General features: G+C 39.1%; 1 protein-coding gene across 2 annotated transcripts; it reads left to right on the top strand.

Annotated features, from left to right (window-relative positions):
* Positions 1-20,032: 20,032 nt before the first annotated feature.
* On the top strand, positions 20,033-33,030 carry LOC107759584 (transcriptional corepressor LEUNIG). 2 transcript variants are annotated; one of them, XM_016577560.2, is made up of 19 exons: positions 20,033-20,312; positions 20,414-20,494; positions 21,389-21,486; positions 21,587-21,696; positions 23,516-23,881; positions 23,958-24,052; positions 24,425-24,503; positions 24,598-24,670; positions 24,878-24,927; positions 26,838-27,140; positions 27,284-27,508; positions 28,521-28,766; positions 28,872-28,989; positions 29,600-29,709; positions 29,853-30,002; positions 30,770-30,925; positions 31,038-31,154; positions 31,730-31,936; positions 32,657-33,030. In XM_016577560.2, the coding sequence occupies exons 2-19, from the start codon at positions 20,463-20,465 to the stop codon at positions 32,798-32,800; spliced, it is 2,679 nt and encodes an 892-aa protein (XP_016433046.1). In that variant the 5' UTR covers positions 20,033-20,312; positions 20,414-20,462; the 3' UTR covers positions 32,801-33,030. The 2 variants fall into 2 exon arrangements, with proteins under 2 accessions (XP_016433046.1, XP_016433043.1); XM_016577557.2 differs by having other exon boundaries at positions 28,848-28,989.
* The last annotated feature ends 39,059 nt before the right edge of the window (positions 33,031-72,089 follow it).

The following is a 72,089-nucleotide window of genomic DNA, read 5'->3' as shown; positions in this document are numbered from 1 at the left end:
TTGAAACTCGAAGAAGAAGACATATTGCAGAAATTGTAGATAAATTATAGATTATTTGTATTCTGATTGTAGATGCTTTGTTTACTGTTTTCACAAATAAAAAACGGCTAAAACTCCTACAAATCTTCTGAAAAAACGCAATTATGTCAAAAATCACAATCATGCTACAATTGGATGAGAATTGAGATATAAAAATTCAATGTACCAAGTTTGTAGATATTTTTGTAGATAAATTGTAGATTATTTGTATTCTGATTGTAGATGTTTTATTTTCTGTTTTCACAAATCAAAAACGACTAAAACTTCTACAAAACTTCTGCAAAAAATGCAATTACGTCGAAAATGCTAATTATGCTACAATCGAATGGGAATTGGGATATTAAAATTCAGTGTACCTAGTTTGTAGATAAATTGTAGATTATTTGTATTCTGATTGTAGATGCACTGTTTTCTGTTTTCACAAATCCAAAACGACTAAAACTCCTACAAAATCTTCTGCAAAAAATGCAATTATGTCAAAAATACTAATTAAGCTACAACTGAATGGGAATTAGGATATTAAAATTCAATGTACCCAGTTTGTAGATATTTTGTAGATAAATTGTAGATTATTTGTATTCTGATTGTAGATGCTTTGTTTTCTGTTTTCACAAATCAAAAATGACTAAAACTTCTACAAATCTTCTGCAAAAAACAGTCTACAATTTATCTACAATTGCTGCAATTCTTCTTCTTCTTCTTCGAGTTTCAATCTGAAATTCAGCCAAAACCAAGTCTAAATCTTCACCAAAACCCCTCAAAATTGAGATATAAACTCCAAAACATATTCCCAATTATTTACAACAACACCCAATCAAAACAAATAATGATTTTTGAAAACCCAAATTTGAATTCAAAGCTTTTTAATGGCTGTCAATGGTAGAATTGCTGCTCTCTTGTCTCTTTGAAGGTTTGTTCTTCTTCATTGAGAAAATTTAAAACTGAAGGTAAATGTGTGTATGAATTTTGAAGATTTGACTTCAATTTTGATGAACTTTGTTGTTCTTCATTGATGAACTTCAACTGGAGTAAAATGGAGAACCAACTTTGTTGAATGGTTTCTTCAATTTTCTGTGAATTTAGAGGGAGAATTTGGTTTCAGAAGGTGGAAAATAGTAAAAAGAACGTGGGTATGGGTAAAACGTGGGTGGGACTGAGGGGTTAGGAGAGAGAAACGTGCAGATTCCTTTAATTAAGGAGTAAAAAATGTACAATTAATTATACCCTTAATTAATTATGGTATAGAATTGGTAATTTGGTATACTAAGTGTAATTAAGTCAAACCTTAAACATTGAGGGTAATAAGGTTTCCTATGTTACATAGGAATGTAAAAATTTCTTTTAAAAAATGGGTATAGGTTAAATGGGGGCAACCAAATAAGGCGCCCCGTGCAATTTTTACGCTGAATAGGGTCGAGGTCCGCTGCTGTAGTCCATGGAAAACCCAACTTTGGTGTACCCAGCCCAATTGTATACTTGAATTCTAGAAATGACACCAGGTAGCCACACTAAATGACTGCTATTTAGGAATTAGCCAGTGCGTCTTGAATTTTAGTTTTTCGGTTTAATTTTTCAGGACAAAAAATTGTCCCAAGGTTAAAAAAATTAATTAAAATTTTAGGATAAAAATAAGTACTACTAGCTAATCTCTAGTAGCCCCATCGCTTATTCCTTGTGCAATACGTTGATCTTTTTTGCATTGTCTAGTTTAAAAGAAGTAAAAAACATCTTTTTCTTTTGAAAATCAGGATAAAATAATTTTTTATTTTCTTAGCAAACATATTCTTATTTTTATTGCGTTTCTCTTTCTTTTCTTTTTTGTGTGTGTGGGGGGGGGGTGAGGGAGGGGGAGAGGAAGGAGAAATGAAAATTAAGACAATGATTTTCTTCTTTATTTTGTAAAGTGTTTGCAACAAATTTATGCAGAGAAAAATAAAACTGCAATCACGAACAACTATAAAGAAAAAAAGGACTTTATTGATAAACATTACAGGTTAGAACTCTGTTTAAGTCACGACCCAAACCTATCATGTCGTGATGGTGCCTAGCGTGGAACTAAGCAAGCCGACTCTTTTACCAAAACAACCCGATATTTCAAAATAAAGATTTATTCAAGCCATTTAATTAATAAAATTTCACAAGATAAATCTAAATAACAAAATGCGGAAAGAAAGCCCGACACCGGGGTGTCACTAGTCATGAACATCTACTAAGAACTGTCCGATAATATTAAGACCAATACAGTCTGGAAACCAACTAATAACATCTATAGGAAGATAGGAGGGAGAAGAGCAAAGCTGCGATCGCCATGCAACTACCTTGCTAACTCCAACAGATCCGCGATGAATGAAATCAACACTCACAAGCACGTCCAGCAACCCCCTGGATCTGCACACAAGGTGCAGGGAGTAATGTGAGTATGCCAACTCAGTAAGTAATAAAAGTAAATAAAGACTGAGCAGTAGTGACGAGCAATAAAAAACATATACAATTCATATCATGAAATCTCAGTAGAATACAAAAGGTTTTTAAAATTAGGGTTTTGAATCAACTCAGCTCATTTAGATCCAGTTTCAGTAAAATCATTTAAAACATCTTTCAACAGTTTTCAAACAAAGTGATGAAACAGTGAGTAAAAATGATGAAATTGGAAATAGTCCCTCGGGAAAAACTCACACGTATACAACCCATCGGGCAAAACATGAATCAAGAATAGCCCCTCGAGCAAAACATCATATCACTCACTCAGGATACCCGCACTCACTAGGGGTGTGCAGACTCCGGAGGGGATCCTACAACCCAAGCGCTATAACAAGCCACCTCGTGGCATAAATCAATCAAGCCTTCGGCCTTACATAAATCATGAATTAGTAACAACACACTGTGGTACCCAGCTCGATCCTATAATAACCTCACTAAAAACAGGCCCTCGGCCTCACTCAGTCATAAACCTCTCAAGTCACTCGGGCTATCAGTAAAAGCAGGGTGCTCAACCAAAAATAATATTTTATATGCATTAAAACGGGGTAATAAAGACTAAGTTATGAAATCAGTAAACATAGCATGACTGAGCATAGATTTTCAATCAAAACAGTAAGAGGATAATAAGAAAAGATCCCTAAGGGTCCAAACAGCTCTAACACAAGGCCCAAATATGTCATTCAACCCAATTTATAGAAATTCTTTCTAAAACACATAAGTATTATATAGTTTCAGTCAAATACGCAACTTTATAGTTGCTACGGGACGAACCAAGTTACAATCCCCAACGGTACACGCCGACACACTCGTCACCTAGCATGTGCATCACCTCAAAGTAGTAAAAAGATACAAAATCCGGGGATTCATACCCTCGGGACTAGATTTACAATCATTACTTACCTCAAACCGGACAAATCCCTACTTAGCAATGCTCTTTCCCCTCGATTCGGCCTCCAATCGCTCCGAATCTATTCACAACCAGAACATTACCATCAATATACGCTAATGGAATGACTTCCACAAGAAAAACTATCAAATTAGGCACAAAATCCCGAAATTCTCTCAAACCCGACCCCCAGACCCACGTCTCAAAATCTGATAAAAATTACAAAACTAGAAACCTTTTTCACTCACGAGTTCGCACATACAAGATTTATCAAAATTCGACTCCATTTGACCCCTCAAATCCTCAATCAAACTCTACTAAATTCCAAGCTCTAACCCTTTATTTTCACCCCTAATCTTCACAAATTACATGATTAAACAATGAAAAATCATCACATATACGAATATTAGGGCTCAAGACACTTACCTTACTGATAAACCCTTGAATTCCTCCTCAAAATCACTCTCAAAAGCTCCAAAGCCGACTAAAAATGGTAAAGAATGACTCAAAATTCGCGAAGTCCATAATTTATACTTTCTGCTCAGAGATACCGCATCTGCAGTCCAACAATCGCTTCTGGGACGCTGCACCTGCAGAAAATCCATCGCAGGTGCGTTTCCCACTTATTCCCTCAGAAACCGCTTCTACAGTCTAAACATCGCACCTACAGTCTCGCAGGTGCGCTCCACTATTCGCACTTGTGGCTCCTGCCTCCACTTTCCAAATTATGCATCTACGGTCCATCTCCCATATTTGTAACCATCGCACATGCGGTTTCCACTACGCAGGTGCAGAAATATCAGAAATAGCAACTTCATCTGCCTTATTCCACTTCCTAACTCTACGTTAACCATCTGAATTCATCCCGAGGCCCTCGGGACCTTAACCAAAAATACCACAGGTCATATAAAAACATACGAACTTAGTCGAACCTTTGAAATACTCAAAACAATATTAAAACATCAAATTACCCTCGAATTCAAGCCTAAGAACTTCTAAACTTTCAAATTCCGCATAAGACATCGAAACCTACCAAACCTCGTCCGAATGACCTCAAATTTTGCACACACATCACAAATGATACAATGAACCTACTCCAACTTCCGAAACTCCATTCCGACCCCGATATCAAAATTTCCGCTGTCGATCAAAATCGCCAAAATTCCAACTTTCGCCAATTCAAGCCTAATTCTACCATGGACCTCCAAATCACATTCTGGACACGCTCTTAAGTCCAAAATCACTCAGCGGAGCTAATAGAACCATCAAAAATTCAATATGAGGTCAAATACTAAAAGTCAAAACTTGGTTAAACTTTTCAAATTTGAAGCTTCAAGCTGAGAATCATTCTTCCAAATCTAATCTGATTAACCTGAAAACCAAAATCGACGATTTATGTAAGTCAAAATACATCATATGGGCTAGTCATGCCCGAGAACTAGTGAGCAAAGTACAAAATACTCAAAACGACCGGTCGGCTCGTTACTATTTATCCCTTGATTATTCCCTTCGATTTATTCTACGTGATTTGAGGGCCTTAACGACGTATTTCTCGAACATAGGACTTTTACTAAGACATATTCGACATGTCTTTGATCTCTTAATGAATGTTTCCAGAGATTCATGGAATGTCAGAGATCTCATATTTGATCTCTTTATGCATATTCTGAGAGTTTATGGAATTGCTGAGATCGTCTTTAAAGGACATATGTAACCTTATTTATAGGCATTAATTGGGGTTTGGGTGGAGTAGCCACCAGGTAACCCTAATAGACTTCTAATTTTTTTTAGAGTTGTCTTGAATTTAGGATTTATCTTGATCTGTTAAAATTTTAGTGTCTATAAATGCCCCCTACTTCAAGGTTGTCGAGGTGTAGGCTTGCTGAAACTTGAAGGCGAGACTTGAAGTACCCGACCATCACAACAAATAATCTTGAAACTTGAAGTCTTTGAATTGTATGAGGAAGAGATGAACGACAGAACTAGTCCCACTGAACGTGCCAATTTGTTTGCGACAAATTTATGCAGAGAAAAATAAAACTGCAATCACAAACAATTATAAAGAAAAAAAGGATTTTATTGATGAACATTGCAGGTTACAATTTTGTTTATCCCTTGATTATTCCCTCTGATTTGTTCTAGGTGATTCGAGGGCCTTAGCGGCGTATTTCTCGAACGTATGACTTTTAGCAAGACATATTTGACATGTCATTGATCTCTTAATGATTATTCCAAGAGATTCATGAAATTTTGAAGATCTCATATTTGACCTCTTTGTGCATATTCCGAGAGTTTATTGAATTGCTGAGATCGTCTTTGAAGGACATATATAACCTTATTTATAGGTATGAATTAGGGATTGATGGAGTAGCCACCAGGTAACTCTAATAAACTTCTAATATTTCAAAAATTATCTTGAATTTAAGATTTATCTTGATCTGTTAAAATTTCAGTGTCTACATAACGTAGGAAAGAATTTCCTTTGCAATGATTTAGCAAATGAAGCTTCAGTGTGTTACATGTATTGGATAGTCAAAATACTAGTAACTTATTATATTTTTAAGTTGACTTGGTTCCTTTTTTTTTGGACTTCTATGTAACTAATTTATTTGAATATACGCCTAAAATGTCAGAACTCTCTCGTTGGAAATCTTCGCCATATTTCCATGAAGTTACGTTGTATTGGATGGGGAGACTTATACAAATATTCCAAATAAGTCTCAATTTTTCAACTTCTAGTTATTAATCATATACTTACCAAAATTAGTCAAGCACATATAAAAATTGAAAAACCAAATAAAAAAGGTTATTTCTTTCAAAGAATCACATGCAAAAATCTCCTTCCATATTTTAAGCGTGATTAACAACATTAGATGTACGACGGAAAGGAAATTTCATGGATGAGGTAGCAAATAAGGTGATAAAATACAGGAAAAAATACAATTCCAAAAATCTAAGCAAAAAAGGAATTTTTTCAATGAGTATAGTTGAAATATATTGAAAACAAACAGATAAGTCAATATACAAAATTTGAGGAATATTGGAGGTGATTTGGATTGGTATTGTATCAAAATTTGTAATTAAATTGAGTTCAAAAAATTCTACTGCGACATATGTATCAAAAATGTATCACGCATGTATCTCACACACAAATATACATGGATATACACGTGATACACAATTGATACAAATATGATACATATATGATACACAATATGATACACATATCATTTTTTCATATTCAGTTTCTATTTCGAATTTTCAATTTAAACCACCTCAAAACTTTACCAAATCATTCCAAAACTGAGATTCAAGCTCCTTAAGATGTTCCCAATCTATTCTAATAACACTCACTCAAAAGAAAACAAAAATTGATTTTTTTTTACTACAAATAGCTAATTGGCTAATATTAGTAATATTTAGCTAATATTAATAATATTTTATGAATTGACCAATTTTTATAATAAACTACTTATAAATGGACATAGCTGATAATTTCCCTATTTGGGTATAATCAAAATAATTACTACTCCTACAAAGTAAGCAATGACTAGTTATAAATAGTATTTTGTCTTAGTGAATTTATTTTTGTTGACTGCTTATATTTTTTTCCTCGTATTCTTACTCAATATGAATTATTAGCTACCACAAATTATGTACTACTTTCGAGGATAAATTAGCTATCACATACACATACATATTATATAAATAAGAGAGATCTCAAATCAGTTATTTGAGGGTACCATTTTGGATTATACTAAGCATGCGTATAATTTGTTTAAGAGTGTCTTCGACTATTCACTTATCTTTTTGTTTTGTTGCGAATAATACCACTTTAGTATTTCATAATCAAACTTTAATTAATGTAGTTATCCGATAATCAAACATGAACTACAAAAATATTTTTTTTTTTGAAAATGCCAACAATTATCAATAAAAGTGTCATACATCTGTAAAATTGATAACAATGTCTCACGATCCTAACCCGGACTCGATCGTGATGGCACATCTTATGAAGACAAGGCCAACCAACACTTTCCATTTTCCAATTATTAACAGTTAAGCATTTAAGAAATGATCTAAACATGATAAAATAAATCCGAAATAACAATAATAACATAAATACGCGGAAGAACACCCATACACAGCCCTAACCGAGGTGTCACTAGTCATAAGCATCTATAAGTCATAATACAAGTCTGCTAAGTCTATAAACTAGTACAACTGTCTGAAAAGAGATAGAAGTGATAAAGGAGTAGAGACAGGGGCTGCAGACGCCAACAACTACCTCGTAAACTCCGAATGTCCGCCTGAAGCTGGAGGGATCAACACTCGGGAGCGGAACCAGCTACGCCTGAATCTGCACACAAGGTGCAGGGAGTAAAGTGAGTACTCCAACTCAGTGAATAACAAAAGTAAATAAAGACTGAAAGCAAGAAATCCCACAAAGCACAAAGCATTTTATAATGAAGCAGTAAAACCATTTAAAATAGCAAAACTAGTGAAAAGATAGGAAAAAATCCTTTAACTCAAATTTACTTCGTGAAAAGCCTTTTCCAACATTTAAACAGGTAATTGACAATCAATTATGAAAAAAATAAACACATAAAGATTCGCCCCTCGGGCACAGTATCAACAAATCCGCCCCTCGGGCAACTTCTCAGAATAATACCAGCCCCTCGGGCTCAATCTCATATCACCATGGGTACCTGCACTCACTGGGGGTGTGCAGACTCCTGGAGGGGGCCCTTACGGCCCAAGCGCAATAACAAGCCGTCTCGTGGCATCAAAACTAGGACCTCGGCCTCATATCAATCAAGCCACTTCGTGGCGTACATATCTCAGGCCCACGGCCTCATAATCAGTATCAAATGTTTCCTCACAACATAGGACCTCGGCCTTACTCAGTCAAAAACCCTCACAAGTCACTCGGACATTAGTAAAACATGTTTCTCAACCCAAAATATCATTTAAAAGATCATATAAGTGTTAAAACAGAGTAAACCTAGCTGAGTACGAAAAACGGTGAAATATAACATGACTGAGTTCAAGTATAAAGTTAAAACAGTGAGGAAATACCAGTAAAAATCCACGAAGGGTTCAAATAGTTGGCACAAGGCCCAAATATGGCATTCAGCCCAAATAATGATGATAACAAATAGATTTCCGTCAAATACGAGGTAAAATAATCAATCGGGACGGACCAAGTCTCAATCCTCAATAATGCACGACCCCACGCTCGTCATCAAGCGTGCCCCTCACCTCAATATAGCACTACGATGTGTAAATTCGGGGTTTCAAACCCTCAGAACATCATTTACAATCATTACTCACCTCGAAACGGTCAAATTCCTAGCTCCCAATGCCTTTGCCCCTCGAATCGACCTCCACGCGCGTCGAATCTATCCAAAATCATAACGAGGGCGTCAAAATATGCTAAGGGAATGAAGCCCAAGCAAAAGTGATCAATAAAAGACACAATTCCCGAAATTACCAAAACCCGACCCCCGTGCCCACATCTCGGAATTCAATAATTTTTTACATTAATAGATTCTTTATCTCCCCACGAGTTCATACATATCAAAAGTTCTCAAATCCGACCCCAAATGGTCCTTCAAATCCACGATTAAAGCCCTAAGTTTTCAAGCCCTAGTTTCTCCAATTTTAACCTTTGATTTCCATAATTTCTAGCTCTAATCCGTGAAATAATAGCATAGGAATGAGTTTTAAGTCCAAATCTCTTACCTCAATGAAGTCCCCTTGAAATCCCTTTTCAAATCGCCCAAAAAGCTCCTAAGCCGAAGTAGAAATGGTGGAAATAGCTCAAAATTGCGAATGGAATAACTTATATGTTCCGCCTAGACATTTTCGCATCTGCGGTACCGCATTTGCAGTTCTACGTCCGCTTATGCGGAATCACTAAAGTTCCCATCCACCCGCATCTGCGGTTCCACGCCTGCATCTGTGACATCGCAGATGCGGTTCTCCTAGCCGCTTCTGCGGTCCCAGTCAAACATATCTGCCGCTTCTGCAGCCTCTCTCTCGCATATGTGGCGCCGCACCTGCGGTCCCCATTCCGCAGGTGCGGAAATACCAGAAGCAGCAATTCAGCAGCTGCAACAACAATCCAAACTTCCCGTTAACCATCCGAAATCACCCCGAGGACCCGGGGACCTCAACCAAAAGCACAAACATATCCCAATACCTTATTCAAACTTGTTCCAATCACCAAAACACCTCAAACAACATTAAATCACCCAAAACACATCGGTTTCAAGCCAAACTTTCCAAAATCTTCCAAATTATGCTTTCGACAAAAAAAAAACCCAAACCACGTCCGAATGACCTGAAATTTTGCACACACATCCTAAATCACACCGCAGAACTACTGCAACTCTCAGATTTCCATTCCGGTCCCTATATCAAAATCTCACCTACCAACCGGAAATCGCCAAAATATCAACTTCGTCAATTCAAGCCTAAATCTACTACGAACCTCCAAAACCCATTCCGATCACACTCCTAAGTCCCAAATCACCTCTCGAAGCTAACCGAACCAGCAAAACTCACATCCGAGCCCTCTAACATATAAGTCAACATCCGGTTGACTTTTCCAACTTAAACTCACTCCAAAGAGACTAAGTGTCTCAAACCTTGCCAAATCCTTTCCGAACTCGATCCGACCAACCCGATACCACAAAGCACGGATAAACAAAGCATAAAGAAGTAGAAATAGGGGAAATAGAGCGGTAACTCATGAGACTACTAGCCGGGTCGTCATATCCTCCCCAACTTAAACAAACCTTTGTCCTCGTATGAGTCAAGAAGCATACCTGAAGACTCAAATAGGTGAGGATATTTGCTCTGCATATTCCGCTCGGTCTCCCAGATAGCCTCCTCCATGGGTCGACCTCTCTACTGCACTTTCACTGAAGCTATATCCTTTGACCTCAACTTCCGAACCTAACGACCCAAAATAGCTACTGGCTCCACATCATAAGTCAAATCATCATCCAACTGAATCGTGTTGAATTCCAAAACATGAGACGGATCTCCAATATACTTCCGGAGCATAGAAACATGAAATATCGGATGCACACTCAACAAGGTGGGTGGCAAAGCAAGCTCATAAGCCACCTCCCCAATCCTCCGAAACACCTTGAAAGGTTCAATGAACCGCGGAGTCAATTTCCCTTTCTTCCCAAATCTCGTAACGCCCTTCATGGGAGAAACCTTCAACAGAACCTTCTCACCAACCATGTAGGACACATCCCGAACCTTCCTGTCAGCATAACTCTTTTGCCTCGGTTGCGCTGTACGAATCCTCTCCTGAATCACCTTCACCCTCTCCAAAGCATCCTGCACCAAATCTGTCCCCAATAGCCTAGCCTCACCGGGCTCGAATCAACTAACTGGAGACATACACCGCCTCCCATACAAAGTCTCATATGGATCCATATGAATACTCGACTAGTAGCTGTTGTTATAAGCAAACTCTACAATGGGCAGAAACTGATCCCATGACCCTCCGAAATCAATGACACAAGCACGCAACATGTCCTCCAATATCTGAATAGTGCGCTCGGACTGCCCATCTATTTGAGGATGAAAAGCTGTGCTCAACTCAACCTGAGTACCCAACTCTCGCTGCACAAACCTCCAAAACTACAAGGTAAACTGAGTCCCCCTATCTGAAATGATGAAAACTGGGACACCATACAAATGAACAATCTCCCGAATATAGATCTCTACCAACTGCTCTGAAGAATAGGTAGTACACACAGGAATGAAGTGCGCGGACTTGGTCAGCCGATCCACAATCACCCGAATAGCATCGAACTTCCTTAAGGTCCGTGGAAGCCCAACTACAAAGTCCATAGTGATCCTCTTCCACTTCCACTCGGGAATATCTATCTACTGTAGAAAGCCACCCAGTCTCTGATGCTCATATTTCACCTGTTGACAATTGAGACATCGAGTTACAAATCTCACAATGTCTTTCTTCATTCTTCTCCACCAATAGCGCTGCCTCAAATCCTGATACATCTTCGCCGCACCCGGATGAATGGAATACCGCGAGCTATGGGCTTCCTCCAAAATCAACTCCCGAAGTCCATCCACATTGGGCACACAAATCTAGCCCTGCATCCTCAATACCCTATCATCACCAATGGTCACATCTCTGGCATCATCATGTTGAACTCTGTCCTTAAGGACAAGCAAATGCGGATCATCATACTGGCGCTCTCTGATGCGGTCATATAAGGAAGACCGAGAAACCACACAAGCCAATACCCGACTGGGCTCCGAAAAATCTAATCTCACAAACTGATTGGCCAAGGTCTGAATATCAACTACAAGAGGTCTCTTCCCACCTGGAATATATGTCAAACTCCTCATACTCACTGCCTTTCGGCTCAAAGCATCGGCCACCACATTGGCCTTTCCCGTATTGTACACTATAATGATATCATAATCCTTAAGCAACTCCAACTATCTCCGCTGCCTCAAATTAAGATCCTTTTGCTTGAACAAATGCTGAAGACTACGATGATTAGTGAATACCTCACAAGATATGCCATACAGGTAATGCCTCCAAATCTTCAATGCGTGAACTATGACAGCCAACTCCAGATCATGAACGGGGTAGTTCTTCTCATGGGGCTTCAACTAACGAGAAACATAAGCAATAACTCTACCCTCCTGCATCAAAACACAACCAATACCAACTCTCGAAGCATCACAATACACAATATATGAACCTGAAGCTGGTGGAAAAACCAACATTGAAGTTGTGGTCAAAACTGTCTTGAGCTTCTGAAAGCTCTCCTCACACTCGTCCAACCATACAAATGAAGCACCCTTCTGAGTCAAATTGGTCAAGGGCGATGCGATAGATGAGAATCCCTGAACAAACCGGCAATAATAGCCTGCCAAACCAAGAAAGCTGCGAATCTCTATGGTTGAGGACGGTCCGGGCCAACTCTGAACCACCTCTATCTTCTTCGGATCAACCTGAATACCCTCGATGGACATCACGTTCCCTAAGAAAGCCACTGAATTGAGCCAAAACTCACACTTGGAGAGTTTTGCATAAAGCTTCTCCTCCGTCAATCTCTGCAACACAACTCTCAAATGATCTACGTGCTCCTCCTAACTATGTGAATACACCAGAATATCACCAATGAAGACTATGATAAACGAGTCGAGATAAGGCCGGAACACGTTATTCATCAAATGCATGAACGTTGTTGGGGCATTGGTCAACCCAAAGGACATCACCAAGAACTCATAATGACCATATCGAGTCCTAAAAACCGTCTTAAGAATATCTAAATCCCTGGTTTTCAACTGGTGATAACCTGAATGGAGATCAATCTTGGAGAACACTATCGCTCCCTAAAGTTGGTTGAATAAATCATCAATACGAGGCAAAGGATACTTGTTCTTAATTGTTACCTTGTTCAATTGCCTATAATCAATGCACATTCTCATTGTGCCATCCTTCTTGTTCACAAACAGAACCGGCGCACCCCAAGGTGACATACTAGGCCGAATGAACCCCTTATCAAGAAGTTCCTAAAGTTTATCCTTCAACTCCATTGGTGCCATACGATACGACAGAATAGAAATGGGCTTAATGCCCGGCACCAGGTCAATACCAAAATCAATATCTCTATCCGGTGGCATGCCCGACAGGTCTGCAGGAAGCACATCGGGAAAATCCCTCACAACTGAAACTGAATCAATACTGGGAGTCTCAGCACCTACATCCCTCACAAACGCTAGATACAAAAGACAACCCTTCCTAACCATACGCCGGGCCTTCAAGAAAGAGATCACTCTACTAGGAACATAATCCGTCACACCTCGCCACTCGATCCGTGGCACACCCAGCATAGCTAATGTGACTGTCTTAACATGACAATCTAAAATATAGAATAGCACGACACGGAGATAACCAATCAATGCCCAAAATGACATTGAAATCCACCATAATCAACAATAACAGATACACTCGGGTCTCCAGACCCCCAATAATCACCACACACGATCGGTACACACGGTCCACAACAACAGTATCGCCTACCGGGGTAGATACATGAATAGGTAAAGCAAGAAACTCACGAGGCGTACCCAAATAACGAGCAAAGTATGATGACACATAAAAAAAGGTGGAACCGAGATCAAATGATACAGAGGCATCTCTGTGGCAGACTGAAACAATACTTATAATGACAGCATCTGAAGCAATAGCATCGGGCCTGCCTGGAAGTGTATAGAAATGGGCCTGACCGCCCCCTGATCGACCTCCCCCTCTGAGGCAACCCTTAGCTGACTGACCTCCACCCCTAGCTGGCTGGGTGGGTGGTGATGAAGCAACTGGCGTTGAAGTCGATGACTGACCCCTCTGCTGGGATGAACTAGCAAAACCACGAGGACATTGCCTCCACATGTGGCCCATCTCACTACACTCATAACAACTCCCAGGTGATGGAGAAAGGGACTGAAGGGAACCCCTTGCACCGGAGTGACTAGCAGATGCACTCAGCATGGAAGAGCCCTGAACTGACAAAGCACGGGTCGAACTCTAAGTCGGAAGGGCACTAAGTGATAACTGGCCCTATTGAGAACTGAGATAACCATGACCCGAAGACGCCCCACGATAACCTGGGTGAGCTGGCTGAGCAGGCCTGAATGGGCGGCTCTGCCGTGCTGAAACTGACCTCTCAAAGGAGCACCACTGTAACTACCAGATCCTCGAGGCCTCTTGTCCTCCCTCTCCTCTCGCTCCTAGCGACGAACAAACTCAATCTCACAGGCGATATCCACGACATCCTCAAAAGAAGCATGAGATACCCTCTTTCTGGTCATGAGATTACGGAGCTGATAAGTAAGACCATCCACAAACCTCCTGCTCCTCTATCGATCGGTCGGAACCAACCAGATGGAATGTCGAGCCAGCTCAGAGAACCTCAACTCATACTGCGATACGGTCATATCCCCCTAACGCAATCACTCAAACTGCCTACGCAGCTCTTCTCTGCTAGACTACGGCACATACTTCTCCAGAAAGAGGATGGAGAACTGCTGCCAGGAAAGAGGTGCTGCACCAACAGGCCTACGCCTCTCAAAATCCTCCCACCAAGTGAAAGCAGCTCCTGAAAACTGATAAGTAGTGAAAGCGACCCGCTGGTCTCCCGAATATCTGCTGTACGAAGCATCCTCTAACACTTATCCAAGAAATCCTGGGCATCCTCGCCTTCTGCACCACTGAATGACGGAGGCTGAAGTCTACCAAACCTCTCCAACCTACGTTGCTCGTCCTCCGGCATGGCAGGAACTACATAGTCCTGAGCAATTGCAACAGACTAGGCTGGAGTGCCCCCGGCGTCTGAAGTCCCTATAGGACCTGCTCAGGTGTGCGAGCGGCGGGAGTCTAATTGCCTCCCCTGGCCTGAGAAGTAGTTGCGGCTGCATTGGCTGAAACTGCCTGAGCTAGGCCAGTGCAAACTGATAAGATCTGAGCCAAGGCCTCCTAAAGACCCGAAATCATAATGGGCACAGCTGGTGCCTGAGTTGGTGCTGCTGGAGCGCCCATAGCTAGAACCTGGTCCTGAACTAGGGCAGCTAATGGATCTGCAGGTGCGGCCCTAGCTGCTCTGCCTCTACTACGACCGCGTGCTCAGCCTCTGGTGGCCACAGCCGGTGGTACTGGTGGTCCTCCATCCCGACCAATAGTGCATGTCCTCATCATCTGTGAAAGAATAGATTAAGAGAAGTTTAGTACTCGGATCAACAAATTCGCACGACGAGAAATTCAAGAATATGAATTTTTTTCTGAAGGTTCTGCAGCCTCTCGATGATTAAAACAAACATCTCCGTACTGATCTACGAGACTCTACTAAACCTGCTCACGATTCATGAGACCTATGTAACCTAGGCTCTGATACCAACTTGTCACGACCCTAACCTGGACCCGGTCATGATGACATCTCTCATGAAGATAAGGCCAGTCGACACTTCTCATTTTCCAATTATTAATAGTTAAGCATTTAAGAAACGGTCTAAACATGATAAAATAAATCCGAAATAACAATGATAACATAAATACGCGGAAGAACACCTATACACAACCCTAACCGGGGTGTCACTAGTCATGAGCATCTATAAGTCATAATACAAGTCTGCTAAGTCTATAAACTAGTACAACTGTTTGAAAAGAGATAGAAGTGATAAAGGAGTAGAGACACGGGGCTGCGGACGCCAACAGCTACCTCGTGGACTCCAAATGTCCGCCTGAAGCTGGAGGGATCAACACTTGGGAGCGAAACCAGCTATGCCTGAATCTGCACATAGGGTGCAGGGAGTAAAGTGAGTACCCCAGCTCACTGAGTAACAAATGTAAATAAAGACTAAAAGCAAGAAATCCCACAAGGCACAAAGCATTCTATAATGAAGCAGTAAAACCATTTAAAATAGCAAACCAGTGAAAAGATAGGTAAAAATCCTTTAACTCAAATTTACTTCCTGAAAAGCCTTTTCCAACATTTAAACAGGTAATTGACAGTCATTTATGAAAAAAATAAACACATAAAGGTTCGCCCCTCGGGCAACATCTTAGAACAATCCAGCCCCTCTGGCTCAATCTCATATCACCATGGGTACTCGCGCTCACTGGGGGTATGCAGACTCCTGGAGGAACCCCTTACGGCCCAAGCGCAATAACAAGCCATCTCGTGGTATCAAAACTAGGCCCTCGGCCTCATATCAATCAAGTCATTTCATGGCGTACATATCTCAGGCCTTCGGTCTCATAATCAGTATCAAATATTTCCTCACAATATAAGTCATCGGCCTTACTCAGTCAAAAATCCTCACAAGTCACTCGGGCAGTAGTAAAACATGTTTCTTAGCCCAAAATATCATTTAAAAGATCATATAAGTGTTAAAACAGAGTAAACCTGGCTGAGTACGAAAATAGTGAAATATAACAGACTAAGTTCAAGTATAAAGTCAAAATAGTGAGGAAATACCAGTAAAAATCTCTGAAGGATTCAAACAGTTGGCACAAGGTCCAAATATGGTATTCAGCCCAAATAATGATAATAACGAATAGATTTCAGTCAAATACGCGGTAAAATCATCAATCGAGACGGACCAAGTCTCAATCCCCAATAGTGCACGACCCCACGCTCATCATCAAGCGTGTGCTACACCTCAATATAGCACTACGATGTGCAAATCCGGGGTTTCAAACCCTCAGAACATCATTTATGATTATTACTCACCTCGAACCGATCAAATCCCTAGCTCGCGACGCCTTTGCCCCTCGAATCGGCTTCCACGCGCATCGAATCTATCCAAAATCAGAACGAGGACATCAAAATATGCTAAGGGAACGAAGCCCAAGCGAAAACGATCAATAAAGAACACAAATCCCGAAATTACCAAAACCCGACCCTCCCGACCCACATCTCGGAATTCAATAATTTTTTACATCAATAGATTCCTTATCTCCCCAAGAGTTCATACATATCAAAAGTTCTTAGATTCGACCCCAAATAGTCCTTCAAATCCACGATTAAAGGCCTAAGTTTCCAAGCCCTAGTTTCCCTAATTTTAACCTTTGATTTCCATAATTCTAGCTTTAATCCGTGAAATAATAGCATAGGAATGTGTTTTAAGTCCAAATCCCTTACCTCAATGAAGTCCCCTTGAAATCTCTCTTTCAAATTGCCCAAAAAGCTCCTAAGCCGAAGTAGAAATGGTGGAAATAGCTCAAAATCACGAATGAAATAACTTATATGTTCTGCCCAAACATTTCTGCATCTGCGGTACTTCAACTGCATCTGCGTTACCGCATTTGCGGTTCTACGTCTGCTTCTGCGGAATCACTTAAGTTCCCAGCCACCCGTATCTGCGGTTCCACGCCTGTATCTACGACATCGCAAATGCGGTTCTCCTACCCGCTTCTGCGGTTCCAGTCAAACATATCTGCCGCTTCTGCGGCCTCTCTCTCGCATATGTGGCATCGCACCTGCGGTCCCCGTTCCGCAGGTGCGGAAATACCAGAAGCAACAATTCAGCAGCTGCAACAACAATCCAAACTTCCCGTTAACCATCCGAAATCATCCCGAGGACCCAGGGACCTCAACCAAAAGCACAAACATATCCCAATACTTTATTCAAACTTGTTCCAATCACCAAAACACCTCAAACAACATTAAATCACCCAAAACATATCGGATTCAAGCCAAACTTTCCAAAATCTTCCAAATTACGCTTTCGATAAAAAAACCAACCAAACCATGTCCGAATGACCTGAAATTTTGCACACACATCCTAAATCACACCACAGAACTACTGCAACTCTCAGATTTCCATTCCGACCCCTATACCAAAATCACACCTACCAACCGGAAATCGCCAAAATATCAACTTCGCCAATTCAAGCCTAAATCTACTACGAACCTCCAAAACCCATTCCGATCACACTCCTAAGTCCCAAATCTCCCCCCGAAGCTAACCGAACCACCAGAACTCACATCCGAGCCCTCTACCACATAAGTCAACATCCGATTGACTTTTCCAACTTAAACTCACTCCAAAGAGACTAAGTGTCTCAAACCTTGCCAAATCCTTTCCGAACTCGATCCGACCAACCCGATACCACAAAGCACGGATAAACAGAGCATAAAAAAGCAGAAATGAGGGAAACAAAGCGGTAACTCATGAGACGACTGGCCGGGTCGTCACACAATGAAGCATATGAAGATGCTACATTGTACAAATATATACAAACTATTTTTATATTTTGATTTGAAAGTTATTTTATAATCCAAAGAATCCGATATTGATACGATATTTTCACTTCAAATTTTAAATTAGTCAAAACTTCTTTAATACGTAATTTGTTTGCAATTAATGGAGGTCTGAATCTTAATCATTCAGATCTCAAATATTTAATGGGGTTGTTTTTAAAGTCTGAATCTTAATCATTAAGTATGTTTTTTTTTTTACTTTACAACAACTTAATGGGTTTGAATAGGTCTGCATGATTAAGATCTATAACAAATACTTAATTTCATTAAGATGTTATCATCCACGTTCATTACTAACTATCGCCCGCCTACCATTATCAACTACCACCACCACCATCCTCAACTATAGTCGCCACCATTACCACCACCCATCACTCCCACCACCATCATCCTCAACCATAACCACACACTCACCCACCTCAACTGCCACCTTCAGCCACCCCATCACCCTCAATAACCATAGGCGACACGTCCGCCATCATAAACTACCACCACCCACCATCACTTTCCTCAATCACAACAACCATCACCACCACCACCCACCCACCATTATTAACTATTACTACCATCCTCAACCATAATCACTATTATTTCCAATCACCACGAGCTACTACCAAGAACCACCACCAACCACCGAAATATTATATTACTTAGTATTTTATTTGAATTTATGTTTATTATTTTTTAGATAAAGATAAACTATATATATTCAGATGCTTAAAACCCAAACAATTTTAATTATTTAATATTCAAATCTTAATACACATCTTGATATTCAGATATGTATTTAGATTCAGACGTCTTAATCTTAAAAAATGCAAACGAGGCCTAAGTAAAGCTCTTTTCCTTTTTTGTTCATTAAATAATTTTTTGCGCAGTTATTTATTGTCAACAACTTTAAAGTTCCTATTGAGTATTATTAAGTTTCTTTCTACTTAAGCATATGTGGAACTTCTAATAAGAATGTTTAATTTGAACCTATCATGTGTCACCTACAACACATGAAAGCCATAGTCGTATTTGTTTGACCAGTAATCAAACCGGAAGCGGATTTAAGATATAGTAAATTTTATGGGTTCAATATTTAGGTTTTTTAGTTTATTCTTAAAATTATAAGTTCAGATCTATTATTTATTAGTATATTATTAGCAATTTTTATACATAAATGTATGTTTTCGAGTCCTGTCGAAAGTATATGGTTCAGGTAAACTCGGTGTTTGGGTGCTAAATCCGCCTCCGAATCCAATCTAATATTTCATATTTTCATTTCTATTTTTTTTTACATGAAATGTTAAGTATGTAACAATTGTTTCCTGCAAGTAAAGCCGATTAGATTACTAGATTCTACTTTTAGAAGACGTTATCACTAGTTTTACTCAATTGACTTGTTTTAAACTTAGATTAAATGACAAAACATCCTATTTATTAGTTTAATCAAAACCACTTTGACCCTTTTTGACATCAGAGGATAAAATTGTCATTTCACCAGTTTGTCAACCTACCCGACATTGATCAATTCATAAGGCTCTAGATTAAATTAATGAAGAATTGAAGATCTAGAATGTGAAAAAAGAAACGCAAAATCACTAAAATTAAGGGACTTTGTACACAAATATACTGCAGCGTTAGTACCATCTGTCGAAAGACCAAATACTTTAAATGACATTTATGTCCCTACGACTTATAATAATCAACTCTATTTTACAGATGGTTATAAGGTTAATTACTCAATATTAAAGGGCTTTTTTGAACTAAGAATAAATCAGCTTTATTCTACGAGGACATGTATTGAAAATTAGATAAGAAGCAAGGGCTTGTTATGCAAAATTCAACTTACAGAACAATTACAATATCTGCAACATCAGCTCCAGCAAATCCAATCCCTTTTTCTCCAAAACCCATCATCAGAAAAAGAAAGAGAATTTCAGTTCCCTGAGAAAAACAGAGTTGAATAAAACACTAAAAAAAAAACCCTGTAGAAAATAAAAAAAAAGTTATTTTTTTATTTTTTCATCAGTCTTTCTGTCCATCCATTCTCCAAGATTCCAATTTTATATGCAAAAAACACAAATGTAAAAAGGGTATATACAAACACACTTATGCTTTGTCTAACTCTACTCTTTATTCTGTTTATTGTTTTCAATTAATTAGTGACCATTTTTTTTTTTTTTGATTTTTCAAGGATCTGACATTATTAAGGAAAGTTTGTTTGAATTGTTGGACTAAACAACATGTCTCAAACAAACTGGGAAGCTGATAAAATGTAAGCTTTTCTTATTGAAGTATATGTTTGTTGTTTGTGCATTATTTATTTTTCCTTTTCTTGCTTGCTTCAGTTTTTGGGTATTGGGTTAGGTGTTAAAGTTCCAATTTTTGGATAGTTTCGTTCCTTTTAGCCAGATTTGCACTTTTGGGTATGTTTAATTTTGTGTTTTATGTGTTTTGGTATGTATTTTGTTGAAGAAAGCTCTAGTCTTTACTCACTAGCTCTTGTGCTGCTAGGGTTTGCACAGCTTTAAGCTTTGATATGGTATTGATTTTGTGATTTTTGTCGCTTAAAAACTCTCTCTCTCTCTCTCTCTCTCTCTCTCTCTCTCTACACACACACACACACGTGTGTGTGTGTTTATCAGCCAGCTGAATATGAAGATTTCTCTTTGGCTGACTGCAGCAGTTAGTGTTTGGGTGTTAAGGGTTTTGTATAGCTATAATATTGATGTTAAGAACTGAACAAATTTAATTAGTAAAAAAGAAATCTTTTTTTTCTTCTTCTGAATATTCCCAAATCTAGATTCTTGGAAGCATGAACCAAGTGAAAAGTAAGGCCTCTTTCTAACCCGCAGTTCTAGCAGTTAAATAGGTTCTCTTCAAGCTCCAATTGTTTATCATTAGTGAAAAAAGTTAAACAAAAAATACACGATCTTGTTTTTGTAGGAAGAGTAAGTAAACGTTGTCTGATTGTCAAGTGTTTACTCGTTCGTATATATTTTTCCTGCTTACTAGTCAGTGACTAATTGAACTCATGTTTCTATAATCAATTCGATCACACCTGGCGACGAGCGCAATCAGGTTTTCATTTTCTGTTTCGGACCAATCTATATCTCTATTGCGGTATCTACTGCGTTAACTGACACAGTGCCTTTGGTACTTTGGACAGGCTAGATGTCTATATTCATGATTATTTGGTGAAGAGAGATTTAAAGGCTTCTGCTCAGGCTTTTCAAGCTGAAGGGAAAGTGTCATCTGACCCTGTTGGTGAGATTATAATTTGAGCTTATGCAGAGGAGAGTTACACTTCCCTAGTTGATTTTCTCTGGTTTTCGTTATGTTGACCTTTGGATGGTCTTTCTTTCAGCTATCGATGCTCCTGGTGGTTTTCTATTTGAGTGGTGGTCTGTTTTTTGGGACATATTCATCGCAAGGACCAATGAGAAGCACTCCGAAGTTGCTGCCTCTTATATCGAGGTTGGTTAATGAGAGAATTTCCGTCTTATAAAATTTATTATTCAACTGGTCCCCAAGTTAGTTATTCCGATATGATTACTTCTGCCGTCCCTAGCTGAAATTACGAAGTAACTACTGAGAGTTCTTGTCAAGAGTTTCTCTTCCTTGCTTTCCTTCTTTTGTTACATGAGAATTGCTAGGAAGTAGAAGTTACTGCTTGTGAAGATAAGAGTGATGCTAAAAAATGCTTTCCTTTTGGCTTGTATTAAGTTATTTGTTTGATTAGAAAGTTGTTGGTTCCACTTGTCTCAATATTTTGTAGAGCCACCAGCTGCGCCAAAAGATAGCTACGCTTCTTAATTTTTTCACTTAATCACTACATACCTTGTATTGTTGTTGCTTGTTATCATTACTTCTTTCATATTCTCTATTGCTATCTTGGATTTAGTTTTCTAAATATATTCTCTAGCTATTACTTGCTATCAGTGCTTCTTCCATCTTTTCTTTAGTTGAGGGTCTATCAGAAACAATATCTCTGCCCTTCCAGGGTAGGTGTAAGGCTGCGTACATTCTTTTGCGGTGCATGGGATTGCTGCGAAGAACCCCAATTTTGGACATTCTATATGTCCTGGGTCCACTCATCAACCACATGAACCCAACAACAACAACAAACCCAGTGTAGTCTCACAAGTGGGTCTGGAGAGGGTAGTGTGTATGCCGACCTTGCTCCTATCTTGTGGAGGTAGAGAGGCTGTTTCTGATAGACCTTCGGCTCAAGAAAAACATAATTACAACATAGTTGAAAAGAAATACAGTAAAGGGAAAGCCATGGAAAAAAGACAAAGAACAAGAAGTAACAACAACATGATAATAAAATAACCGAAGCAAAAAAGACAACCGGTAGTAATAGAGATCTAAGTGTAAGGACATCTGCAAATAATAATGATACTACAGGTATTAAAAAAGAAAAGCTCGACTACCTACTAATCTTCTACCCTAGTTCTCGACCTCCATACTCTCCTATCAAGGGTCATATCCTCGGTAAGCTGCAGATGTGCCATGTCCTGTCTTATCACCTCTCTCTAATACTTCTTTGGCCTACTTCTACCACCCCTAAGACCCAACATAGCCAACCTCTCGTACCTTCTCGCTGAGGCTTCTCGGCACCTCCTCTTCACATGTCCGAATCATCTCGGCCTTGCTTCCCGCATCTTGTCCACCAACCGCGTCAACCATTCATATTTAGGTCCTTGTCGGTCCATGCCTTTGTCCATGTGACCAGACTGCAGATTTGTCAGAAATTTTCTTATCTTACTGTGCAGGAATACAACATGGAATCAGTTCTATCTATTGACCAAGCATCTGTACCTATTATAATGAATTCTAGAGGCTCTGTCTCTTTTAAATTGCCTGTATTCCTACTATAATCTAGTTTAGATATATGAGTTTTTAGCATGTTGATGATCTGTTATGTGGTCAGAGATGTTTGATTTGCTTTGCTTTGAATGTACAGCAGATGCACTGTTCAACCTCCTACAACTTTAATGTACAGTCAAATAGACGAATCAAAAATTCTTTTTAATTTGTTTGGATCATGAAATGTTGGGATCTGTAAGGTTTATCTGATGCTGAGAGAGAATCTAGTTTAGTTAGTAAACTATTTCATTAGGATAAAAAGTTTCCTATGGGGCTTCTAGAATGAGCTGTCATTCTTTCTACCAATATAATGTTTATTTCATGAATGCCACATTATAGGTTGGCCTGTTGAAAGTTCATCTATTACAAGGTTTTGCGCAGCTTTTCATTTGCTTTGCCTTTAATGTAAATCTGGAAATTGCAGACACAAATAATGAAGGCAAGGGAGCAGCAGCAACAGCAGCAGCAAGCCCAACAGCCTCAACATATGCAGCAGCAACAACAGCAACAGCAACAGCAACAACAACAACAGCAAATGCAGATGCAACAGCTTTTAATGCAGAGGCAGCAACATCAGCAACAACAACAGCAGCAACAGCAGCAGCAGCAACAGCAGCAGCAGCAGCAGCAGGCTCAGCAGCAACAGCAGCGCAGAGATGGTAACCACCTCTTGAATGGTACAACTAATGGGATTGTTGGAAATGACTCTCTCCTGAGACAGAATCCTGGAACTGCAAATGCATTAGCTACGAAGATGTATGAGGAAAGACTAGACGATGCAGCTATGAAGGTAGCAGTCTTGCATGGAGGTTTGGAAAGCATTAATGCCTTTCAGCTATTAACTTTCAAATTTTTATTGTTTTCAGCAAAGATTCGGTGAGAATGTCAGTCAGCTTTTAGATCCAAATCACGCTTCTATGTTGAAATCTGCAGCACCTGGATCAGCTGGGCAGCCGTCAGGGTATGCTTATGAAATTAGCTAAATTTATTTTCAGTTCATACCAAAATGAAACATATAGTTAGCATAGAAAAATAAGGAGAGCAAGGAAAAATATTTGGTTTTCACTTTTCACTATTATTTATCTATGAACTTAATGTTGAAAATAACAACATTTCCACTAGGAAGGCTTCATGCATCTTGTGGAGCTGGAGGTGATAAAGTAACCTGTTTTATACTTTTATTAGAATCTTTTTAATTGTTTATTTTGGAGCATAGGTTCATTTCTTTAGGTCTAACCAAGAAGTTTAGTTTATATCAATTGACTGAAGACATTATAATTCATAATTAATCTGTCTAAATTGGACTAAGGTGTTTCTGGTTTGCTACTTTCAGGCAAATGCTGCACGGTACCAGCGGTAGTATGTCCCCACAGGTTCAGGGGCGTAGTCAGCAACTTCCAGGGTCTACACCAGTCAGTATTCGTCTTTCTCTTGTTTCTTGCTTCAGGAGTTTCATTTCACTAATTATAATCTTTAGCTACATGGTTTGTTGCTTCATTTGAGCAGGATATAAAGACTGAAATCAATCCGATACTTAATCCTCGAGCTGCAGGTCCCGAAGGATCACTAATTATTCCTGGTATTTTATCTTTGTTGATCTCCTTAGTGCTTTTGCTTCTTTTTGCAAACCTGCTAATTTATATGTAGCTTATGTTTCTAATTAGAATAGCTGGTATTAAAAAGGAAACTGGGAATCATGGATCAGTTGTCAAAGATTTCTCGATTTACAGATGAACCTTTTTTTTTTTTGATCAAGAGATGAACTGACTTAACTATGTTGTGTTAGGATCAAATCAAGCTGGCAACAATTTGACTTTGAAAGGATGGCCCCTCACTGTAGGTTTCTAACATTCCATCTTATAATTTCTGCTTGCTTCAGTATTTTTTAACAGTGCATCTCTTGTAAATACCTTTTGATTATATTTCACAATAGAAAATGTTATATGTTATTGGCTTCTATATGACAATATGAGTCTCTGAAGATCGGTTTCCTTATGACTTTTACATGGGCAGTATACGGCTCGATTAAGATAACTAAGTTTACCTATTTATAGAAAAAATGTAGTGGGGTTTACCTGAAGAATGGCAGTCATAACATGGTGGTATTAGCCAAGGATTCAGTGGAAGCAGCCACATATTTTTTTGATGGGAAAGGAGTTAGTTGATAGAAAACCTGGTTGTGCCAATACCTTATTACAGTATTAGAAGTTTTTGTGTATTAGAAGTTTTTGTATTGTGTTTCTGCAAATGCCTCTGAAACCTTTTCACGGTCAAGTCTCAATTGTTTCATGATTACATTGTTGCAACTTGTCTAGAAGTGTTGTTGAATTCTAACCTTTTACGTGATGTTGGTAAAGAGTTATTTTAGCAATTCTGGAGATGAGTGCCTGTTGACATTCAGTTAGAAGTGAATGTGAAATTTGTCTACTTTGGGTTCTGCTTTATAGGAATCAAAATTGGAGGCACTCAGGGTACCCAATGATATAAACTTTTAAAAAATTTCTCTTGTCCACTGATGAGTGGTTTCCTTGAAGTGTGCTCCTTTTGGTCATGCTAGCGAATAAGGGGTTGGTTTTTTGTGAGGTTTCTCTATTTTGGTATACGTCTTGTATACGGGTATTTATGCCTTTCATTAATGAAATTCTATTACCTTATAAAAAAAGGCGTTGGGTTTTGAAATCTAGCATTCTTTAAGGACATCTTTTCTTTGGAATTACTGAGAGTTCTTAAGCTTGCAGTGGACCTTTTGTGCCCCTAAAGCAGACCATGTAATGTATCAGAATTTGATTATTGAATATAACATAGTTGTTTTCATGGGATTGAAGATTGCAAATACTACAACAACAATAACAACAACAACAACAACAAAAAATCCAGTATGATTCCACACAATGGGCTCTGGGGAGGGTAGTGTATACGCAGACCTTTCCCCTATCTCGTGGAGATAGAGAGGTTGTTTCCATTAGAGTCCTGGGTCAGTGAAGCATTAGCTCAACAATAATGAAAAGGAAACAGCCGGAAACAACAATGAGGAGCCATGGAAAAAAGCATCGGAAACAGCAAGATAGTAAGATAACCAAAACGAAAGCAACAACAAGCAATAATAGAAACCTAAGACTAAAAACAAGACGAGATTGTGTACTAATGCTACTTAGTAATACCAAGAAAAACCACTCGGCCACCTAACCTTCTACACTACTCCTCAACCTCCACACCACGTCCAGTTTGATGCTTATTTTGTAGGTGTCTTAGTATGAGGTTTCTCTCGGTAAATCAAGTGATTGGACCCTTATACTTTGAAGAATATAAAGTTGTAACCTTCCATCTTTTAGGCAGTTTTTTTTTTCTTGTTTTTGGGTGTATAAAAGATTGGTGTTATATATTACTCGTCTCATTTAGTGCCTTAGTTTGACTAGGCATGAAGTTTAAGAATGGATAGAAGACTTTTGATTCTTGTGGTCTTAAACTAAAGGTGTGTATAACATACAAAATTACCCCTCGAGTCTTGTGATCTTAAACATGCCATGTCATTCCTATAAGAGAGTGTCATTAAGGGTAAAATGGGAATATTGGAATTAAAACTACAAAATGTAGAAATGTATCTGTTTTTGAAACATACTAAAAAGGAAAGTAAGATGCATAAATTGAAAAGGAGAGGGAGTATTATTGGTACTGGCCTGAGATGTATATTTGGACCTTTATTGATATTTTACAATTTATGTATGTTTGTCTGTCACGCTTGTCAGGGCTATGATCAGCTGAGGTCGTCGGGGCTTCTCCAGCAGCCAAAGTCTTTTATGCAGGGTCCTCAGCCCTTTCATCAACTGCAAATGCTATCACCTCAACACCAGCAGCAACTTATCCTAGCACAGCAGAACTTGACCTCACCATCTGCTAGTGACGTCGAAAGCAGAAGGCTACGAATGCTCCTTAGTAATCGGAACTCTAGTATGGGCAAAGATGGCCTTTCAAATTCTGTTGGTGATGTTGTTCCAAATATGAGTTCAGCTTCACAGGGTCCTGGTCCTCCACAAGATATTTTGCTCAAGGTACCATCTCTTGTTATCTCTTGGTGAAATGTTAGCTGCTCAGCTGTAGGTCTTGCATGTGTCAACTTTGTGACTATGTATTGCAGCATATCACATAGTTTATTGGCATCTGTAATCACTGGAACTTCTTTTTTCATGTATAGTTGAGGATGGCCCAATTCCAACAGCAACAGCAGCAGCAGCAGCAGCAGCAGCAACAGCATACTGGTAATCCACAACTGTCGCAACAGCAGCAGCTTCCTCAACACACACTTTCTGGTCCGCAACCACAGAGTTCAAATCACAGTCTGCAACAAGATAAAATTATTGGCCCTGGCAGTGTTGCAGGAGATGGAAGCATGTCAAATTCTTTTCGGGGAAATGATCAGGTCTCTACTTTTCTGGTTTATATCATAGAAACTTTCTTTTAGCGGCATAAAACATGTGGTCCTTTTGTTTAGTGCCATAAAATTTTACTGTTTAACAAACCAGATTCTTATTGATGCTGTAGCACAGTCAGAAAATATTTTCTTATGAAAGAAGCACCATATAATTTCTGAACCAAAGTCTGGTTCGACCAAGGAAGTTTTGCATTCTAATGAGAGAATTTTCTCGGTCATTTGCTGTTGGATGCACTAAGGAATCGAGTTAATGAACTAGGTTTAGGAGTTACCTTTTTGGAACGTCAGCACTTCCTTCTATTTTGCAGAATGGCTAGTTACTCTACCCCCCTCCCCCCCCTTCCCTGGGGGAGGGGGGAGGGAGGGGCAAAGAAAGAAATTAGAGGGCCCATGAAAAGTATCCACAGAGAATTAACAAAAGAAAAAAAAGACCTGGGGGAGTAGAGGAAACATTGGAGAAGAATGATAAAAGAGAAGGCAATCCTTATAAAAAAACAAAAGAGAAGGCAATGGATAAAATTGACCAATCTATTTCTAGGGGCATTATTTTGCAGTATCCTTGTTGTGTTTGGGTTTATAGTCGTGGATATCCCCCTCCCTCCCTTTTATTTCCTTCTTGCATATCTTTGACTTCAGCACTTCACTAGTTTGAAAAGATACTCTTTCAAGTTAATACTTATCTAATATTAAATGCATAAACAAAGTTGCTATGAAACTAGAGGATTTCTCATGTTAATATAATTCATCCAGGTTGTGCTGACCCTTGCATGCTACTTTTTTGCTAGATGATCCTAACATGCTATTAATGGTTTAGTTTGTTTCATCCCAAGCACCATAGAATATGAAGTGGAAATATTATGTAATATGTTTATTGATAGGAGATCTTGATCTCTCATGACTTAAAAGGGGTCAATGGAAAGATTACCATATTGGAGACTGTTAATCTCAAGTTCGCAGGCTTGAAGTTAAAATTCCTAATATGCTTTTCTTGTCTTTCAAGGCTTCAAAAAACCAGACTGGGAGAAAGAGAAAACATCCTGTTTCATCTTCAGGGCCTGCCAATAGCTCAGGAACTGCAAACACTGCTGGACCTTCCCCAAGTTCTGCTCCCTCGACACCATCGACTCACACACCTGGAGATGTGATTTCAATGCCTGCCTTGCAACATAGTGGAAGTTCTTCAAAACCATTGATGATCTTTGGAGCAGATAATAATGGCACTCTTACGTCGCCATCGAATCAATTGGTAATAGAAATACTTTATCTTGTGCCAGTGGATGAAACCTTAATGGGTTGTTCCAGTCCTCATTGAATGCAATTTTGGCAGTGGGATGACAAAGATCTTGTGCAGGCTGATATGGATCGGTTTGTGGATGATGGTTCTCTTGATGATAATGTTGAGTCGTTTTTATCTCACGATGAGGCCGATCCTCGGGATACAGTTGGTCGCGGTATGGATGTCAGTAAAGGTTAGTGAGGTGTACTTGGTTCCGTGACTTAAATTTAGTCCTGAATTTTGTGTAGTCTTGTACTAAACAGCAGTTGTATATGACGCCTCTTCCTTCTGTGTTTTAGTTGTGGAAAAATTTATACATGGAAGCTCTGTTAACTAGCCAGTGACAGCCACAATGCTTTCATCTCTCTAAGCCTTTCAAGATCTAAATCAGATCTTAACTTATTGTTTGGTACTTTGATTTCTGGAAGCTTGCATGCGTCCTGTAGAATGCCTCTACTTCAGCTAATCCCTGCCCCCATAAAAAAGAAAGAAAAGAAAATGAAAGAGATTAATAGTTGTCCACAGATTACCAACAAAAGAATGTTCCTTTCTGTGGTGCATTTACTTTCTAATATCTCTGTATGTCTATGGTATCTGTTTCATAAAGGTTTATGAAATTGTTGTTTTGCAGATTGGGTGTTGGTTGTGAAGAGTTGTAGTTTAAAGTCAATTCATGGTGCTTTTTATTAGCAAATAACATGAATTTTATCTATAATTTGTCAACTAGGAAATGAGTTGGCTTCCTAGTTTATCTTGAATTATGAATGGGGGTATATTCTGACTAGAAGAACCTTTGATTATAGGGTTCACATTCAATGAAGTGAATTCTGTTCGCGCTAGTGCCAGTAAAGTTGTTTGTTGTCACTTTTCCTCTGATGGAAAACTGCTAGCTAGTGGAGGTCATGACAAAAAGGTTAGTGTAGAAGTATCAATGATTTCGTTTCAAAGTGTATTTCTGTAGCGTCGAAGCAATGCGTTGTTGTTATGGTGCTTAATGCTGTCTTAGTGGTTCTTAAAGAAATAACTTTACTGTTTATGTTCTATCTTTCGTTTCAGGCTGTTTTATGGTATACTGATACCTTGAAGCAAAAAACAACACTTGAGGAGCACTCGTCGCTAATAACTGATGTTCGTTTCAGTCCAAGCATGGCAAGACTTGCAACATCTTCTTTTGACAAAACTGTCAGGGTTTGGGATGCTGACAATGTTAGTTGATGCTGTCTTTAGCGTTTCATAATTTATTTCTTATTATTAACATATTTTATGTTTATATTCAGATTATTCCCACCCAAGTTGTTTCCTTGAGTATCCATTAAAAAATAAGCTGTTTCCTTGAGTTTGTTCTATATCCGTTTTGGGATATATATTTTTGGCACTTCTAGGTTCGTTCAGTTTGATACCTCTCCTAGAGATCTCGAATTAAACACAGCATAAAGTAAGATTATCTTCGGTTTACTAAAATATTTAGTTTGTCCACTGAGCTTTTGTGTGTCAATATTTTTTATTTGTTTTTTTTGCTGTGAGGTCAGGAAGTAGTATATATACCTCTAAAAGGGGTAAATATGATTAAAATTGATTGAATCCATCTAGATTAATAATATTATTAATCGAGAGCGGATGTATTGATATTTAAATTACCTTGAAGACGGCCTGTATCGATGTTCGACCTTGAAGGAAACCAAGTTGGCTTCTTTAGAATGGGTGGAACACTTTAGGACTGTCATTTTGTCAATTCAAATTCATTTAAGTGGTTAAGAGGAGAGAGGTTGTGGTAAAATTGCATTACTGAACATACTATTCATCTTCTCGGTGCCATCAAGGAATCACTTCATGGAAAAAAAATGCATTAATGAACATCTTTGGAAGGGCCATAGTGCAGTAAACTTAAGTGACCAAAGAAGAAAAGAATCAGACTTACTTGTCTTGCTTTGTTCTTTTTGAAGTTTCCTAACTCCCCCTGCAATTGTTTTCAGCCGGGCTACTCGCTTCGGACTTTCACTGGGCATTCTGCTGGTGTAATGTCACTTGATTTCCATCCCAATAAAGAAGATCTGATCTGTTCTTGTGATGGTGATGGTGAGATAAGATATTGGAGTATTAACAATGGTAGCTGCACAAGAGTGTTCAAGGTAAAATTGTTCGTCTACTGTTATATGTACATTGGAACAGGGGATTAGGGACAGTGATGCACAATTATATGATCTTCCATCTCTTCTTAATGTTATTTCATGTCTCGAGTAGGGTGGGACGGCTCAGGTAAGATTTCAGCCCCGCATCGGTAGATATCTTGCTGCGGCTGCCGAGAATGTTGTATCGATACTTGATGTGGAGACACAAGCTTGTCGGCATTCGTTAAAGGTTGGTGTTCCTTAATGACAAGCCCGTACAACTTAAGTTACTAACTTTGTTTTATTTTAGTGTTTCTCTAATTTCTTTCGAAAGTTGAAAGATGCTAATCCATCTCAACAACTTGGAAAACTAAGATATTTAGAAGAATTATGAGAGATTTAATCATTTATTTTTTCCTTATCCAACCTTCAAATATATGAATGGGATCATGTTGAACAAATTTCCATGTAGGCTAAGAACATGGGTTTTATCAAAAAGCTTGATTGACAATTATAAGGTTCTTTTAGTGACGTGAAACTTCTGTTTCCCTAGTTACGATTGCTTTATATATTGCTTTTATTACATTTGCAAAGTTTAGGATTTTCACATGGTTAATGAGAACTGGCACCTGCTACCTACCCATAATAAAGTATGACCTGACATAGAAAGTCTTAGGAGAGGTAAATGATAACTTCTCTAGTTGCTTTTCTCCAAGACTGCTTACATGCACTAATAACTATTACCATATGTTTCAATATAGCTCTGCCTGTGTTTCCAGACCGTGGTGTGGCTAACATATTGCTATTGTTGATTTGTTTCTGAAGGGTCACACAAAACCAATTCATTCTGTCTGCTGGGATCCCTCAGGCGAGCTCCTAGCATCGGTTAGTGAAGACTCTGTCAGGGTTTGGACATTGAGGTCGGGTAGTGAAGGGGACTGTCTACATGAGCTTAGTTCAAATGGCAACAAATTCCACTCATGTGTTTTCCACCCTACATATTCATCATTGCTTGTAATCGGCTGTTACCAGGCAAGTCATATCTACATTATTTTGTAAAACTTCCGTGTTTTTTCCCCAAGATATAGTGGATATTGGTTCTGGTAACACATTTCAGCAGAGAATATACTAAACATCTTATTTTGTGAAATGTATTTCTCTCTAGTTTAAACCAAAAAACCAATCCTAGAGGCTAGTCTCGCTAACACTGAATATTCGAAATTAACCATGTAATGCGGTTGTTGTATGATTTAAGGAGGTCTTGGAAAACAACCTATTTCTCATTGCACCTTCACTATGGCAAAATATCTTCTTTTTTCCTTCCCATGACTGAACATCGAAAGACTTTGTGATGTGAATATCTTCACTTCCATGTTTCTAACTTTTTTAATCTTAAGCCTTCAATTTCTTTCTTTTTATCTCTTCATACCATTTTGTTCATAGTTTAACATAGACTTTCTAATACTCAGTTGACTCTACATACCCAAATTCCCAGATGTCGTGCACCCCCTCCCCCCCCCCCCAAAGGATCAATAATTGAGGTGATTTTCTTTATTACTGTGGTGTTGGGGCCATCTTGCATGCACTCTACCTATTCCACCGAATACCTACTATCTTCTACTAGTAAAAGTTACTAGTAAAAGTACCGGATGACTCTGTTCACCAAGGCTTAGGCAGAGGGGAAGAAATCACTCAGCTCTGTCTATGTTGGAATTGATTCACAAATTCTAATGCATATAGTGCATTTTGCAGTCGTTGGAGCTATGGAACATGAATGAGAACAAGACAATGACTCTCACAGCACATGAAGGATTAATTGCTTCCTTGGCTGTGTCGACAGTTGCAGGTTTAGTTGCTTCAGCCAGTCATGACAAGTTTGTTAAGCTTTGGAAGTAAGATATGTACCATCATCCATGCTTAGCCCCAGTTGTATGTCCACTGTAAAATCTTTTACCGGTTTCCGAAGAGATGTTTTGTGTCTGTTATTTAGCATTAGCTTTTGTATTCTGTTATTTTTTTCGGTTGCGCCTGAAAGAACCATGTACTAACCCCATTCCCTGCTCATCTTGACTGCTGGTACCTAACTTTATATTATGAAAACCTAAAAGAAGAAAATTTGTTGTCAACTTTCTGCTATGTTTTTTTCCCTCCAAAGTGGTTATATCAATTGGAATAATCAGGTGTAGTTGGTTCAGTGAGTGTACATATCAGTTTTTCCAAATTTTACAAGGGTGTTTAGTCTTTTAAGTTTCTCCATCTATGTCCCCTTAAAGTGTTGACATAAGTTAGATTGAGTGAATCCATTCCTTTGTCTGAAATTTCCAGACTATCATAAATATTGCTTGTCATCTTCCGGAGGGGAGTGTTGACATAACTGGTAAAGTTGCTGTCATGTGACCAAGAGGTCACAAATTCGAGCCGTGGAAACAACCTCTTGCAGAAATGCAAGGTAAGACTGCGTACAATAGACCCTTATGGTCTGGCTCTTCCCCGGAACCCGCATAGCAGAAGCTTAGTGCACCAGGCTGCCTTTTATTTTTTTTTTCTTCCAACTTCAGTTTAACAACTTGGAATGAATACCACATAAAATAATAAATAAAAAAAATACAAACATGGAGTGTTGATTGAGCTGAAGCTCTCAAGAAATGGAAGGGGAAGATCTTCCAACCTGATGGTTTATGCTGAATAGATATCTACATGCAAAAAGGTATATATGCTTTTAAAAAGCTTGTACAGTTCAGAATGGGGTTGATCAAAAGAAGAAATGTAAGCGTACTTTACACAATTTTAAGTGCTAAAATAGCTTAAATAAGCTGACATGGTCAATTGCGGAAGCTGAGAGAGAATTGGGTTTTGAATGCTGATGATGATTTTATTGATGACTGAAAATGATGATTACAATGATGTGGTGTCGAGGGGGAGAGACACCAGGAAATGCTGATTGAAATGTTTGATTGTTTGGTCCCCCTTAATAATGCTTAAAAAAAATAAACCAACATTACAAGACTAGTCCTAATAAAGCTGTAGAAGCACACTGAAATGAAAATGATGAAAACTAGTCTATGATTACAATGAAAAGGACTTAGATTATTACAAGGAAAAACTAAGTCCGATGGCAGCATCTTTGTCTTGCGGGTCTGCGTGCGCGTTGCTGTGGGCGCGCGCGACACTTGATGTGCTGGCCTGAGGCTGGGCACTGGTGCTTGGCATCAGGGTCTGTGCGCGAGGCGCTGCTGGAATGGGCCTGCAGCTGGGCGCTGGCGAGGCATCAGGATCTGCGCGCGCGGCATTGTCATGGCGCGCGGCGCTGTTGTCAATGACCAGCCCTTGGGCGCTGGCGAGAGGCATCGGTGGGGCGACAGAGGCACATGCGCGCTTGTCACTTGGCGCAGCCAAGACCACGGGGCCGACGTCTTTTACTTTCAACTCTCTCGAAATGGAATTTATTCCAAACATATATGCCATGATTCCTTAATAAGTGAAATGGCGAATTCTTCAGAAATAATTGTCTTCCATAATGAAATTTGTTAAGTGAGATCTAGAGTAAGTGTTCACATAATCTTCTTCTGTCCGAAGAGATCTTTGACTTCTCTAGTGAAATGTGAACTGTCCGAAGAGATCTTTGACTTCTCTAGTGAAATGTGAACTCTGGCACCACCGCCACCTCCATAGTCGTCGCATTCATCAAACTCCATCTTCTTCTTCTATGCAAAATCAGCCACCATAAATACACAAAACACTCTCAACACGTTCATTAAATGAGCTTTAGCCATAAACCAATTTCCCATAGCACACTCAAGAGACAAGATTCTCAAAAATATGGAGGAAAGAAGCAGGGAATGGGAAAGGGCTCATGTGGTGGTAAAGGATGCCTTAGACCAAAGTGATACTCGGAAATAAGGCTGTCAAATTTGGCGCAAGCCCAAATGGCCTGCCTTAAATTGGGGAAAGTGCACAGTTAGCCACTAATAATACATGTAATTACTTTTAAGCCACTGTTTAAAATGTTTTTAGTCTTTAGCCACTGTTTTAATAAACTTTAACTGTCTGGACGAAAATACCCTTCTGATCATGTCCTTAACTTTTGAACTTGTAACTGTAAGTTCAGGACCAAGTGTCCTTAACTTTTGAGCTTGTTAGTCTAAGTTCAAGACCTATTGTCCTTAACTTTTGGGCTTCTTAGCCTAAGTTCAGGAACTATTGTCCTTAATTTTTGAGCTTGTTAGTCTAAGTTCAGGACTTCAGGACCTATTGTCCTTAACTTTTGAACTTGTAACTGTAAGTTCAGGACCTATTGTCCTTAACTTTTGGGCTTCTTAGCCTAAGTTCAAGACCTATTGTCCTTAGATTTTGAGCTTGTTAGTCTAAGTTCAGGACTTCAGGATCTATTGTCCTTAACTTTTGAACTTGTAACTGTAAGTTCAGGACCTATTGTCCTTAACTTTTGGGCTTCTTAGCCTAAGTTCAGGACCTATTGTCCTTAACTTTTGAGCTTGTTAGTCTAAGTTCAGGACTTCAGGACCTATTGTCCTTAACTTTTGAACTTGTAACTGTAAGTTCAAGACCTATTGTCCTTAACATTTGAGCTTGTTAGTCTAAGTTCAGGACCAAGTGTCCTTAACTTTTGAACTTGTAATTCTAAGTTCAGGACCAAGTGTCCTTAACTTTTGAACTTGGAACTCGAAGTTCAGGACCAAGTATCCTTAACTTTTGAACTTGTAACTGGAAGTTCAGGATCCATAACGTAACAGAAAACCAAATGTTATTTGTATCTTTTCACAAAAAAAATAATAAAAATAATAATAATTGCAATTTACATATAAGATTGATGTCAAATTACACAACAGAAAGCTAATAACAAAAAGAAACAACTAAAAAAAATAAAAGACTATAGAACCTTCATTTTCTCTTTCATGAAATATATTCTAAAAGGCATTCATGGTGTTTTTTCGAGACACAAACACATGAATTAAAAGACACTTTATACAGAAGGAACTAATAAGTTATAATGCATTTAAGGATGTAAACTTAGAATAACTTGGCTGAAGGGCGAGTTTAAGATCAGAGACATAGCCATGTGTTACTGAGGAAAAAAATGCACAGAAGAGATCGAGAGAGAAACACACATAGCCAGCTGTACAGAGAGAAGCGAGGGTTTGAGAAGAAAAAAAATGGAAGAAAGGGTAAAAATGTCTTTTCAAAATAATTTTAATAGAGTAGTGACTATTTTTGCTCAGCATTAGAATTGATGGATAAAAAATAAACACCACCTTATTTAGTGGCTAGCACACGCCATTTTTACCCTTAAATTTGCTGGTTATTGACTTGCTCATTTATTGAACTCAGTCCGTCTTGAACCAACTCATTAATGTTTAGCTAATTTTTAGCCCAAACTGATCCATGAATAATTTTGCCAAAATATCTTAGAAATAATTCTTTTTTGTTTGATATGTTATATATGACCATAACAAAAGAAAAAACCTTGATTTTGTAATAATACAATTCATAAGAAAACAATTTGGGCGGATTAGGCTATGATCCAAATTTTAACATATCTTGACTCAACCCAAGTAACTTTGGGACGGGTAATTTCATTTATTGACTCATCCAATTTTGACCTGCCTAAAATCGGTCTAACCCGCCCATTTGACATCTTACTTGAAATTCAAGAAGAAGAAGAAGTTGTTATTACAAATATAAAACTGCACTCAAAGAAAATGGTTCGTCTCTTTCTCATGTTTTGGTGCATTATTGATACAGTGGATGAGCGTATAGCTGTCTTTTTTTCAAAATGATGCAGGCCGACTTTGAGGTTTCCTTTTTTGGACGTCTTCTTAGGACATTGACAATACTGGGCAATATGGCTTCGTCTTTTTCCAATTCTCTTGCTTCTTGTTTGATTAGTACTTTACAGAGAGATCTCTAGGAATAATCCAAGAAATATATTTGACTTGTGATACATCCTTCCGTAATTGATGATCTTTTGTTTGTTAACAACTAAGTCCTATATATAGTCACTCACAAATAGATCTACTAATGCAGATTTCTTCAAAGTATATGTCATGTTCAAATATGTTTAATTTGAGAAAAGTTGAAGTAAATGTTGACTACCTTTGGAATCACCACTAAAGATAGTGGTGGAGTGATAAGTATTCCTTCATTCTTAATCAAAGATCTCGGGTACAAGCCTTCGATAATGAATTTGGTAGGAAGTACTTTACACCCAAAATGAGATTTTCCGGACGCAAATCTGGATTAGTCGATCCCAAAGTAGATACCGACTCCAAGTGGAAAACCACAAAAAGAAAAAAAAACTATGAAATCACAATATTTTGTGGCAATGCACGTGAACAGGGGTAGAGCTAGTGTTGTGCTTCCGAGATTGCTAGAACTCGATAATTTTGGCTCAAACTCTGTATATATAATTTTGTACTGAAAAAATATAAATAATTTATCTATAAATCCAACTAGTTAAATCTCTTATAATTCAGAAATCATAAACTCAAAATCTTAATTCCGTATCTGCACGTGGACATTAACTTACTGTGTGTGTATAATATCTATATATTAGGATTGTGACTTGTGAGGTATAGCCGTATAGTCCACTTTAGCCTATTGAAATTCACAATTTATGTCTTCTAAAAGGCGTTTCCCCCTCAAACAGGAGAGGCACATGTCTCTTTTGCACTTTCCATTTTCACACAGAGATGTCAAACAACCAGTATGCTGGATTTAAATATTCGTTTTTGGTTGTTTTCTTTTTCTTTCTATTCCTAATTGTTTTCTTCTGACTTAGCACAATATGTTCGGGTAATATGTTAACATGCTCTTGTGTTGTCCTTATTAATGGCATAGACGTAAGATAAATAAATTAGACTATGAATTGTGTTTGTAAATATTTATAATTGTGTAGTTAAAGAAAACCTTCTTTCATTAGCCGAGGACAAAAAAAAAAAAAAAGAAGAAAAAGTAAAGCTATTTTATATGGAATTGGGAAAATGTCGTCCAACTTTGCTTGTTCGTGTGAGTGTTGTGGGTTCCACTAGGAATTTGGGATCATCAATGTCACAATCATATTAATCATCCAGGATATTTTCTCTAATCATAGCATAATTAAATACAGCATGTCATGTGGTTTGGTCAAAATAAACATGCTTATGATAATCTGAAATGAGTTTATATAATTAATAAAAGGGCAATCGAGTACACTAAACTAAAGGGTCTAGGAATGGTCGAACCTTATTGGATTTGTTATTGGATTTAGGAAGGACGAAATTCCGGTTGAACTTTGGAGGTGTGTGAGTAGAGCAGGCTTGGAATGACTTACTGGGTTGTTTAATGTTATATTCAAGACTAATAGGATACCTGAAGAGTGGAGGTGGAGTACAATGGTTCCGTTGTATAAGAACAAAGGTGATATCCAGAGCTGTAACAACTATAGGGGTATCAAATTACTGAGTCATACCATGAAAGTCTGGGAGAGAGTGGTTGAAATGAGAGTGCGAAGGACGGTGTCTATTTCAGACAACCAGTTCGGGTTCATGCCGGGGCGATCTACCACAGAAGCTATCCACCTTATTAGGAGGATGGTGGAACAATACAGGGATAGGAAGAAGGATCTCCACACGGTGTTTATTGATCTGGAGAAAGCGTACGACATGGTTCTTATGGAGGTTTTATGGAGCTGCTTATAGGTTAAATGGGTTCCGGTTGCCTACATTAGGGTGATTAAATACATGTATGATGGATCTAAGACTCGGGTTAGGACAGTACGAGGCGACTCCGAGCATTTTTAGGTTAATACTGGGTTGCACCAATGGTCTGCATTCAGCCCATTCCTATTTGCCCTGGTGATGGATGCACTAACTCATCATATTCAAGGGGAGGTGCCATGGTGCATGCTATTTGCTGATGACATAGTTCTAATTGGCGAGACACGAGGCGGCGTCAACGAGAGGCTAGAGGTTTGGAGACATGCCCTTGAGTCTAAAGGTTTCAAGTTGAGCAGGACGAAGACGGAATACCTCGAGGGAAAATTTGGGGTCGAGCCGACAGAAGCGGGAGTGGACGTGAGGCTTGACTCTCAAGTCATTCCCAAGAGGGGTAGTTTCAAGTACCTTAGGTCGGTTATTCAGGGGATCGGAGAGATCGACGAGGATGTCACACACCGTATAGGGGTGGGGTGGATGAAGTGGAGATTAGCATCGGGAGTCCTATGTGACAAGAAAGTGCCACCGTTACTAAAAGGTAAGTTTTATAGAGCAGTGGTTAGGCCTGCTATGTTGTATGGGACTGAGTGTTGGTCGGTTAAGAACTCACACATCCAGAAGATGAAAGTAGCAGAGATGAAGATGTTGAGTTGGATGTGCGGGCATATAAGGATGGATAAGATTAGGAATGAAGATATTCGAGAGAAGGTGGGCGTGGCCCCCATGGAGGACAAGATGCGGGAAACAAGACTCAGATGGTTCGGGCACATTCAGAGGAGGAGCACTGATGCACCGGTGAGGAGGTATGAGCGACTGGCTGTGGTGGGCACGAAGAGAGGTAAAGAGCGACCTAAGAAGTATTGGGGAGAGGTGATCAAGCAGGACATGACGCGACTTAGGATTACTGAGGACATGGCCCTTGACAGGGAATTGTGGAGGTCGAGCATTAAGGTTATAGGTTAGGGGGAAGTTGTGAATATTTCTACAGCGCACTAGAGTGAGACTAGCCCGTTAGTCTTAGGATGCTACTGGTCATCTACTGATGCAGGGCTTTAGCTGCTGGTCATTATTATACCATCCATTTATTTCGTATTTCTTATATTGCTGTTATTGTATTTTGAATCTATTGATGGTACTAATATATCGTCTCTTGTTGTTTTCTTGAGCCGAGGGTCTCTTGGAAATAGCCTCTCTGCTCCTCGGGGTAGGGGTAAGGTCTGCGTACATATTATCCTCCCCAGACATCACTTGTGGGATTATACTGGGCCGTTGTTGTTGTACTCTTTCCAAAGCTATTTTCATAACTTGAAGTCTTGAACTTGTAGCATTATATACTTTTTAAAATGATACAACTCTTAACGTTATGCGGCTCTACTTCCATTTATATAATTGAGCATGGTTATATATAAAAAATACTACATTTCAATTTTCTTTTTCAAAAGACGCTTTTCAAAATCAATGCTACCGTTAGATTCGAAGTAACTGAACAAAATCATGAATTACTCGGATGCCAAGATTTTTAAAACTAGTTTATATTTTTGTCTTAGTTTTTCGTGACTTCCAAAACTTAAAATTGATTACTCTAATATCTATGCGCCAACTTTTTACTTTAGCTTATACAAAGAGTTACAATCTAATTTTATCATGGTGACACATAGTTGATAAAAATAATTTCACTCATTGCCTTTCTCATCAAATATATAAGGTAGTGTAAATCTAAAAACTAGTTTTAAAAATATAATTCTAATAAACATTAATGCAATTCAATAACTCAAAAAGACCTTGTGAAACGGTAATCCATCTCTATATCAGTGGAGTGGTAAGATCTTTTGACCACGCAATTTTCGACCTCTTTTAAAACGGTAGATATTTCAAGAGATATCAAAATAGAAACATGGAGGTCTATATCCAGGGAGAATGACACAAATAGGATTATTTGGTGCCATCGTTAAAATTTTGATTACGGTAAGAAAAGTTATAAGTAAATCGTTTTCACTTAGAATTTTGAAGCTCGTCGGTCAATTTTTTTTGGACATAGTGATTCATCAAAATTCTCGCGGTTACCATATATTTGTGCAATCAACCATAAAATTCGGACCAATCATCAGAATTTTTTTGCATTGCGACTGTAAATTACGGTGATTGTTAGGATTTCTGGTGTTTCAATATTCTGATTGGCGTGCTTAAAAATTCTGATACCAGACTATTTTTCTTAACGAATTAAATATAAATAGTGATTTTAATAGGTCAATCTAGCGTCATTTCTAGTTATATCTACTCCCTGATTGGTACTATAAATCCAATTCCATATATAAAAATATGTTTTTGGGTTAGAATTGACTTTTTTTGCAAAAAGAAAAGATTTTTGTTAGAGAGTGATTGAGAGAATTTTACGTCGCAGACCATTCTTTTGCAGCTAAGAGACAATATTATTGTGTTTTATAGTGTGTGTGAGCTATTTGTTATGGTTCCTTTGAGCGGATTCTCTCTTTATTTATTTTGATAATTTAAAAGTGACATCCTAATCAATTTTTAGATATATGTCAAATTATTGTCATTACCATAGAAAATATGAGTTTTTCTAATCTTTTGGGACAATCAGATGATATGTTGCAAATAATCATTTAATAATTGAATGCTATAAGACGAGCCAAGAAATAATGCAAGAAGATTGATTGGATTTGTTGACAAGAATTTGATCGTCTTGTTGTTTTCCTCGATGGTTATTAAAAAAGTAAATCTATGACTTTTTGCGCATGATTCTGAATAAACGACTTCGTTATGTTGATTCAAGTCCCAACTACAGATTTGGTTTTGTATATGATTTTATCTGTAATTCTGGTTCTGATCTACATTCGGCTTTCGGTTCTTCATCTTCAATTTCAGAATTAGTTGTAATTCCTCCAGCCACTTTATTTTTGAGATTTCTTCTAACTCAACTGTTTTAGATGTCTGTCTGCTGGTGCTGGTTGGTTCTACTCCAAGCTTGTGCTTGTACATCACATTTTCATTGAATGCGACGTTCTTGTATCTTATGATCTTTCTATTTTGATCATCCCAAAATTGATAACCAAAATTTTCATTATCATAGCCCATAAAAAAATATTTCCTGGCTTTAGGATCAAGCTTATCTCTATTATTAGAGTTTACATGCACATAAGTAACACAACTAAAAAAATTCAGATGTGAGAGAGTTACCTCCTTTCCTGTCCATACCTCCTAAGGAATTTCAAAATTCAACATTACAATGGGGTCCTCTGTTTATAAAGTAAGTTGTCGTGTTAACAACCTCGGCCTAGAAATACTTCGGTAGCCCAAAACGTATTCTCATACTTCTGGCTCGTTCATTCAGGGTTCTGTTCATCCTCTCAGCAACGCCATTTTGTTCAGGTGTTCCAGGAACTGTCTTGATCATTCTGATTCCATTCTCAGAGCAAAATACTTTGAACACTTGACTATCATACTCTCCGCCATTGTCAGATTTCAGACATTTTAACTTTAGGCTTGTCTGATTTTCAACTTTAGCTTTCCATCTTTTAAAGGTAACAAACACATCAAATTTATTTTTCAGAAAATAAACTCATACTTTTCTCGTGGAATCATCAATGAAGGTGACATAATAGCGTGAGCCTCCTAGAGAAGTTACAGGAGCTGGTCCCCACACATCCGTATGAACTAGTTCCAACTTCTATTTCTTTAGTGTCCTTCCCGCCTTTAAGAAACTAACTCTCTTTTGTTTCCTGTAAATATAATCTTCGCACAAACCTAATTCAAGATGCTTGAGGTTTGACAACTTTTCTTTGGATGCCAACAACTTCATTCCCTTCTCACTCATATGCCTGAGTCTCCTGTGCCACAATGTTGTATCATGACCATGATCAATTGTTGCTATAGCGTCTCTCTATATTGCAGCAACATACAATATTCCTTTTTTGAAGCCTCGTGCCACAACCAAATTTTCTTTGGTTATCTTCTACGATCCGTTACTGAATACTGTTGCGTATCATTCACTGTCAATCTGACCAATGGATATCAAATTTTCTTGAAGCTAGGAACATGTTTGATATTTTGCAATTTCTATAGCATCCTTTGTGAAGTCTTTATATGAACTTCACTTTTTTCCGACAATATCCAAAGGTTCGTCGTCTGCTAGATAAACCTTCCGAATTTTCCAGCAATATAATTATGCGATAATTCTTGCATGCGGTAGAGTGAAAGGATGCTCTTGAGTCCAGAATCCAAGATTCGACTTGACTGTCTGCACAACAAATTAATGCATCGCCGACTTGTTCAACAATTGCATTTGCTAAATTATCATCCTTGTATTGATAGTTCTTCTTCTTCTTTGGATCTCTACACTGACTACTATAATGACCCTTTTTATCGCAATTCCCAACAAGTAATGTCTTTGCGATTTTTGGATTGCCATCTTTTCCTTGACTTTGACCTGCCACGACCATGACTTTGTCCTCTTTGGCTGTTTATCCCCCGGCTTTCGGTATTAAAAGCAAATCCTGGAGAATCGCTTGATTCTATCCGGCGAATATCTTCGCTTAAAACTAATTCCTTGATATCACCTAATTTGAGTTTGGTACTTCCCGATGAACTGCTAACTGCAATTACTGTTGCAGACCAACTGTCACGACCCGGATTTCCCACCCTCGGGAGTCGTGATGGCGCCTACTAGTGTGAGATAGGCAAGCCGACTGTTTGAACAAGTTACCTTTTGCTCATTTTAATCCTTTACAAGAAATTATGAGCAATAACTTAAAGACAACGGAATTTATATCAAGCAGAAGAAAAATAATAAAATTACTAAGTATAACTAATACAATTGTTCAAACAAGACTACCCAGAACTGGAGTCACAGTTTCATAGACGGTCTAAGAGTACTACAAATAAGGTTTGAAAGAAATAAATACAACACTGTCTCTGGAAATACATGAAAGAAACAGGAATAGTAGATAGAAGGAGACATCAAGGCTTGCGTACGCCTGCAGGACTACCTCGGGTCACTTGATGAACCAGAAACAACAATCTCACTACGGTCCGAAGTCTACGATGCTGGGGTCTGCATAAAAGAGTGCAGAGTGTAGTATTAGCACAACCAACCCCATGTGCTGGTAAGTGCCTAGCCTAACCTCGGCGAAATAGTGACGAGGCTAGGACCAGACTACCAATTAAACGTGTGCAGTTATATAATATGCAACGGAAAATAAAACAGGAATAAACAAGTAAAGATGGGAGGGGGTACATGCTGCGGGGGAATATCATTTATCAAAAGAAATTTAAGAGAAAAACATAAAGACAATTCAGAATTCACAGCAAAAGAATAAGGAAATCGTAACCAACCAATAAACACTTTTATTATCTATTGTTGCGGCACACAACCCGATCCAAATCATAAAAATACTGTTGCGGCATGCAACCCGATCCATATTATTTATCACTATTACGGCATGCAACCCGATCCAATTATATTGTTGTTGCGGCGTGCAACCCAACCCAAACATAATATTGTTGCGGCGTGCAACCCGATCCAAATATAACATTGTTGCAGTGTGCAACCCAATCCAAATATAATATTGCTGCAGCGTGCAACCCGATCCAGATATAATATTGTTGCAATGTGCAACCCGATCCACATATAATATTGTTGTGGCGTGCAACCCGATCCAAATATAATATTGTTGTAGCGTGCAACCCGATCCACATATAATATTATTGCGGTGTGCAACCCGATCCCAATATACAATTCAACACCAATCACAATGGAGCCCCAACAAGGTAACAACAAATCCCGGAAAGAGAATCAATAACAACATAATAGAATCAAGTAACAACAAAAAATCAGTAAATAAACGTAAAGGATAACATAACTCAATTATCAGCAAGATTCAGGAAAATCAAGGATAAGTGTACGGCATCACCCTTCGTGCTTTAACACTTTCTTACCAAAATAATACTCACAAGAAATAAGAGCAAGGAAATAAATGAAATCACAATAAAATCCCGGCAAGGGAACAACAGTACAACAATCGATCCCGACGAGGGAACAATATAAAAAATCCTCTTCTCTTTTCCTTTTCACATTTACTTCACAACTCACTTCACAACTTGAGCCAATTCTCTATAGGGTTCAATTGCCAATTATACCTCCACAATTCATTTTACAACTTGAGCCGACGCTCTTCAATATTCAAATTCCAATATTACTTCCACGAGCCTTGCTCAACAATAGAAATCCTCACAAAAGGCATGAACAATACAAACAAAGTCACATTAATCATAGTATAAGACTCATGGGCATGCTTGACACCAACATATAGATACTCGTCACCTTCCCTATACGTCGTACTCAACAAATAACACATAGCAAATAGGACGCAACTCCTAATCCCTCAAGCTAAGGTTAGACCAAGCGCTTACCTCGATGCCACAAACACAATTCAAGTCTCTACTATCGCTTTACCTCTTGACTCCACCACCAATTCGCTCGTATCTAGCCACAAGTTACTTAATTACATCAATAAATGCTAAATGAATCAATTCTAATGCATAAAAATGAGTTTTCTAAAGTTTTACCCAAAAAGTCAAAAATCGCCAACGGGCCCACATGGCCAAAACTCGAGGTTCGAACCAAAACCCGATCATCCATTCCCCCACGAACCCAAATATATAATTTGTTTTGAAATCGAGCCTTAAATCGAGGTCCAGATCCCTAATTTTTTGAAAATCCTAGGTTCTACCCCAAAACACCCAATTTCCCCCATGAAAATCATTGATTTTGAGTTGAAATCATGTGAAACGATGTTAATGATTGAAGAAAACGAGTTAAAATTGACTTACAATTGATTTGGAAGAAGAGTTGTCTTTGAAAAATCGCCCTAGAGTGTTTTGATTTTGAAAGAGTGTGAAAAATGGGAGATTTTTGGCTATGTTATAAAATTGCAGGTTGTAGATATGGGAATTGCGACCAGGGTTCGCAATTGCGAACCCAGACTTCTGCTAAGTTGGGATACAACTTCTCGCATTTGCGAGTTGAGAATTGCGAAGAATGCATCACATTTGCGACGACTGGCTAAGAGGGGAGGCATCTATTTGCGATAGATTTCCTCGCAATTGCGAGGTAGCTGGCCTGGGCCATTGTTCGCATTTGCGACAAGGCCTTCGCATTTGCAAACTCACATTTGCGAGCCAGTCTTCGCAAATGCGAAGCCTGCAGGCCTGCAATGCAACAACTGAAAGTCTGCAATTCCTCAAGTCCAAAATCCACCCCGTGGCCTATCCAAAACTCACTCAAACCCTTGGAGTTCCAACCCAAACATGCATACCAACCTAAAAATATCATACAGACTCGCTCGTGCATTCAAATCACTAAAATATCATCAACAACTATGAATTTAACATCAAAATCATGAAATTCCTCAAGAACTTCAAATTTTTCCAATTTTTCTCAAAACGATCTGATTCACGTCATTTCAAATCCGTTTCTTACCAAATTTCACAGACTTATCTTAAATCACATATAAGACCTGTACCGGGCACCGGAACCAAAATACGGGCTCGATACCATCGAGTTTTAAACTCATTTCATTTTCAAAACTCAGAAATAATTTCAGAAAATAATTTTCTTTAAAAATTTATTTCTCGGGCTTGTGACCTCGGAACTCGATTCCGGGCATACGTCCAAGTCCCATATTTTCCTATGGACCCTCCGGGGCCGTCAAATCACGGGTCCGAGTCCGTTTACCTAAAATATTGACCGAAGTCAACTTAAATCCATTTTACAGTAAAAAATCATCATTTTCACAGATTTTCACATAATGGTTTTCCGGATACGCACCCGGACTATGCACGCAAATCGAGGTGATGTCGAAAGAATTTTTTAAGGCTTCGGAACATAGAATTCATTTTAAAACAAGTGATGACCTTTTGGGTCATCACACCAACTCTCCTGTAGAGATTATAGTAATCAATACCCTGACTTCGTCATCAATTGTTATATTAACAGAACTCAACTGAGTTAATATTACATTTAATTCATTCATATGTTCTGTAACCACCTTTTGTCATCTTCAAGTTGAATAATCGACGCATCAAATAGACTTTATTTGAAGTAGATGACTTCTCGTACATATTTGATAACGCCTTCATCAGGCCTGGAGTGATCTTCTCGTTAATGATGTTGAACGCTACATTTCGTGTCAGCATCAAATGAATCACACAAAGTGCTAGGCGATCTAATAGATCCCAATCCGCTTTGGTCATATCTCTGATTTTACCCCAGTCAGGGTAAGTGTATCTTTTTCTGGTACAAATAATCTTCTATTTGTATTTTTCATAATTCAAAATATTTGCCATTGAACTTGTCAACATTAACTTTTCCTTCTTCCAATGCTATTTTTCACCAAAAAAAAAGAAGAAGTGAATAGTGCTTGTGAATAGTAACTGCATCAGTACCGTACTTTTCTACTAGAATTATCCTGTCTGTACTCTGATACAAGTTATTGGGAAGCGTGTCGGACTAAATGAAGGATATAATAATTTCAAGAGAAAAATAATAAAAACTCGCAAAACAAGACAAGACAAGATTTATGTGGTTCAGTAATTTTTGCATGCTCCACGGCCACACAGGGAATATTTTATTACTTTGAAGAGAAAGAAAAAATTTGAGGGATGACCTACAATTGAGGAAAGGGATATCTATTTATAGGCAAATATTAGAATATGAACACCGCTACTTTTCTTACATGCGCCGATATTAACTCACATATTTTCTTCTTTCCTCACATTGTGGATTTTGTTGCTGCTGCTTACTTTTGGTGCAACATACATTTTCTTCTTTGTCTTTTGCATATTGTTCTCTTTCTTCATTAAGTATTTTTTTGACATTTTTTTTCTTTTTTTCACTATTTATTTTATAGCTGGGTTTGTTTCTTTCAACTATAACAATCAAAAAAATTTAGAACAAGTAAGAGTGTTATAAAGAATTGTGACTGTACTTGTTATGGTTTACTTGGAGAGGATTCTCTCTTTATTTATTTCGATAATCTAGAGGTGACATCCTAATTAATTAGTTTCTAGTTATATGTGAATTTATTGTCATTACCACGAAAAATAAAAGGTTTTTCTAATCTTTTGGGACAATCAGATGACCTGTTGCAGATAATCATTTAATAATTTAATGTTATATGATCAGCCAAGAAATAATGCAAGAAGATTGATTGGGATTGTTGACAAGAATTTGATTGTCTTATTGTTTTGCTCAATGGTTATTAAAAAGGTAAATCTATAACTTTTTGCGCATGATTCTGAAGAAACGACTTTGTTATGTGATAATGTATGCCAAAACCATTACTGAGATAGAGTATATGATATTGTACTTAATTGATATAATTGATTTGAGCCATTGGATTGGTGGTATTGATGTTTGTCAAAATTTTAATCATATAAGCTAATGGGGGTAGTTAGTGCTGATCTAATGATTTTATTTCCATCTTCTTCTTTGTTATAATGATTATGGATAGGCTTCTTAATTCTTTTTTTCATTGATTTGAGCCATTGGATCGGTGGTAGTGGTATTTGTCAAAATTTAATTATATAAGCTAATGGAGTAGTTAGTGGTGATCTAATGATTTATTTTCATCTTGTTCTTTGTTATAATGATCGTCTATGTTATATTTTATTTTTAAAAGAGAATAAAGAAAAGGAATTACGAATAAATGAAAGAAAAAAAAAAGGTTAAGAGAATAAAGAAACTAAGGGCAATGCGTTAAATGTAGTTGTTGCATGACATATTTAAATTCTTCTGAATTCAAATATGGAATGGCAAGTGGACAAATCTTTTAATGCTTAAATGGGAAAAAGGACAAGGATACAACAAAAACATAGTATACGTCGCAAATTGAAATTTTTACAAATTTTTGTTACAACTACAATTACAATAAAAAATAAAATAAGTCTCAGTTTCAAGTAAATTGGTTGACTATTTGAATTCTTACTTTCATATTTTTCTTATTTAAGTCTGTGTCAATTCAATATTATAAAAATGTATTACTAACTAAAATTCTTTAATAATTAACATGATTAAAATTAAATTGTACCTAATTAGTACAAGTTCTGGGTTGAAAAGTAAAATTAGCAAAAAAAAAAAAAAGATGTGTAAAAAAAGTAAAAGTAGCATATAAACAGATATGTTTAAAAAACAACAAGGATAGATATGATCCCTCAATGACTAATAAGAAATTAAGGATTCGAACTAAAAAAAATCTAATATAGAGTGATAAATCGAATAAATCCAAATGACAAAGCAAAAATAAAAATACATTACGAAGAGCGAGGTGGGGAAAGGGTGGAGAGAGTCAATAGATGTACTCAAGAGTGCTTCAAAAATTCTTCCCCCACTCACCACTCCCACATTCCAACCAAAGAATCCCACCACTCACGTGTCTTTCCTTTTTTTGTGAACCTCTTCATTCACAAATTAAGGTAATATTATATAGTATTATTATTTACTATTAATTATAGTTAGTGATAAGAGTTGTTTTGAATAACTTTGGTGAAACTGCTTTGATTAGGTGGGCGCTTGGATATAAGAATTGTAAAATTCAAATAAAAAAGAACATTCAAGTAAAAATGCTATTTGAAAATTAAAGTTGTGTTTGGATATAAATATAATTTTGGGTTGTTTTTGAAGTTTTGTGAGTGATCTAAGTGAAAATTTTGATGTCACGACCCCGGTTCGCCCTCTGTGAACCATCGTGACGGCACCTAGTCTCTACGACTAGGTAAGCCTAACAATGCGGAAAATAAACCAATTTGCGGAAGTAATATTAAAAATTGAAATAGTAAAATAAAACAGTGTTTAAAAATGCCGCTCGGCATACACAATATCAACTCTCGAAACTAAATACACTTCCCAAAACCCGAAATCTCATGATCACAAGCCTTTGAATGTCTACAAGTATCTAACTCCAGAATATCTAACAAAGGAAAGAAAATACAGAAGGGCTAATACTTAAAAAGGGAGAGTAGAAAGGGACTCTTCGGTCTGCGGACGCGGCAGATATACCTCAGAGTCTCTACAAGCGCCTCGTCTCAAGCGTGATAAGTCTGAGTGGAGGTACCTGGATCTGCACATGAAAAACATGCACAGAAAGGGCATGAGTACACCAAGGCGGTACTCAGTAAGTTCCAAGCCTAACCTCGGTCGGATAGTGACGAGGAAGGTCAGGGCCCTACTAAGATTAAATGAAATATAAGGTGTGACAGTATAAGATAAAACAGTACAGTTGAAAGATAACGATAAGAATTAATACATGATAATAAGGATAACTACAACTGAAATAGAGGCAAAAATAGTCACCCGAAATACCACTCTTCACAAAGATAATAACCAGGGATCTCTCAGTATCCCGAGGATCTCTTAGTACCCTCAATATATACCAGGGATCTCTTGGTATCCTCAATACACGTGCTGGGGATCTCTCGGTATCCCGCACCTCAGCTCAAATTATAAAATACGTACATGGGATCTCCCGGGATGTCGTCCATAGTCCCAAAGTGAAACACACAACAATAACACAAAGAATACTCAATTAAACTCAATTTCGTACCAAAATAAAACAGGTAATTCTAACCTAACATGCTTCACATAATAAAAATAAAGCAATTCAAGCAATAAGGCAATTAAGTCAATTAAACATGCTTCTCTAAGCTAACAACAGGCTTAAATTTCAAGTAGAATAAGCAGGAAAAGAAAACACAATTAAAGCTACTTTAGTGAAAACATGATTTTTCAACAATTAGCACAAGTACGCACTCGTCACCTAACATACAAGGCATTTCAATTACCACAAATACCAAATCCTAAGGGGAATGTCCCCCACACTAGGTTAGGCAAGCCACTTACCTCGAACCAGCTCAAAATCAACCCGAAACCACGCTTTTGCCACGAGTTCTCGACTCCAAATGACCCAAATCTATTCAATTCAATTGCATAATGTAAATACACTTCAAGTAACTGATTTTACAAATAAATTCTAAGCTAATACGCGAAATTAGGTAAAATAACAAAAACGTCTTCTGGGCCCATGTCTCGAAATTGGGTAAAATCTATATTTTCAGAATCCTCATACTCTCACGAGTTCATTTATATCAAAATTATCCCAATCCGACATCAAAATCGTGATCCAAATTCAAATGTTAAGTCTAAGAACTTTTTCAATTTTTTTTCAATTTTTCCACCCCAAATTCGAATTTAAAGGATGAATTTAAGCATAGATTCGTGAAAAACAATCAAAACCGAGTAAGAATTGCTTACCCAAATCTCCCAGGTGAAAATCTCTCTCAAAATCGCCAATCCCGAGCTCCCAAATAAATTTCTAACTTTTTGAAACTAAACCCTTGAAACTCTGATTTTCTGCCCAGCAAATCCGTATCTGCGGTACCGCTTCTGCGGTCAAGGGAACCACTCCTACGATTTCCACTTAAGACCCCTTCGTCGTATCTGCGACCCAAAATCCGCATTTGCGGTCACGCAGGTGCGGTACATCACCCGCTTCTGCGGTTCCCTGTTTTTCCTCAGCTGGCCGCTTTTGCGGCTTAATTCCGCATTTACGGGATTCGCATCTGCGGACTCTCAACCGCAGATGCGGTTATGACAGCATCCCAAAGAACTTCAGTTACAAACTCCAAGTTTCTAACTTCCCATTATCCACCCAAAAATCATCCGAGGCCCCCGGGACCTCAACCAAAAGCACAGACAAGTCATAAACCACTATCCATACTTATACAAATCTCCAAAACACCTCAAACAACATCGAATCAACCAATTAGCATCAGATTCAAGCCTAAGAACTTCAAAAACTCTCAAAATATGCTTTCGATCAAAAAGTCTATTGAACCTCGTCCGAATGACCTGAAATTTCGCACACACGTTACATTCAACACTACGGAACTACTCCAACTTTCAAAATTTCATTTCGACCCTCGGATCAAAATCTCACTATCGAACCAGAAACTTCAAAAATTCAACTTTCGACATTTCAAGCCTAAATTAGCTATGGACCTTCAAAACACCATCCGAACACGCCCCTAAATCCGAAATTACCCGACGGAGCTAATGGGACCATCCGAATTCCATTCCGAGGCCGTCTTCACTCTATTCTGACTATGGTCAAATTTTCAGAACTTAAGCTCTCATTTAGGGACTAAGTGTCCCAAAACTCTCCAAAACTCCAAATAATTCCTCCCGACAACTCACAATAGCAGAAATAAATATGGAAAAAACAGTTAACAGGGGATCGGGCTATTAATTCTTAAGACGACTGGCCGGGTCGTCACATTTTAAAAATAAATTTTTAGAGTTTTTTAAATTTTTGAAAAATTTCAAAATTCATCTTCAAGTGAAAATTAAAATTTTATGGCCAAACATTGATTTCGAAAAAAAGTAAAAAAATTTCAAAAAAAAATGAAAAATTTCTTATGACCAAACGAGCTCTAAGATCACTAGAGTATAGAATGGATGTTTGGAAACATGGAGTGAAAGGGGAAGATGGAGTATGCAAAATGAAGAAAGGAGACTTCAATGAAGTCTTGAAAGCTAAGGATAAATTTTGGGGCAACCCAATAAACCCTAGTCACAGTAATTTATTCTGGAACTGCCTTAATGAATACAAATTATTAGACTTAGGCTACAAAGGAAGTGAATTCACTTGGTCTAATAAGAGATACAACAATAGGACCTCTCTGATTCTTGAAAGAATAGATATGTGTTTTGCCAATGAGAGTTGGATTTCACAGTACCCTGAGGCTACCGTGTTGCACCTCCCTAGGACCCACTTTGATCATTGCCCCATCCAAATTATCCTAAAAGGGGCATAACACAACTAGACCTTTTCGATTTGAATCAATGTGGGCTAACCACCCACTTTTCTCAGTATCATCAATGAGACCTCCCCCCAATTCCACCCTTATCCAATCCACTAAGTCTTTCAAGAGAATTGTGACTAAGTGGAATAGAAAAACCTCTGGAAAAATATTCCATAAGAAAAAAAGAATCTTAGATAGAATTGCAAGAATCCAAATATCCCCTAACTATCAATTTAGTAGCTAGAATGTTAAACCTAGAAAATAACCTGACTAGTGAGCTAGATTCAATCGTAAAAAATGAGGAGGACTTATGGAAGCTCAAATCTAGGGTTAACTGGCTTAATGATGAGGATGCCAGCACTAGATTCTTCCACACTTCCACCCTCAATAGAACGAGAAAAAACAGAATCCTCTCTCTCAAAGAAGAGAGTGGAAATTGGCTCTATGACCAAAAAGACATCCAGACAGACATAATGTGCTTCTTCACAAACCTCTATACCTCCTCTCACTCACAAGCTCCCATTTACACCACCAACCATCTGACAATATTACATACCCTCTCCGACTCCTAAAGGGATAGACTGGATAAACCCCTTGAGATGGGAGAAATCAAAATGGCTATCTTCCCCTTCAAGCCCTTCAAGGCTCCTAATTCTGATGGCCTCCACCCGTTCTTCTACCAAATGTACTGGAGCATTGTAGGCAACTCTGTATCTGACTTCTACAAGAAATGTTTCACTACTAATTCCATGGATAAGACCATGAACCAAACTCTACTCTGTCTCATCCCAAAATGCCCCCAAACTTCGATACTAAAAAACTTCAGGCCAATTGAACTTTGTAACATAATCTACAAGTCCATCACAAAGATCATTGTTAACAGAATCAATCCAATGTTGCCTGATATAATAGGCCCTAGCCAGGCCAGTTTCCTTTCAAATAGGAGAGCCTCTGGCAATGCTATCATTGTGCAAGAGTACATTACTCACTTTAGGAAAATGAAAGGGAAACAGGGTAACATGATCCTTAAAGTTGATCTTGAGAAAGCCTTTGACAGGTTGGAATGGTCCTTCATCAGTGACGCACTCTATGCCTTCAACTTTTCTCCTGGGCTGACCAAGTTAATTATGTCTTGCATTAGCTCTTCCAGCATCTCAATCTTAGTAGATGGAGGTAAAACTGAAGCTTTCAAGCCCTCCAAAGGCATCAGATAAGGGGATCTCATATCCCTTACCTTTTCATAATGTGTATGGAGAGACTTTCCAAGTCAATCGACCAGGTAGTATTGTGTAATCAATGACAACCCATAAGTATTAGCAGGTCTGGCCCAAAAATCTCACACCTTTTCTTTGTTGATGACCTCACTCTGTTTGCCAAGGAAAACAACATGAACTGCAGCTCCATCTACTCTATCCTGCAGTCCTTCAATAAGAATTTTGGACAAAAAATCAACCTTATTAAGTCCAGAGTACTCTTCTCCTCTAATACATCCCAGGACACCATGGAATGTCTCACTAATGCTCTATCAATCCAATCTACCACCTCATTTGGGAAATACCTTGGCTTTCCCATATTTCATAAGAGGGCCATTACTACAGACTTTCAGTTCATAATAGACAATATGTAATCCAAGCTGGCTGGATAGAAAACAAATTGTCTAAACATGACTGGTAGGACCATCCTGGCTAAGTCTTCCCTAAATAGTATCCCTAACCATGCCATGCAATACATCAACTTGCCCATAAAAATCACCAAGCAAATTGACAGAATTCAAAGAAATTTTATTTGGGGGCACCACCCAAAATAGGAAAAAAAATGCACTTAATAAATTGGGACATGGTTACAAAAAAGAAGGCCATTGGGGGGCTAGGCTTCCAAAAAGCTGAACTCAAAAAACAAAGTAACCTTTTGCAAATCTGGCCTGGAGGATTTATCACAACACATCAAGCTTATGGGCTAGAGTTCTTGTTACATCCCGCATTTCATACGTTAAAGTTTCGTTGTAAGTTAATCGATGTAGATTCGGGGATGAGATCATATTGAGGTTATGAGAATTTTGTGCTATTTAAAACAAGCGATAAGTAAGTGTCGTGAAGGTTAAAAGGTAAACAAAACAATCAAAATGAGTTTCGTTAAAGGTTGTCGATTTGGAATATAATACGATTCGAGCCATAATACCCGATATTTATAGACTAGTGCCATAAAAGGTACCCCGTGACCATGATAGTAGGGTACATAAAGTGTTTTAAGTGAGTATTATTTTAAGTAAGTTGAAATAATTCTTAATTATATGAGTAATTGATCAATTATTGTGTAACCAGATATTATCTAATTAACTAAAAAATTATGGGATAAGATTAAACCCCCCAAAAAACGTGGCACCACCCCTTAACATAAAAATAACTCTTAAAGTCTTGCATAGATGTCACATTTTGGAGGATTAAAGTGGCTTAGTCATCCACTAAGTGGGCCACACCCACTAAAGGCTTTTTACAATTAGAAAGATATTACATGATATTTTACTATGAGTTTAAAGGCTAAAAATGAGCTTCTTCAAATATGAATCCACTATGGGTTTCTAAAAGCTTAAAACATGAGTTCTTCAATATGATTTCATGTGTGTGCCTTAAAAAATCAAATGGAATCTCTTGTGTAAGTAGAGTGGGCTCATCGTGAGTAAGTAAGAAAGGAAAATAATTCCATACCAAATTCTAAGAGAATCGGTTCAGGTATATTTAAGGGTGTAATATGGGCCGGGTACGAGCCTAAATGGGCCTTGTGGGCCGGTCCTAAGTGGGCACGAGCTTCGTGGACCGGTCCTAAGTGGTCTCGGGCTTCGTGGGCTTTTGGTAGGAATTGTCCCAGGACCGGAACCACGAACTAATGGTCGCGGGCTAAGTGGGCCGGTCCCGGGCCTATGTGGGCCCAACGGTTAATTTCAATTTTTTTTTAAAAAATTGTTATCTTAGGCAAGTCCTGTAAAAATTATATTATAAAATTGTGAATTCAAATTTAAACACAAAAATATTGTAAAGAGATATTCAAAGAAATGCATTATAATTTTATTATAGCATTAACAAAACATGGTAATATCTTTCTTAGTCTTCCTCCCCCATAGAATGAGCACAACAAGGTGCTAATACCACCATTGAGAAGAAAAACAAACTAATCAAGATGTACCAAAATACAAGTTACATATTAAATTTACATGGTATCTCTTACAAATTTCATAAATTCTTCAAGGCTCATAGAAATTTTCATTGGTGGTGGCGGAAAAGAAGCTGGTTCATCACCGCTTCCGGGCAAAGCTGCATCCTCCACAAGTCCAGCTAGCATTTCTTTGTAAGCTTCGTCTACCTGTGGTTGTAATTCAGCAAGTCCAAAATTTCTTCATTCCGAAAGGATCCAATCTCTGAAAAGTACTGATTTTTCCAAGCTCTCCCTCATAGACGCTCTATAATCACTGAGTTAAAGTCTTGCTTGACTGAAAGCGCTCTTCAATGTCACTGTTGAAGCTTGAATGGTTAAAATGTCTCGGGCCATCCTTGAAAGAATCGGAAAGTATTTTTCTTTGTCCTTTCACCATTCCAAAATATTAAAGGAGCCATCGAGATTCACTTCCTCAATTCCCTGTGACAAATAAACTTCAAGATCATTTAGTTGTGAACAATTACTAGTACTAGAACCTTGAGAACCCCTGAAACCGGCCCAAGCAGTAAGTGCTCTTACTCCCGCAGTTCTTTTAGATGATTGAGAACTAGAAGAAGAAGGAGTTGGAATATTTGGTCTAGCATGATCTATTGCAATTTGATAAGCACTATAAATAGTTTGAGCATTTATTTTAATTGAGGCTTGTGCTTCCGAAAGTGTAGACAACTCCTCTTCTTCAAGTGCTAAACCATTATAAATAGTTTGATACCAAAATTGAGGACATCCTAATTTCATAGTAGGATTTAACAAGGCAGCAACACCATAAATAGGGGGAATATAGAAAAAATATTTTTTAAACTTCTTTCTCATAGAATCAATAGCTTGTTCATAAATTTCTCCACCCTCTAAAAAATAAGCAAACAAATTTGTAAGTTCTGCAATATAAACTAAACAGTTAGAAATAGTAGGATAATATTGCCCAGAAAATTTATTTGTAGCAATATTAAAATTTTCTAAAAAATCTACAAGAATTTTAACATTAGCCCAATCCGCATTTGTAAGGTGCTCATCATCATCACTTACATGAGCATTAAACGCTGAGTTTATGGGGTTTTTATAATCATATGCAACAACTAAACTTTCATACATGTAATTTCATCTAGTTGGACAAGGTTTAGGAACCTTTCTTTCTCTTAGGCCAAATTCATCGCACCTTTTAAAATATTCTCTAAGTCTACCTCTACAGTTTGAATAAAAAAGCCAGTGAAGAGCCATTTTAACTTTTCAATTTTAACATTTAAAATTATCATATCATCACCCACAATTAAATGGTAAATATGACAAATACATCTAACATGAAAAAGGTTACTAAATGCAGGATTTAGTGTAGTGGTAAGCAAGACTACAACATTAGTGTTACTAGTAGCATTATCCATTGAAATTGACATTATTTTATTACCAATGCAAAAATATCTACAAATATCCGTAACCGTGCTAGAAATAAATTGCCATGTGTGACGTGAATTAATTATTTTATAAGTGATAATGCGCTTTTGCATTATCCAATCCTCATCAATCCAATGACTGATAACAGTAAGATAATCACAGTCATTACCACTTCTACCAATATCAGTAGTAATAGAAATACGACAATTAATATGAGTAAATAAATAGCGCATATATTGTTTATATTTATAAATATCGCTCTTTACGGTTGTGCGAGGCCATCCTTTATAAGTAGGATTAAAAACTTTTCTAATATAATGCACAAAGTGAGGGTTAGAAGGAAAACTGTAGGGTAAACACATAACAGTAACCATTTTTGCCAATTCATCCCTATCTTTTCTTGGATCATAATATAAAATACCACCGATAATAGTAATAATTTCCGGTTAAAATTGATTTGACCCGGTAATAGGGCCAGGCTGACTAGGTACACTTGTCCCCTCGGCCGAAGCTTTTATATGAAGATATTTAACTTTATCTTGAGGGTGTAACATTATGTGTCTCCTCAAATTTCCTATCCCTCGACCTCCAACATATTTAAAAGCTAACTCTTTGCCATAAGTTTTACACTTAGCCCTATGTTTTTCTCTTATTTGAATAAAAATTGGCTAAACAAGAGATGTTTTGGCCCGTTTAGAAGGTTGTCTAGAAAGAGTAGGTGTAGTAACAGGGTGTTAGATGGGGCATCATTTGGATTATTATTAGTGTAAGGACACGGCCGGTTGTTCCATGAGTTACCACTTTGTTTCCCCCATTTCTGCTTCTTATTGCTTTGTTTATCAGTTCTATGTGTGATTGGGTTGGTTGGCTCGGGTTCGGAGAGGTTTTGGTAAGGTTTGAGACACTTTGTCTCTTTTGAGGAAGCTTAGGTTGGAAAAGTCAACTGGATGTTGACTTATGTGTTAGAGGGCTCAAATGTCTGTGCAGCGGGAGTTGGGTACTTAGGTTGAGTTGGGCACGACTTTTCACCCTCAGACAGACGGGCAGTCTGAGCGCACTATTCTGATATTGGAGGATATGTTGCGTGCTTGTATCATTGATTTCGGAGGGTTGTGGGATCAGTTTCTACCACTCGTAGAGTTTGCTTACAAAAACAACTACCAGTCGAGTATTCAGATGGCTCCATATGAGGTTTTGTATGAGAGGCGATGTAGATCTCCAGTTGGATGGTTTGAGTCGGGTGAGGCTAGGCTATTAGGGATAGACTTGGAGCAGGATGCTTTAGAAAAGGTGAAGGTAATTCAGGAGAGGCTTCGTATAGCGCAGTCGAGACAAAAGAGTTATGCTGACAGGAAGGTTCGGGATGTGTCCTACATGGTTGGTAACAAGGTTTTGTTGAAGATTTCACCCATGAAGGGTGTTATGACATTTGGGAAGAAGGGTAAATTGAGTCCTCGGTTCATTGGGCCTTTCAAGGTGCTCGGAGGATTGGGGATGTGGCTTATGAGCTTGCTTTGCCACCCAGCTTGTCGAGTGTGCATCTGGTATTTTATGTTTCTATGCTCTAGAAGTATATTGGGGATCCGTCTTTTGTTCTGGATTTCAGCACGGTTCAATTAGATGGTGATTTGACTTATGATATGGAGCCAGCAACTATTTTGGAGCATCAGGTTCGAAAGTTGAGATCAAAGGATATAGCTTCAGTGAAAGTGAAGTGGAGAGGCCGGCCCATGGAGGAGGCTATCTGGGAGACCGAGCGAGAGATGCAGAGCAAATATCCCCACCTGTTTGAGGCTTCAGGTATGTTTCTTAACTCATTCGAGGACGAACGTTTGTTTAAGAGGGGAAGGATGTAACGACCCGGTCAGTCGTTTAATGAGTTACCGCTCTGTTTCCCCCATTTATGCTTTTTATTGCTTTGTTTATCGGTTCTATGTGTGATCGGGTTGGTTGGCTCTGTTTGGCTCTGTTTTTGTCTGCTTGTGTTGGCCTGAAGCCAAAGCCAAAAAAGTCAACTGGATGTTGACTTATGTGTTAGAGGGCTCGGATGTGAATTCCGATTGTTTGGATAGCTTCAAGATATGATTTGGGACTTAGGAGCATGATTGGAATGTGTTTAGGAGGTCCGGAGTAGATTTAGACTTGAATTGGCAAAATTAGAATTTTGGCATTTTCCGGTTGATAGGTGAGATTTTGATATAGGGGCCGAAATGGAATTCTGGGAGTTGCAGTAGGTCCGCGTTTCATTTGGGATGTGTGTGCAAAATTTTAGGTCATTCAAACGTGGTTTGGTAGACTTTTTGATCAAAAGCGTAATTCAGAAGATTTTGGAACCTTAGGCTTAAATTCGATGTGTTTTGGTTGATTCGAGGTTGTTTGAGGTGTTTTGAAGATTGGTATAAGTTTGGATGGTGGTATGTGACTTGTTTGTACTTTTGGTTGAGGTCCTGGGGGCCTCGGGGTGATTTTAGATGGTTGGCGGAGAGTTTTGAAGTTGGATGTAGCAGCTAAAGCTAAGTCTGTTGTCATAACCGCATCTGCGGTTGGGAGGCCGCAGATGCGACCCCCGCAAATGCGGAAGACTAGTCGCAGAAGCGGAAGGAGCCACGGAAGGTAGAAACCATAGAAGTGGTTAAGGAACCGCACCTGCGATGGTGCAGGTGCGGGTTGTGCATCACAGATGCGAAAATTGAAGGGTTAAGTGATGATCGCAGAAGCGGCGCTTGGGACCGTAGAAGCGGTTGCGCAGGAGCGAGTACTGGACCGCAGGTGCGAAAAGCCTGGGCCACAAGGCATAAAAGGATTCCTTCGCGATTTTTGAGTTGTTCTTCACCATTTCAAGTCGGTTTTGGAGCTTTTTGGGAGATTTTGAAGAGGGATTCAAGGGATAACGTGTGAGGTAAGATTTTTGAACCTAATAATCGATCCTAAGGCATTATTTCACTGATTTGGCCTAAGATTTATGGAAATTAAGGGTTAAAAAATTGGGGATTAGGGCTTGGCATTGGAGACCTTGACTTGGTGATTTGAGTGGCCATTTGTGGTCAGATTTTGAGACTTTTAATATGTATGAACACGTGGGGAGATATGGAATCTATTGATGTAAATTTTATCGAATTCCGAGACGTGGGCCCGGTGGTCGGGTTTTGGATAATTTCGGGATTTATGTTGTAAATTGATTATTTTCGCATGAGCTTCGTTTCCTTAGCATATTTTGACGTCGTGATTCTGATTTTGGATAGATTCGACGCGAGTTGAGACCGATTCGAGGGGCAAATGCATCGTAGGCTAGAGTTTGGACTAGATTGAGGTAAGTAATGATTGTAAATGTTGTCCTGAGAGTATGAAACCCTGGATTTCACATCGTTGTGCTATATTGAGGTGACGCACATACTAGATGACGAGCGTGGGGCCCTGCACCGTTGGGGATTGTGACTTAGTCCATCCCGAATGACTGTTTTAGTGCGTATTTGATTGAAAACTGTTTGCTATCAGCATGTTTTGGGTTGAATGCCATATTTGGGCCTCGTGCCAACTATTTGGACCCTTAGGGGATTTTTTACTGCTATTTCCTCACTGTTATGATTTTAATATCTGTACTCAGTCATGCTATATTATACCGTTTTCATAACTCAGCCATGTTTACTTTGTTTTAACACATTACATGATATTTCAAATGATATTTTGGGTTGAGCATCATGTTTTACTATTGCCTGAGTGGCTTATGAGATTCTGACTGAGTAAGGTCGAGGACCTGTGTTATGGATACTTTTGGGTCGGGCTGCACGGTGCAGCAGTGATACACTAATTTATGATTATGAGGTCAAGAGCCTTGAGTTGTACGCCACGAGGTGGCTTGACTGTTATGTGGTCGAGGGCCTAGATTTGATGCCACGAGATGGCTTGATATTGCGCTTGGGTCGTAAGGGGCCCCTCCCAGAGTCTGTACACCCCTAGTGAGCGCGGGTACCCATTGTGATGTGAGATTGAGCCCGACGGACTGGCACTGTTGTGAGATTTGAGCCCGAGGGGCTGATTCTGTTGGTATTGTGCCCGAGGGGCAATTTTTATGTGTTTATGTTTTCTAGATGCATGTTATTTACTTGTTTAACTGTTAAAAAGGTGCTTTAAAGAATCTCAAACTGAACTAAGGTATTTTTATGAGATTTCACTGTTATATTGCACTTTACTGGTTTTACTCTACCTTTGTATAACATGTTGTTGTGTCTTTACGTGATTTCTTATCTCTCAGTCTTCATTTATTGTTATTACTCACTGAGTTGGAGTGCTCACTTTACTCCCTGCAGCCTGTGTGCAGATTCAGGCGCTTCAAGTCCTGCTAGCGAGGGTTGATTGCTTCCAGCAGATTTTCGGAGTCCACTAGGTAGCTGCTCGGTGTTCGCAGCCCAGTGTTTCTCCCTTTTATCATTATTTCTTTCCCTTGTACTGGATTTTGTAATAAATTGTGTAGTCCCTTTCCCGTATTACTAGACTTATGATAGGTGCTCATGACTGGTGACACTCCGATGTCGGGCTGTGTTTGGCTTTCCACAGTTGTTATATTTTACTATATTATGGAATTTATCATGTTTAATGACTTAATTATGAATTTTTATTCGTTAAATTAATTGGATGTTGTGTCGGCTGACCTTGTTTTCACGAGAGGCGCCATCACGACCGAGTCTGGGTTTAGAGTCGTGACAAGTTGGTATCAGAGCCTAGGTTACATAGGTCTCATGAGTCATGAGCAGGTTTAGTAAAGTCTTGTGGATCACTACGGAGACGTCTGTATTTATCCTCGGGAGGCTGCAGAACCTTTAGGAAAAATTTCATATTCTTGAAATTCTTGTCGTGCGAATATGTTGATCCGAGTACTAAACTTCTGTTACTCCATTCTCTCACAGATGGTGAGGACATGCACTACCGGTCAGGATGGACGACCACCAGTACCACTAGTTGTGGCCGCTAGAGGCCGAGGACGCGGTCGTGGTCACAGTAGAGGCAGGGGTGTGGCCCGCACAGCAGTTAGGGCAGCACTTGCAGATCCACCAGCCGCCCTAGTTTAGTGTCAGGTCCCAGTTGTGGATGCTCCAGCAGAACCAACTCAAGCACCAACTGTGCCTATTGTGATTCCGGGTCTTCAGGAGGCCTTGGCTCAGATTCTATTAGTATGCATTGGCCTAGCTCAGGCGGTCTCAGTTACTACAGCCATAGCTACTTCTCAGGTCGGGGGAGGCACTCAGACTCCCGCCGCTCTCACACCTGAGCAGGTCGTGCAGGGACGCCAGACATAGGGGGCACATCTAGCCCAGCTGGTTGCAGCTGCTCATGACTATGTAGCTCCTGCCATGCCAGAGGATGAGCAGCGCAGGTTGGAGAGGTTTGGTACACTTCAGCCTCTGACTTTCAGTGGTGCAGAAGGCGAGGATGCATAGGGTTTCCTGGAAGAGTGCTAGAGGATTCTTCGCATAGTGGGTATTCTGGAGACCAGCAGGGTCGCTTTTACTACTTTTCAGTTTTCTGGAATTGCCTTCACTTGGTGGGAGGCTTATGAGAGGCGTAGGCCTATTGGTGCAGCACCTCTTACCTGGCAGCAGTTCTCCATTCTCTTCTTGGAAAGGTATGTGCCGTAATCTCATAGAGAGGAGTTGTGTAGGCAGTTTTAATGGTTGTATTAGGGAGAGATAACTATGACGCAGTATGAGATGAGGTTCTTCGCGTTTGCTCGTCATGCTATTTGGCTGGTTCCGATAGATAGAGAAAGGATTATGAGGTTTGTTGATGGCCTCACATATCAACTTCATATTCTCATGACCAGGGAGAGGGTGTCTGGTGCTACTTTTGAGGAGGTTGTTGACATTGCTCATGAGATTGAGTCAGTTCATCGCTAGGAATGAGATGAGAGGGAGGCCAAGAGGCCTCAAGGATATGGTAGTTATGGTAGTGCTTCTTCGAGAGGTCAGTTTCATCATGACAGAGGTCGTCCATTCAGGCATGCTCATCCAGCTCGCCCAGGTTATCGTGGGGGCGTCATCGGGTCATGGTTTTCATAGTTCTCACCAGGGCCAGTCATCACTCAGTGCCCTTCCAGCTTAGAGTTCGTCCCATGCTCCATCAGTTCATGGCTCTTCTATGCCAGATGCATCTGCTAGTCATTCTTGTGCTAGGGGTTCCCTTCAATCCCAGTCTCCAACACCCGGGAGTTGCTATGAGTGTGGAGATATGGGTCATATGTGTAGGTAGTATCCTCATCGTCTTGCATGTTCATCTCAGTAGAGGAGTCAACCATCGACTTCAATGCTAGTTACTTCACCACCACCCACGCAGCCATCTAGGGGTGGAGGTCAGTCAGCTAGGGGTCACCCTAGAGGGAGAGGTCGATCAGGTGGCGGTCAGGCCCATTTCTATGCACTTCCAGCTAGACCCGATGCTATTGCTTCAGACGCCGTGATCACAAGTATTGTCACAGTCTACCACAGAGATGCCTCTGTATTATGTGATCCCGGTTCCACTTATTCTTATGTGTCATCATACTTTGCTCGTTATTTGGATACGCCCCGTGAGTCTCTTGTTTCAGTTGTTCATGTATCTACTCCGGTGGGTGATACTATTGTTGTAGACCATGTGTACCGGTCATGTATGGTGACTATTGGGGGTCTGGAGACCCGAGTGGATCTGTTGTTGTTATGTATGGTAGACTTTGATGTTATATTGGGCATGAATTGGCTGTCTCTGTGTCATTCTATTTTGGACTGTCACGCTAAGACAGTGACATTAGCTATGCCGGGTGTGCTATGGATTTAGTGGCGAGGTTCGACTGATTATGTTCCCAGTAGGGTAATTTCATTCTTGAAGGCCCAGCATATGGTTGGGAAGGGTTGTCTTTCGTATCTAACCTTTGTGAGGGATGTCGGTGCAGAGACTTCTAGTATTGATTCTATTCTAGTTGTGAGGAATTTTCCCTATGTGTTTCCTGCAGACCTACCGGGCATGCCACCAGATAGGGATATTGATCTGGTGCCGGGCACTCAGCCCATTTTTATTCCACTATATCATATGGCACCAGCGGAGTTGAAAAAGTTAAAGGAGCAGCTTTAGGAACACCTTGATAAGGGGTTTATTCGGCCTAGTGTGTCGCCTTGGGGTACGCCGGTTCTATTTGTGAAGAACAAGGATGACACTATGAGGATGTGCATTGATTATAGGTAGTTGAACAAAGTAACAGTTAAGAACAAGTATCCTTTGCCTCGCATTGATGATTTATTCGACCAGCTTCAGGGAGCGAGAGTGTTCTCCAAGATTGATCTCCGTTCAGGTTACCACCAGTTGAAGATCAGGGACTTAGATATTCTTAAGACGGCTTTCAAGACCCGATATGGTCATTGTGAGTTCTTGGTGATGTCTTTTGGGCTGACCAATGCCCCAACAACGTTCATGCATTTGATGAACAACGTGTTTCGGCCTTATCTTGACTCGTTCCTCATAGTTTTTATTGATGATATTTTGGTGTATTCGCGTAGTCAGGAGGAGCACGTGGAGCATTTGAGAGTAGTGTTGCAGAGATTGATGGAGGAGAAGCTTTATGCAAAATTCTCCAAGTGAGTGTTTTGGCTCAGTTCAACGGCTTTCTTGGGGCATGTGGTGTCCAGCGAGGGTATTCAGATTGATCCAAAGAAGATAGAGGTGGTCCAGAGTTGGCCTAGACCATCCTCGGCCATAGAGATTCGCAGCTTTCTTGGTTTGGCGGGATATTACCGCCGGTTTGTCCAGGGATTCTCATCTATCACATCTCCCTTGACCAAGTTAACTCAAAAGGGTACCCTACTCAGGTGGTCGGATGAGTGTGAGGAGAGCTTTCAGAAGCTCAAGATAGCCTTGACCTCCATCAGCTTCAGGTTCATATACTGTATATTGTGATGCTTCGAGAGTTGGTATTGGGCGTGTATTGATGTAGGATGGTAGAGTTATTACTTATGCTTCTCATCAGTTGAAGCCCTATGAGAAAAACTACCCCGTTCATGATTTGGAGTTGGCTTCCATAGTTCATGCATTGAAGATTTGGAGGCATTATTTGCTTGGTGTGTCTTGTGAGGTGTTTACTGATCATCGTAGCCTCTAGCACTTGTTCAAGCAGAAGGATCTCTATTTGAGGCAGCGGATATGGTTGGAGTTGCTAAAGGATTATGATATTACTATATTGTACCATTTGGGGAAGGCCAACATGGTAGTCGATGCTTTGAGTCGGAAGGCGGTGAGTATGGGGAGTTTGGCATATATTCCAGTTGGGGAGAGACCTCTTGAAATTGATGTTCAGGCCTTGGCCAATCGGTTCGTGAGGTTAGATATTTCGGAGCCTTGTTGGGTATTGACTTGTGTGATTTCTCGGTCTTCCTTATATGATCACATTAGAGAGCGCCAGTATGATGATCCTTATTTTCTTGTCCTTAAGGACAGAGTTCAACACGATGATTCCATAGATGTGACTATTGGTGATGATGAAGTGTTGAGGATGCAGGGCCGGATATGTGTGCCCAATGTAGATGGGCTTCGGGAGTTGATTCTGGAGGAGGCCCATAGCTCGCGGTATTCCATTCATCCAGGTGCCGCGAAGATGTATCAGGATCTGAGACAGCATTGTTGGTAGAGGAGAATGAAGAAGGACATTGTGGGATTTGTATCTCGGTGTCTCAATTGTCAGCAGGTAAAATATTAGCATCAAATACCGGGTGGCTTGCTTCAACAGATGGATATTCTAGAGTGGAAGTGGGAGCGGATCACCATGGACTTTGTAGTTGGGCTCCCACGGACTTTGAAGAAGTTTGATGCTATTTGGGTGATTGTGGATCGGCTGACCAAGTCCGCGCACTGCATTCCCATGTGTACTACCTATTCTTCAGAGCGGTTGGCAGAGATCTATATCCGGGAGATTGTTAGTTTGCATGGTGTCCCAGTTTCCATCATTTCAGATAGGGGCACTTAGTTTACTTCGCAGTTTTGGAGGTCTATGCAGCGAAAGTTGGGTACTTAGGTTGAGTTGAGCATAGCTTTTTACCCTCAGACGGACAGGCAGTCTGAGCTCACTATTCATATATTGGAGGACATGTTGTGTGTTTGTGTCATTAATTTTGAAGGGTCATGGGATCAGTTTCTACCGCTCACAGAGTTTGCTTACAACAACAACTACCAGTCGAGTATTCAGATGGCTCTATATGAGGCTTTGTATGGGAAGCAGTGTAGATCTCTAGTTGGTTGGTTTGAGCCGGATGAGGCTAGGCTATTGGGGACAGACTTGGTGCAGGATGCTTTAGAAAAGATGAAGGTAATTCAAGAGAGGCTTCGTACAACGCAGTCGAGACAAAAGAGTTATGCTGACAGGAAGGTTCAAAATGTGTCCAACATGATTGGCGAGAAGGTTCTGTTGAAGGTTTCACCCATGAAGGGTGTTATGAGATTTGGGAAGAAGGGTAAATTGGGTCCTCGGTTCATTGGGCCTTTCGAGGTGCTTCAGAGGATTGAGGAGGTGGCTTAAGAGCTTGCTTTGCCACCCAGCTTGTCGAGTGTGCATCCGGTATTTCATGTTTCTATGCTCCAGAAGTATATTGGGGATCCGTCTTATGTTTTGGATTTCAGCATGGTCCATTTAGATGGTGATTTGACTTATGATGTGGAGCCAACAACTATTTTGGAAAGTCAGGTTCGAAAGTTGAGATAAAATGATATAGCTTCAATGAAAGTGCAGTGAAGAGGTCGGCCCATAAAAGAGGCTACCTGGGAGATCGAGCGGGAGATACGGAGCAGATATCCTCACCTGTTTGAGGCTTCAGGTATGTTTCTTGACTCGTTCAAGGACGAATGTTTGTTTAAAAGGCGGAGGATGTAACGACCCGATCGATCGTTTCATGAGTTATCGCTCCGTTTCCCCCATTTTTACTTTTTATTGCTTTGTTTATCAGTTCTATGTGTGATCGGGTTAGTTGGCTCGAGTTCAGAGAGGTTTTGGTAAGGTTTGAGACACTTACTCTCTTTTGAGGAAGCTTAAGTTGGAAAAGTCAACCGGATGTTGACTTATGTGTTAGAGGGCTCGAATGTGAATTCCGATGGTTCAGACAACTTCAGGAGATGATTTGCGACTTAGGAGCGTGATTGGAATGTGTTTTGGAGGTCCGGAGTAGATTTAGGCTTGAATTGGCGAAATTGGAATTTTGGCGTTTTCCGGTTGGTAGGTGAGATTTTGATATAGGGGCCGGAATGGAATTCTGGGAGTTGCAATAGATCCGCTGTTTCATTTGGGATGTATGTGCAAAATTTTAGGTCATTCAGACATTGTTTGGTAGACTTTTTGATCAAAAGCGCAATTCGGAAGATTTTGGAACCTTAAGCTTGAATTCAATGTGTTTTGGTTGATTCGAGGTTGTTTGAGGTGTTTTGAAGATTAGTATAAGTTTGGATGGTGGTATGTACTTGTTTGTACTTTTAGTTGAGGTCCTGCGGACCTCGGGGTGATTTCGGATGGTTGGCGGAGAGTTTGGAAGTTGGATATAGCAGCTGAAGCTAAGTCTGTTGTCATAACCACATCTGCGGTTGGGAGGCCGCATGTGCGACCCCCGTAGATGCGGAAGACCAGTCGCAGAAGCGGAAGGAGCCACAGAAGGCAGAAACCGTAGAAGCGGTTAAGGAACTGCACCTGCGATGGCGTAGGTGCGGGTTGTGCATCGCTTATGCGAAAATTGAAGGGTTAAGTGATGACCGTAGAAGCGGCGCTTGGGACCGCAGAAGCGGTTGCGCAGGGGCGAGTACTGGACCACAGGTGCGAAAAGCCTGGTCCAGAAGGCATAAAAGGATTCCTTCGCGATTTTTGAGTTGTTCTTCAATTTCAAGTTGGTTTTGGAGCTTTTTAGGAGCTTTTGAAGAGGGATTCAAGGGATAACGTCTGGAGGAAAGATTTTTGAACCTTATAATCGATCATAAGGCATTATTTCATTGATTTGGTCTAAGTTTTATGGAAATTAAGGGTTAAAAAAATTGGGGATTAGGGCTTGGCATTGGAGACCTTGACTTGGGGATTTGAGGAGCCATTTATGGTCGGATTTTAGGACTTTTGATATGTATGAACACGTGGGGAGATAAGGAATCTATTGATGTAAATTTTATCGAATTTCGAGACATGGGCCCGGGGGTCGGGTTTTGGATAATTTCGGGATTTATGTTATAAATTGATTATTTTCGCATGAGCTTCGTTCCCTTAGCATATTTTGACATTGTGATTCTGATTTTGGATAGATTCGACGCGAGTTGAGGCCGATTCGAGGGGAAAATGCATCGCAGGCTAGAGTTTAGACTGGATTGAGGTGAGTAGTGATTGTAAATATTGTCCTGAGGGTATGAAACCCCCGATTTCACATTGTTGTGCTATATTGAGGTGACATACACGCTAGATGACAAGCGTGGGGTCCTGCACCGTTGAGGATTGTGACTTAGTCCATCCCGAATGACTGTTTTACTGCGTATTTGATTGAAAACTGTTTGCTATCATCATATTTTGGGCCTCATGCCATATTTGGGCCTCATGCCAACTATTTGGACCCTTAGGGGATTTTTTTACTGCTATTTCCTTACTGTTTTGATTTTAATATCTGTACTCAGTCATACTATATTATACCGTTTCATAACTCAGCCATGTTTACTCTGTTTTAACACATTAAATGATATTTCAAATGATATTTTGGGCTGAGCATCATGTTTTATTGTTACCCGAGTGGCTTATGTGATTCTGACTGGGTAAGGCCGAGGGCCTGTATTGTGAGGATACTTTTGGGTCGGGCCGCACGCCGCAGCAGTGATACACTGATTTATGATTATGAGGCCGATGGCCTAAGATTATACGCCACAAGGTGGCTTGATATGAGGCCGAGAGCCTATTGATTATGCCATGAGATGACTTGATATTACTCTTGGGCCGTAAGTGGCCCCTCTCGGAGTCTGTACACCCCTAGTGAGTGCGGGTACCCATTGTGATATGAGATATAGCTCGAGGGGCTAGTGTTGTTCCATGTTGTTGCCCGAGGGGCCGATTCTGTTGGTATTGTGCCCGAGGGGCTGTTTTTATGTGTTTATCTTTTCTAGCTTCCTGTCATTTACTTGTTTAACTGTTAAAAATGTATTTTAAAGAAGCTTAAACTGAACTAAGGTGTTTTTATGCGATTTGACTGTTTTATTGCACTTTACTGGTTTTACTCTGCCTCTGTATAGCATGTTGTTGTGTCTTTGCGTGATTTCTTATCGCTCAGTTTTCATTTATTATTATTACTCACTGAATTGGAGTACTCACTTTACTCCCTGCACCCTATGTGCAGATTCAGGTGCTTCAGGTCCTGCTAGCGAGGGTTGATAGCTTCCAGCAGATTTTCGGAGTCCACTAGGTAGCTGCTCGGCGTTCGCAACCCAGTGTTTCTCCCTCTTATCATTATTTCTTTCCCTTGTACTAGATTTTGTAATAGACTGTGTAGTCCCTTTCCCGTATTCCTAGACTTATGATAGGTGCTCATGACTGGTGACACCCCGATGTTGGGCTGTGTTTGGTTTTCGCAGTTGTTATATTTCACTCTATTATGGAAAATATCATGTTTAATGACTTAATTATGAACTTTTATCCGTTAAATTAATTGGATGTTATGTCGGATGACCTTGTCTTCACGAGAAGCACCATCGCGACCGGGTCTAGGTTTTGGGTCGTGACAATTAGTTGGGTTAACTTCAGCAACAGGACTAGTGGGTGTATCGTCATCCGATTGCATTTCATCCAAATCTATTTCCTCCTCATTATCTTCATCAATAGTTGGATTATCATAAAGCGCATTCATATATTCATGGTCTAAGTGTTCACCACCTCCGACATTATACAAATATTGACTTTCAGTAAATTGTAATAAAGTATTATCACTATGAAAAATAGTAGCAGGTGGAGGGCGGGTATGGGATTTGGGTAGGGGAGCCCGGGGAATTGGAGGAGGAGTAGATTGACCACTAGATTCACCACTCTTGGATTTCCCCATATTTTTACTAAATATTTTTTTAACGAAAAATCCATCTTAATTAATCAAACAATACAAAAGTAAATAAAACAAAATAAAACTATAATATTAAAACTTAAGAGTTGGAACGAGTTTACCGAATTGACGAACAATTGTTAAAAATTAATTATCATTGAAGACTTAAATACTTCAATTCACCAAATTTACAATTTTTCACACCAATTACAACAATAAAGTAACCAATTATAGAAACAAATTAGAGAGAGATTGATGATTTTGTGAGAAAAATGAAAGAATGAGGAGGTATTTATAGTTGAAAATAGGGGAAAATGTAATTATAAAAAGTTTGGAGTTAAAACAAAATTTGGGGGGGGGGGGGGTGGCTATTTTATAAATAGCCAACGGATAGAAAACGACCATTTTTAAATGCCATAACGGCTAGAATGGCAGAACTTTTTTTTAAAAAAAATTAGCCATTGGGCCTGTTTAGGCCCACTTAGGACCGATTGAACTGGCCCACTTACCAGTCGATCCTGGTCCCAAACAGTCCCGGTCTCGCAGACCTATGAAAAAAGTCCGGCCCACCCCCGCCCGGTCCGGTTCTAAATAGTAGGCCCGTTTAGGCCCACTACCCATTTGGGCTCACGGTCCTGGGCCTGTCCCGAGCCTAATCGGCCAGCATGCCACCCTTAGGTATGTTAAGGCTATCCCTTCTTTTCTTTTGGAATGACCCAAGTAATGATATGTAAACGTAATGCTATTCTATAAATGGTTATATTCTTAGCAATTAAGGATGTCTATGTTATTCATTCCTATAAAGTGATATTCAAGCATGTCAAAGTATGTTCCTAAGTTCTATTGAGGTATTTCATAACGATGTTAATGTTTATAATATAGTGATACATGCATCTTCATTTACCATCGTGCTATGGCCGGTCGGGCAGTTACCACTGGTTGGGCAGTTATGTATTATTATTTACCATCAGTTGGGCAATTATGCATTTACCACCGAGCTACAAACGGTCGGGCAGTTACCACTGATCAGTTGGGCAGTTAACATCACAAGAATGGTGTAATCAACACTATGATATTGTAGTTTTATTTATATATACGAAATGGGTCTTATTCTATATGTTATGGCCCTCAGCGACAAGTCAGAGGTTATAAGTTGACTCTTATCCCTCCCGAGATAGTATCTTGTTACTACGTTTTATTTCTGCCTTACATACTCGGTACATTCATCGTACTGACGTCCCTTTTCCTAGGGCACTGTTTTTCATGCCATGCAGGTGTAGATAGGCGAGGTGAGGACCATCTACTATAGGTTTGGTTGGTGAGCTCCACATCTTCCTGGAGTATTGCAGAGTCACGTTCTATATATGTTATTTTATTTTATGAGGATGTTAGAAACCCTGTCCCGACTTATATATTATGGTCATATTTTCTTAAAGGTTTTGCAGATTGTGTCTTATAGTTTTAGGTATGACATGTCAACGGCCTTGTCGGCCTCTATGTATCTATATAAATCTTTTTAGATTAAATATGTGAGTTAAGTACTAATATTGTTTATATATATATATATATATATATATATATATATATATATATATATATATATATATATATATATATATATATATATATCCTATCATGAGCCGTGACGAGTCTTATAGTAAAAAAAGGATAAGGTACGTGGAGCTCGGTTGAGTAGGCATCGGGTGCCAGTCGTGGTCCTCCGATTTGGGTCGTGACATCTATCATGCTACAATATGAAAATACGAGGATCTCATCATCAAGTCGTATCTAGTTGAGTCTTATTTATAAATGTGGTGTGCACCACGTTGTAAAAAAACAGGAAACTACAGGGCATTTAGGGACCGGTTACCCTTCCTTCTTGATATTAGATTGTGCAACAGAGCAGAGTCGTAAGGAATAAAGCCCTTGACCTTTGACTTGTTTTATATATACAGCGAT

The sequence above is a fragment of the Nicotiana tabacum genome, chromosome 8 (genome assembly GCF_000715075.1).
Source record: "Nicotiana tabacum cultivar K326 chromosome 8, ASM71507v2, whole genome shotgun sequence".
NCBI lineage: Eukaryota > Viridiplantae > Streptophyta > Magnoliopsida > Solanales > Solanaceae > Nicotiana > Nicotiana tabacum.
This window is presented reverse-complemented; position numbering and strand designations above follow the sequence as displayed.

Excerpts from the sequence above, each read along its gene's own strand:
- LOC107759584 (XM_016577557.2), top strand. The coding sequence starts at position 20,463 with ATGTCTCAAACAAACTGGGAAGCTGATAAAAT. Across the intron at positions 28,990-29,599 it reads CGGTATGGATGTCAGTAAAG|GGTTCACATTCAATGAAGTG; the intron begins GTTAGTGAGGTG and ends CTTTGATTATAG. Across the intron at positions 29,710-29,852 it reads GTGGAGGTCATGACAAAAAG|GCTGTTTTATGGTATACTGA; the intron begins GTTAGTGTAGAA and ends CTTTCGTTTCAG.